General features: G+C 40.4%; 3 protein-coding genes across 5 annotated transcripts; 1 reads left to right on the forward strand and 2 right to left on the reverse strand.

Annotated features, from left to right (window-relative positions):
- Nucleotides 1-3,180: 3,180 nt before the first annotated feature.
- ap3m1 (adaptor related protein complex 3 subunit mu 1) lies at nt 3,181-11,904 on the reverse strand. Its single transcript, XM_061910289.1, has 9 exons — nt 11,748-11,904; nt 10,884-11,161; nt 10,647-10,818; nt 9,429-9,566; nt 6,720-6,805; nt 6,509-6,642; nt 4,248-4,455; nt 4,018-4,162; nt 3,181-3,946 (listed from the first exon to the last, which is right to left on the reverse strand). The coding sequence occupies exons 2-9, from the start codon at nt 11,154-11,156 to the stop codon at nt 3,846-3,848; spliced, it is 1,257 nt and encodes a 418-aa protein (XP_061766273.1). The 5' UTR covers nt 11,157-11,161; nt 11,748-11,904; the 3' UTR covers nt 3,181-3,845.
- Nucleotides 11,905-17,020: 5,116 nt separating this feature from the next.
- On the forward strand, nt 17,021-35,497 carry adka (adenosine kinase a). Of its 2 annotated transcripts, none has more exons than XM_061910290.1 (11): nt 17,021-17,206; nt 22,201-22,275; nt 22,838-22,891; nt 26,932-27,010; nt 27,092-27,264; nt 27,341-27,449; nt 32,218-32,388; nt 32,476-32,511; nt 32,614-32,728; nt 34,191-34,277; nt 34,357-35,497. In XM_061910290.1, exons 1-11 carry the CDS (start codon nt 17,115-17,117, stop codon nt 34,479-34,481), a joined length of 1,116 nt encoding a protein of 371 aa, XP_061766274.1. In that variant the 5' UTR covers nt 17,021-17,114; the 3' UTR covers nt 34,482-35,497. The 2 variants fall into 2 exon arrangements, with proteins under 2 accessions (XP_061766274.1, XP_061766275.1); XM_061910291.1 differs by lacking the exon at nt 17,021-17,206 and adding an exon at nt 21,317-21,497.
- A 6,925-nt stretch (nt 35,498-42,422) lies between these two features.
- LOC133559017 (dual specificity phosphatase 29-like) lies at nt 42,423-51,855 on the reverse strand. Of its 2 annotated transcripts, none has more exons than XM_061910292.1 (4): nt 51,697-51,855; nt 47,739-47,924; nt 42,744-42,967; nt 42,423-42,675 (listed from the first exon to the last, which is right to left on the reverse strand). In XM_061910292.1, the coding sequence occupies exons 2-4, from the start codon at nt 47,915-47,917 to the stop codon at nt 42,446-42,448; spliced, it is 633 nt and encodes a 210-aa protein (XP_061766276.1). In that variant the 5' UTR covers nt 47,918-47,924; nt 51,697-51,855; the 3' UTR covers nt 42,423-42,445. The 2 variants fall into 2 exon arrangements, with proteins under 2 accessions (XP_061766276.1, XP_061766277.1); XM_061910293.1 differs by having other exon boundaries at nt 47,739-47,933; nt 51,697-51,824.
- Between the last annotated feature and the right edge of the window lie 20,234 nt (nt 51,856-72,089).

Consider the following 72,089-nt stretch of genomic DNA (forward strand, 5'->3'; position numbering starts at 1 on the left):
TAAAAAAAAAACAAAAATGATGAATGATATCAGTGAAGTTGTGTGTCTTCATATAAGTGTTTTGCTTTTTTAAAGTGAAGTGAATTATATTTACATAGCGCTTTTCTCAAGTGACTCAAAGCACTTTACATAGTGACACCCAATATCTAAGTTACATTCAAACCAGTGTGGGTGGCACTGGGGGCAGGTGGGTAAAGTGTCTTGCCCAAGGACACAAAGGCAGTAACTAGGATGGCACAAACGGGAATCGAACCTGCAACCCTCAAGTTGCTGGCACAGCCACTCTACCAACCGACCAATGCCGCCCCAAGAGCGACATGTGGCAACGACAATAATCCAGCAACTGACTGGAGGACAAAAACAGACTCAAATAGAAGCGGGCTGATTGACACCAGGTGTGGCCAGGTGCCAATCAGCTGTAGCTGAGGGGAAAACAGCACACAGGGAGACAAACAGGAAGCTTTTTTTGTGATTAAAAAAAATAAGGAAAAGTGAAAAAGTTGTATCAGAGCACTTTTCTTTAGTAAACACTCACTGAAAATGTGTAAATATCTCACAATAAGTGTGTAAATTTGGTTTTATTACACTATGGTTCTTCCCATCCATCCATCCATTTTCTACCGCTTATTCCCTTTGGGGTTGCTGGTGCCTATCTCAGCTACTATGGCTCTTAAAAGTCAAATATTGTGATAATGGTGAAAGTTTCAGCTTGGAATAAATTAAAGTATTTCTACTAAAGCACTCTTTATTAACCTAAGTTGGTTTTCAAGCTACAACAGCTACAATGCAAAAAGTCAGTGTTCAAAAACAAGAAAAAAACAAACAAAAATGAGGGGTATTTTATTTGAACTAAGCAAAGTTATCTGCCAATAGAACAAGAAAATTTGGCTTGTCAAGACTTTCTAAAACAAGTCAAATTGGCTAACCTCAATGAACCCAAAAAAACCTTAAAATAAGTACAGTGGGGCAAAAAAGAATTTAGTCAGCCACCGATTGTGCAAGTTCTCCCACTTAAAATGATGACAGAGGTCTGTAATTTTCATCATAGGTACACTTCAACTGTGAGAGACAGAATGTGAAAAAAAAATCCAGGAATTCACATTGTAGGAATTTTAAATAATTTATTTGTAAATTATGGTGGAAAATAAGTATTTGGTCAACCATTCAAAGCTCTCACTGAAGGAAGGAGGTTTTGGCTTAAAATCTCACAAAACATGTCCCCATTCATTTTTTCCTTAACACGGATCAATCGTCCTGTCCCTTTTAGCAGAAAAACCGCCCCAAAGCATGATGTTTCCACCCCCATGCTTCACAGTAGGTATGGTGTTCTTGGGATGAAATTTAGTATTCTTTTTCCTCCAAACACAACTAGTTGAGTTTATACCAAAAAGTTATATTTTGGTTTCATCTGACCGCATGACATTCTCCCAATGCTCTGCTGTATCATCCATGTATCCATTTTGGTATAAACTCAACTCGTCGTGGTTCTTAACCCTGTTGAAGGTACCGAACCCCACCAGGTTCATATGCGCATTCACCGAACCGTTCTTTAGTTAAAAATACAATGTTGTTTTTTTCAAATTCAAGACAAAGTTATGTTTTTGATAACACTTTAGTATAGGGAATATATTCTAAGCAACAAAGACTTAATTTTGTCATGATCAGTGGTCTGGATCATGTTTTTGTTAGTTTTTGGACTCTTTTAGTTCCTGTTTGCGCTCTCGTTTTGTTTGGTTACCGACTTATGATTTTCACCTGCCTCTGGTGTTCGGACCGTGCACCTGTTTCTAATCAAGACCCTTATTTAAGCCTGTCTTTGCCAGTCAGTCAGCCTGGCGTCATTTCTTGTTTTCATGCGATACCACAGTTCATGTTGCTCGATTCATACCGTGGCCACGTAAGTCTTGTTTATTTCTTGCCACAGTTTCGTGTTTGTTTAAAGCCATAGTTTATGTTTGTTTGTTTCATGCCACAGTTTTGTGTTTGTTCCTCGCCATAGTTTGTTAACCTCATGCCCTGCCAAGATTTATCGAGTTAATAAATATGTTCCTACCTGCAAGCCTTGTCCGGAATAGTCCGTTTGCATCCCAGGAGAACAAACCTCGCAGTAAGCTGCGAATCCCCCCCGTCATGACAGAATGATCAACCAAACAAAACAAGGGAGCGCAAACAGGAACTAAAAGAGTCCAAAAAATAACAAAAAAATAATCCAGACCATAGATCATGTCAAATTTAGAGCTATTTGGACAATAGGTGAACATATTCTAAGTAATAAAGACTTAATTCAGAGTTATTTGGTTAGGGTTATAATAAGGCCTAATGAGGCATTAATAAGTACTTAATAATGACTAGTTAAGAGCCAATATGTTACTAATTTACATGTTAATAAGCAACTAGTTAATGGTGAATATGTTCCCCATACTAAAGTGTTCAATCAATGTCAATCAATGTTTATTTATATAGCCCCAAATCACAAATGTCTCAAAGGACTGCACAAATCATTACGACTACAACATCCTCGGAAGAACCCACAAAAGGGCAAGGAAAACTCACACCCAGTGGGCAGGGAGAATTCACATCCAGTGGGACGCCAGTGACAATGCTGACTATGAGAAACCTTGGAGAGGACCTCAGATGTGGGCAACCCCCCCCCTCATGTTACCATGTTTTTTTTTTACTGGTGCACAAATTGAACCGTGCATTAATATCACCTTCTTCAAGCAACAAAACCAACACAGTACTTAAACTCACAACAAATTACACACATGCAAATCAGTCAGCTGTTGCTGTATCCGTATTACGCCGATAGGGAGAAGTTTGTATTCACACGATGAGTTGGGTGTGTTTTGACCTCTGCCGAACCCCTGAGGCCGACTCACCGAACCCCTAGGGTTCCATCGAACCCAGGTTAAGAACCACTGTTCTAGAGGTAGTCACCTTAAACGGTTTTCACTTCACAGGTGTGCTAGAAGCTCATTGAGAGAATGCCAAGAGTTCATCATTTAAAGTTTTGATGCTTTCAGTGACAATCTACAATGTAAATAGTCATAAAAATAAAGAAAATGCATTGAACGAGGAATGGCCTATACTGTATATTAGGTATGTGTGCAAGGGAACAGAAAGGGTGGATTTTTAATTAACACACAATAGCGCACATAGACCTAAAAGAACCACAACGGAACATGTTAATGTTTTTATAAGACATCTTGAGCACTTAAAAGAGAGGTTCATATAAGAGTAGACACATTAGTTCTTCCATGTAAAGAAATGATTGTGCAAATGCTTGGGCTAAGATAGGAAGTTGCGTTCAAAGACCACATTAAAGGTTGTGCATAGTTCTGAGTAAGTGACAATCGCTTTTTTTCAGCTGACGCACAGCCAATCACAACCTGACATACGGATGTGCAGATAACAATCAAGGCAAACCTATCTTACGTAGATTGTGTTATGAAGCCCTGAAGACGGCACCTTAAGGCGTCTTACAAGGCCACATTAGAGTGAAGGTGTGCGTGCAACAATGTCTACGCTAAAGACAGTGTATCTTTTTTGTAAAAGTAGAAAAAATATAAGCAAAAAAGCTTCGAGGCGACACGCGCGAAATATTTCAACAGGTCGACAAACATGATTGTGTGATCTCGCTGTCCATGTACAATCCCTTCATCAGACAAGTTGTGGAAAAGTCACATTTTGTTATCCTTAAGGTTTCCCTTCAACAAGCAGCTTGGCGTAAATACAAAACATGTAATGCCATGACACTTGATAATAAATAACTGTTAGAATGCTAAACTATTCATTATCCATAATGAGGTTTGGATCTTGATCGTTGGCCCCTGGCGGTCACTCATTCAGGTGCGCACTTGGAATTTCCCAGCTTTCGTTAGATACTTGACCCCTTTAAAGGGTTTGTACTTCTCTCCGTACATGTCCAGACGGTTCACCTTCAGGCCTGCGTGGCAGCGGACAGGACGGTCATGATGGGTTGTTTGTTTATGAAACATCAAAATCAAGTATGATTACCAGATATGGCCAGCTGCTGTATCTTCATGTCGATGTTGAGCGAAGGGTTGTCCTCAGGTTTCGGCGCTCCCGCCTGCACGCTCAGGCTCCCTCGCAAGTTAGGGAGCTTCTGCGGGTTCAGCTTCCCGATGTCCCAGACCAACACCTAGAAAGACATGTTAATAGCGCCTGAATAACAAAAGGCAGCTAACTTCCCTTTAGTATGGGAACAAAATATTTCTTGAGATCACCTTTGTGGCGACGTCATACGTGTAGTTTCCCTGCGTGGCTGTGAGGTTCACACTCAGCACAGCTTTCGGCATGTGGATGGTCACCATTAAGCCCTCTACAGTCTTCCCCATGGTCTGCTTGGGTCCTATTGTGATGTCCAGACGACCGCAGGAGCCGGTCTCCAAGAAACTGATGTTCTGCTTCACGTACACAGGAATGGCCACCAGACTGCGGAAAAGGAATCAAAACGGTATTAAAAGGCAGTTTTACTTGGCAACCTTGACACCTCCAAATTCCAGAGATTTGGGGGTTTAGGTGGGCGGGGTTAAAGGGGGCGGAGTATATATAGTTGGGCAAAAAAGTATTTAGTCAGCCACCGATTGTGCAAGTTCTCCTACTTAAAATGATGACAGAGGTCTGTAATTTTCATCATAGGTACACTTCAACTGTGAGAGACGGAATGTGAAAAAAAAATCTAGGGAATTCACATAGTACGAATTTTAAAGAATTTATTTGTAAATTATAGTGGAAAATAAGTATTTGGTCAACCATGAAAAGCTCTCACTGATGGAAGGAGGTTTTGGCTCAAAATCTCATAATACATGGCCCCATTCATTCTTTCCTTAACAATCAATCGTCGTGTCCCCTTAGCAGAAAAACAGCCCCAAAGCATGACGTTTCCACCCCCATGCTTCACAGTAGGTTTGGTGTTCTTGGGATGAAACTTAGTATTCTTCTTCCTCCAAACACGAATAGTTGAGTTTATACCAAAACGTTCTATTTTGGTTTCATCTGACCATATGACATTCTCCCAATCCTCTGCTGTATCATCCATGTATCCATTTCGGTATAAACTCAACTTGTCGTGTTTGGAGGAAGAAGAATACTGAGTTGCATCCCAAGAACACCACACCTACTGTGAAGCATGGGGGTGGAAACAACATGGTTTGGAGCTGTTTTTCTGCTAAGGGGACAGGACGATTGATCCGTGTTAAGGAAAGAATGAAGCTTTGAATGGTTGACCAAATACTTATTTTCCACCATAATTTACAAATAAATTCTTTAAAATTCCTACAATGTGAATTCCTGGATTTTTTTTTTTTCACATTCTGTCTCTCACAGTTGAAGTGTACCTATGATGAAAATTACAGACCTCTGTCATCATTTTAAGTGGGAGAGCTTGCACAATCGGTGGCTGACTAAATACTTTTTTGCCCATCCTCGTTCTATTCTCTGTCACTATCTTTTTTTGGACATTACTAATTGGTACAAACGAGTTGAGTTTATACCAAAAAGTTCTATTTTGGTTTCTTCTGACCAGATGACATTCTCCCAATCTTCTGCTGTATCATCCATGTATCCATTTTGGTATAAACTCAACTCGTCGTGTTTGGAGGAAGAAGAATACTGAGTGGCATTCCAAGAACACCATAACTACTGTGAAGCATGGGGGTGGAAAGATCATGCTTTGGGGCTGTTTTTCTGCTAAGGGGACAGGACGATTGATTCGTGTTAAGGAAAGAATGAATGGGGCCATGTGTCGTGAGATTTTGAGCCAAAACCTCCTTCCATCAGTGAGAGCTTTGAATGGTTGACCAAATTCTTATTTCCCACCATAATTTACAAATAAATTATTTAAAATTCCTACAATGTGAATTCTTGGATTTTTTTTCACATTCTGTCACTCACAGTTGAAGTGTACCTATGATGAAAATTACAGACCTCTGTCATCATTTTAAGTGGGAGAACTTGCACAATCGGTGGCTGACTAAATACTTTTTTGCCCCACTTTAGATGTTGTTTGATATACAGTACTGTGTACATACTTTCACCAAAATATGGACTTTTGTCGAGACTGGAAGCCATTATTCATGTTTGTATTGTTTCTAATGGAGATGTTAGCTTCAATATACAAACTTTACTAATTAGGTTTGTATGTCGAAGTTCCACTGTAGTGCACTACTACTGTTATTTTGTAAATGTTCATCTTTTTATGAGAACATGACCATTTCCAAATTGCCTTGCTGAACTAAGCAATTTGAGATCACACCAAGTGCTCGCCAATTTATCTTTTTATAAGCGTCAATTTTTAGAGTTTGCTAAAAGTATTCTACTAAAGAGACTGAAAAATAAATAAATACATGTGGTCATGAACTATAAATTCACGGCTAATTTATCGACTGATAAACAGATAAAAACATTTGAAATCTGCGGACGGCGCTCACAACTTTTCCCATGGATTTAAACATAAAAGACAACATCAAGTATTAACCTGGCTTACTTCTGAGAGCTGACATGATAAGTCATGAGGGTGAAGTTCCCGTCGGGCGGGATGAAAGAGAGGACACGCTCCGACTCCCAGCGCTTAAACCGCACACACGGGTGAAAGCTGACGTCGTCGAGAAGACGCGGGTTCTTGAATACACCAAATGACAACACCTGGGCTGAGTTACACAGTTGGACACACAATATACGAGAGGAAAGGAACTCACCATGAAAGACAGGTTAAGGTCAGGCATTCCTGAGAGTTTCACGCAGGCTTCTATCACACCCTGAATCTCTGCAAATACTGTGGAACCTACACAAGACGGACAACACATTAATGTAAATGATCCAAATACTGCTGTCTAAGATAGTCACTGGGTGCAAATAACTGCAAGCTTCTCTAAGTAGGGCAAAATCATTGGCGTCCAGCAGCTTTTTTGACCTCTGCATGCGTTTGAAATTGTGGTTGTGAAACTCATGCGTGTTACACTTGTACTGCTTACGATGAACATATGAGTGGTAATAGTTTATTCCTTACTATTTAAACTTTGGCTGTGTTACTGCTGTACTTGCTAAAAAAGTGACCATACTTTAAAGCAGGGGTGTCAAACTCAAATACAGAGTGGGCCAAAATTTAAAACCGAACAAAGCAGCGGGCCGAAGTTGAACAAATTAACCTTTTAATAGGGACCCAAACAAGTTTTGCATTGAATCTTGAACAAGCAAGGCTTACAGTATATAAATTTATAGTGACATGCAAAATCGAGTTTCAAATAATAATAATAATTAAAAAATATCAATGGCATATCAAATAAAAATGGAATGCCTCTTTTCGGCAGCGGGGTTGAGGTGGACGAGGTTTGGTGATAGCGGGGGGTGTATATTGTAGTGTCCCGGAAGAGTTAGTGCTGCAAGGGGTTGTGGGTATTTGTTCTTTTGTGTTTATGTTGTGTTACGGTGCGGGTGTTCTCCCAAAATGTGTCATTCTTGTTTGGTGTAGGTTCACAGTGTGCCGCGTATTTGTAACAGTGTTAAAGTTGTTTATACGGCCACCCTCAGTGTGACCTGTATGGCTGTTGACCAAGTATGCCTTGCATTCACTTGTGTGTGTGAAAAGCCGTAGATGATATGTGTTTGGACCGGCACGCTGTTTGTATGGAAGAAAAGCAGACGTGGCGACAGGTTGTAGAGAACGCAAATGCAGTGCCTTTAAGGCCCACCCCCAATATTGTTGCCTGGGATGAAATTCGGGAGGGGCACTGAACTTCGGGAGTCTCCTGGGAAAATCGGGGGGGCTGGCAAGTAAGAGTATTAGCGGTGAATGCGGTGTTACAGCAGCGGGCCAGCTCTACTGGCCAAATTTGGCCCGCGGGCCAGAGTTTGACACCCATGCTTTAAAGAGACAGTGTCTCTGCAGGTTTCAACAAGTCAAATTTAAGACTTTTTAAGACCATATTGAATAAAATCCAAGACTGTGCATTCATATTTATCACGGCCAGCTCAACTCTGCCTGCGCTCAGCTCACTAGTTGGTTGTGCTTCATAAATTGCACAGGTACTTTAGTTCTGTTTTGTAGTTAAAGTATCAGTAGCTCCCTCAAAAATCTAAACATTTAAGAGTAATACTGAAGTTAATGTATTTGTTTTAAATAAAGTATGCTTTGAAGACCTTTCATAGTCATATTTGAGACTTTTTACAAGATTTTGACAGAATGTAAGAAATTTCAAGGCCTTTAATTTTAATTAATTGGATTTCAGGCTTTTAATGACCCCGAAGATTCGCTGAAGATAGCTACAGTGTTCCCTCACCACTTTGTGGTTCACTTACTGTGGTTTCGGTGCATTGCAGATTTTGAAGTACTTCTGACTTCATACATAGGTTTCTGAGTGTAAGAAGTGTATTAACGGTATTGGAAGTGCTAATAAATATGTGTAAAAGCAGTGTGGAGTGTTTCTTATAAAGACTTTAAATGCATACAACATTCATCCACATCATAAAATAAATATCATCCCTACTTTGCGCAAATTCTGCTACCACAGGGTGGTCTAGAAAATAACACATGTAATAATCGAGCGAACACTCGTGTACGCCAAATTATGATTATAACTTATATACACAGTGGAAATGCAGTTTTCGCTAAAAAATTCTCCCCCGTTTTTTTTGTTTTGCCGTCTCAATTCTCGTACAGCCAAGAATGGCGCGCAACAAACTAGTCCGATAACTTAGTATCCTGTCAGGGATTACAGTGCACAAAAAAATGACGTGTTGGTGACACAGTCTTAGTGCTTTTTTTTGTATGGCTGCAAAATAACCCACCATGGGCCCAAAGAAAGTGGCAAGCGCGAGAACGTCCCTTCACTCTCCTCTACCTTCTTCGCTCATCGTCATCTTCCCCAACAAAAGTCCTCCATAAAGGTAAACATGACGTTAAATGTTATTTATCTATTTGTTAAGTATGTATTTCACACCGTTTCCTGCATGTAAAACTAGAATATTTTTTTGATAAATGTGTTGTCTGTTATTACTGTTGGGTGTCTGAAAAAGATTAATTGAATTTGCTCTATTTGTTATGGGGAAAACTCACTTCGATTTTTGTGATCAATGAGAGCTATGTTTTAAATTCCACTTTATCATGCACCCAAGCATGATGGACAGTTTAAAAAATAAGATGCAGTATATAAAGATTGTCAAAATTTGAGCAATTGCAGCTTTTCCCTCCAATTATCGCCTGCTTCCAATCAACACCCTATCTTCAGTTTAGGTAAATAAACACGCTTTATGGTAAATACTGGCCCTGCGATGAGGTAGCAACTTGTTCAGGATGTACTCTGCCTTGTGCCCGAGTTAAGCTGGGATAGGCTCCAGTCCCCACAGCCCCCTGTAACGCGGCGAAGGGCAAGCAGTAGATGGATGGAAGGCTCCAAACAGATAATCACCTGATTTGTCCAAAATAGCATCTATTTCCTCAATCACATCGAAGTATGCTTCATTGTTCGTGTATTTAACACCAGCCCGCCTCCAGGGAATACTAGACAGTTGACCTGTTGGTAACATATCTCCCACATTGCTCCCCCCTGGAAAAAAAAGACAACATTACTGCAAAATAGTTGATTTTCAAGTGTAGATAATATGGGTGAAACGATATCAAAGTCACATGGTATAATATTATCACAGTATTAATATTATTGTGGTATATGTCCAAAAAAATACCAACTTAAAAATGCCATAGTGTGTTATATGAAGTGGCAGGAATGTTTAGGATAAACACACTTACTGAAATTGAACACAAACATAATTATCAAATATTCTAACCATATTTTACTACAAACATGTTTTTTGAGATCCAAATAATTGAGAACCATCTACTGTTACTAGCCAATATTAAAACAATAATGTTCAGTTAAATGTCTTTCAACTTTTACTCACAGTAGTGTCCCCCTATGGAAAATGCTGATGAAAAATAACTTTTAATAATTTAAATACTTCACAAATTCATGTGTAGCTTCAAATATATTTTCTGGGTGACGGTTTGAGGTGCCATCTTATCCAGAGTGCACTGTGCCTTCCGCCCAAGTGCAGCTGAATAGACTTCAGCCCGCCCATGACATCGAGAAAGACAAGCGGTAGAAAATGAACAGATGAATTGGGGAGTCATTAAGTAACTTTTCAGTGTGTACAATTTTTTGGGGTGATTTCCCCAAGACGTTTGGCCCTGTGTCGCCTTGGATACGCTCGAGACAAAAGTGGTGCGCTTTTCTTTGCAGACTGCAGACTTTCTTACCTCCGCCAAAGAGGTTATGTTTTTTTGCCAGGGTTTGTTTGTTAGCAACATAACTCAAACACTTATGGACGTTTCGATTACATTTTCGGGAAATGTCTAAAAAACATTTCCTTCGAACGCTTCACTTTCTGCTAACGGTATTCCACGCCCCCTTCCTTGCTTGTCCCGCATGGCGCAGATGATTCTCGGAGGTGTAGTTTATTTTCAGACGCGTCCAACGCTAAAGCGCCATAAAAAAACTACATTCACCAAGTTTTCATTTGATAACGTCACACGTCACAGCATTTTTGTGAAGACTTTGAAACCACAATACTGTGTAATCTGCAAAATTGTTACATCCCTCTGCGATAATGAAGGCCAGCAATCTGTTTACCTGTCAATGTATTGACAACTGATCTAAGGATGGTGGGAGGCCTAATCATCTCCTTAAGGACGTTGGACTCTGTCGCCAGGGGAAAGCCGTTGTCGAGCATCTCTTCCAAAATCTCGTAAACAGTCACCAGGTTGTCTTTGATGACCCCTTCGGAGCATTCTCCAAAGTAGTCCTGTTAACAACAAAACATTGAATTTGTTTTTGTTTTAATTTTTTTTTAAGATATTAGAGCGTTACCTGAAGTGTGTCTGCGACTCTGTGCAGGAATTCAATGACAAACAGCGGAGGCACTTCGGTCTGGATGACAGACAGGAAGAAGAGCTTTCCTCTGTATATACTGATGAGATAGTGATGTGGGGTCTGCAGGATAGGAGGTACATTTTCGGGAACCAAGGCCTTCTCTTTAGCTTCGAAGAAGTAGTCGCACACGCTCCTGTGGATGACACTCTTCCAGTGTTTCTCCAGGAAGATGTCTCCCGTGTGGTTAATCAGGAACAGACTGTGGATCATCTCAGCTGAAACAAAAGGGGGATTGTTATGGTTGTTGTCAATTGACTAGTGCAGACTGAGCCCGCACTCACGTCACAACTTTAAACAGCATGCATCATCATTTCTCTCTCTACTTTCCATATTTTCGTAAAATAAAATAAAAAACGTACTTTTACAGTGAAAAAAAAAAGACCAAAGTCATTCCAGGTTGCAATGACAATATAGCTCGGTTGGTAGAGTGGCCGTGCCAGCAACTTGAGGGTTCCAGGTTCGATCCCCGCTTCCGACATCCTAGTCACTGCCGTTGTGTCCTTGGGCAAGACACTTTAACCACCTGCTCCCAGTGCCGCCCACACTGGTTTAAATGTAACTTAGATATTGGGTTTCACTATGTAAAGCGCTTGGAGTCACTAGGAAAAAAAAGCGCTATATAAATATAATTCACTTCACTTCACTTCAAGTTAACACCGACTACCTGAGCTTGCAGTTTACGGATTCGGAACTACTATGCATTATCGCCCATAAAACGAAACATTGTGGAAAAAGTAATAGTGTTAAGCTGGGTGTACATCATTTTGAAAAGTATTTTTTAAACAACATTTAAACTTTTACCTGCTGACTGGAGTTAGTTGTATCAGCGGCGGTGGATGGTGATGTTGCCAATATGGCAGGAGCGACCGACTCGATGCCTGCACTAGTGTGACACATATCCCACTTGAGACACATTTTTCTTCCAATGAAGGTGCATAAATATACTCCAATATTTATTTTAACTGTTTGTATACGTGTCATTTTGTCGAAATAATAAAGGCTATTTTGTCTTTTTAGGCGAGTTAAGAAAGAGACGGTCTTTTTGATAAGGCATATTTTCAGACAGCTAACATGGTTTGTTAATTTTCGACGATGTTTTGTAATAACCCTCATTTCCGTCTTTCAGGATTCCACCGACCTTCTCAAATCACTGTTGGATAAAACATATTCTATATTTTGTATCAGCGCTTATATCATGTCGGATCAAAACTTTTGTTCAAATGTGTATTACCCCTGCATATGATTTGCGATTAATTCCCAACATGAATTTATTTAAAGGCCTACCTAACTGAGATTTTCTTATTTAAATGGGGATAGCAGGTCCCTTCTATGTGTCATACTTGATCATTTCGCCATATTGCCATATTTTTGCTGAAAAGATTTAGTAGAGAACATCGACGATAAAGTTCGCAACTTTTGGTCGCTAATAAAAAAGCCTTGCCTTTACCGGAAGTAGCAGACGATGTGTGCGTGACGTCACGGGTTGTCGGGCTTCTCACATCCTTACATTGTTTACAATCATAGCCAGCAGCAGTTAGAGCTATTCGGACAGAGAAAGCAACGATTTCCCCATTAATTTGAGCGAGGATGAAAGATTCGTGGATGAGGAAATTTAGAGTGAAGGACTAGAAAAAAAAGTGGGGGGGGGAAGGCGATTGCAGTGGGATGTTATTAGACACATTTACTAGGATAATTATGGAAAATCCCTTATCTGCCTATTGTGTTGCTAGTGTTTAAGTGAGATTAAATAGTACCTGAAAGTCAGAGGGGTGTGGCCACGGGTGTGGTGACCGCCAGTGTCTCTGAGGGAAGTCAAAGCAGCTGCAGCAGGACGGAAGCTCCACTGATGTCTCCGGTAAGAGGCGACTTATTAGCACAATTTTCTCACCGAAAATTGCCGGTTGACATGTAGTCGGGATCCATGTTCGCTTGACCGCTCTGATCCATAGTAAAGCTTCATCTTCGGGAATTTTAAACAAGTAAACACCGGCTGTGTTTTTGTGGCTAAAGGCTAAAAGCTTCCCACCTCCATTTTTCTACTTTGACTTCTCTGTTATTAATTGAACAAATTGCAAAAGATTCAGCAACACAGATGTCCAGAATACTGTGTAATTATGCGATTAAAGCAGACTACTTATAGCTTGGATCGGGCTGGAAAATAATGTCCGCTACAACCGGTGACATCAAACGCACGCGTCATCATACCGCGACGTTTTCAAAAGGACACTTCGTGGGAAATTTAAAATTGCAATTTAGTAAACTAAAAAGGCCGTATTGGCATGTGTTGCAATGTTAATATTTCATCATTGATTTATAAACTATCAGACTGCGTGGTCGGTAGTAGTGGGTTTCAGTAGGCCTTTAACATAAACTGTGAATTGTAACAGAAATGTAAAAATGGGTGAATCACATGTTTTTACATTTAGACAATTAGCCCTTTTATTTCGTAACGGGCGTATTCATTGCCATTACTTTATACGCTGACTGCAAAATATCTGCAAAAGTACACTTTATTCATTAACGGTCTTACAAAAAAGATCAGTTAGAATAATACATAATGTTGGATATAGAGAAAATAGATACCCTTTATACCGTATTTTCTTGAATTTCCGCCGGGGCACTAATTAATTTAAAGCCTATTCTTACTCCTGCGCTTACCAAGGGCATGCGGTAAAAGTAAGCATGCGCTAATTATTTGAAAACCTCTTCTCACTCCAGCACTTACCAAAGGTATGCAGTAAAAAATTTTGTGTGATGTAAGCTTGGACCTTAAATCCTACTGAATAGCTCTTAATCTTCTTCCCTTTATGCGATTTCAAATAACCGGTATTGGAATCAGACTCCTCCATTTTGAAAATGATGACAGGGGAAGTGTCACTCGTGACGTCACAAGTTTGACCAGGCGGTAACACTAAGCATGCGCTAATTGTTTTGGGAAGCGAGTTTGACCCGGCAGTCATTCAAGGCAGGCGCATACTATATGCCCTGCGGCAATTCAAGGAAATACGGTATATTGAATCAAAGATACTGAAATTCCACAATAAAGTGAATTTGCAAACAACTAACATTTTACACAAAGCAAACTATATTCTGCTACACAAGGATGTACAACAATTCTTATCAACAAAAGAGAAGAAATATAATCTTGGAGAAAAATATAATTCAAACCATTTGTACGCACGTACACCACTTAAGACCTTCAGTATATCAGTATGCGGAATTAAATTATGGGATGGATTAAGCAAATAAATCAAACAATGTACTAATATGATCCACTTCAAGGAACTATTCAAACTTAAAGTGTTTACAAAGTACAAAGAAGAAGAACCATGATAAACATTCTGAATTTATCTCATCCATCCATTCATTATCAAGAAAATCTTACTCATCTCACCATATAAAATATATCTTTCTTCACCAGTTATTATTTATTTTCATTGTTATTACTTATGGAGTATATTGTGAATAATTTAAGAACAGGAAATGAACAGAAGTTTTAAGAAAATCTCATTTCAGTAGGCCTTTAATCCTACCCCTGTTCCTTTACGTAGCAGTTGCCAAAACTTCCGTTCGCTTCCTGTTCTTAAAGTTATTCACAATCTACTCCTTAAAAGCCTACTGAAATGAGATTTTCTTTTTCAAACGGGGATAGAAGGTCCATTCTATGTGTCATACTTGATCATTTCGCGATATTGCCACATTTTTGCTGAAAGGATTTAGTAGAGAACATCGACTATTAAGTTTGTAACTTTTGGTCGCTAATAAAAAAGCCTTGCCTGTACCGGAAATAGAAGCCGATGTGCGCGTGACGACACCTGTGTGAGGGCTCCTCACATCCTCACATTGATTACAATCATGGACACCAGCAGCGCAAGCGATTCTGACCGAGAAAGCGACAATTTCCCCATTAATTGGAGCGAGGATGAAAGATTCGTGCATGAGGATAGTGAGAGTGAAGGACTAGAAGAAAAGAAAAAAAAAGACAGGGCAGTGGTAGCGATTCAGATATTATTAGACACATTTACTAGGATAATTCTGGAAAATCCCTTATCTGCTTATTGTGTTACTAGTGTTTTAGTGGGATTATAAAGTCATACCTGAAAGTCGGAGGGGTGTGGGGACCGCCAGTGTCTCTGAGGGAAGCCATGGAGGAGCTGTCACGCCAAATTTCTTCCCCCTACTAAAACCTTCCCCCCGGAAGCCCGTCCAATGCCTGAAGGACCCCAATGAGAGCGGAACAATACCAAATTATATGACTCTTAAGGGTTACAGCTGCAAAATTAGCGAAGCAAAAATAAATTGAAAGGTTAGCATGCTGGAATGCTAATATTTTTTCCACACCGTTATTTTTCACCAATGAGCTACAATCGGGCGGAAGGCGGGGTACACCCTGGACAAGTCGCCACCTCATCGCAGGGCCAACACAGATAGACAGACAACATTCACACTCACATTCACACACCAGGGCCAATTTAGTGTTGCCAATCAACCTATCCCCAGGTGCATGTCTTTGGTGGTGGGAGGAAGTAGCTGAGATAGGCACCAGCGCCCCCCACGACCCCGAAAGGGAATAAGCGGTAGGAAATGGATGGATGGATGGACAATCAAGCCAGTTATAATGCTTTTATAACAGGCAGCTGTGTGGGCTGCTTTAAGGTCCTTCCACCCTCATTGGGGTCCTTCAAGCATTGACGCAAAATGTCTTCCGGGGGGAAGGTTTTTGTAGGGGGAAGAAATTTGGCGTGACAGAGCCAAGAAAGTCGCAGCTGCTGCAGGAAGAACGACACGAGCTCCGCTCATGTTAACCGTAAGAGCCGACTTACTACCACAATTTTCTCACCGAAACCTGCCGGGTGACATGTGGTAAAGAAACGTGTTCGCTTGACCGCTCTGTTCCATATTAAAGCTTCGCAACAAACAAAGAAACACTGGCTGTGTTTGTGTTGCTACAGCCGGACGAAATACACCGCTTTCCACCAACAGCATTCTTCTTTGTAGTCTCCATTATTAATTGAACAAATTGCAAAAGATTCAGCAACACAGATGTCCAGAATACTGTGTAATTATGCGATTAAATCGGACGTCTTTTAACTGTGAGTGGTGCTGGGATAAAATGTCGGCTACAACCAATAACGTCACAAGCACGCGTCAACATAAGCCTCATCATTCCGCCACGTTTTCAACAGGACACTTTGCGGGAAATTTAAAATTGCAATTTAGTAAACTAAAAAGGCCGTATTGGCATGTGTTGCATTGTTAATATTTCATCATTGATATATAAACTATCAGACTGCGTGGTCGGTAGTAGTGGGTTTCAGTAGGCTCTGCTACTTCCTACTTCTTTTCGAACATGTTGAATAGAGGAATTGGAAATTGTGATGATGGGGCTTCACGGTGGCAGAGGGGTTGGTGCGTCTACCTCACAATACGAAGGTCCTGCAGTCCTGGGTTCAATTCCAGGCTCGGGATCTTTCTGTGTGGAGTTTGCATGTCCTCCCCGTGAATGCGTGGGTTCCCTCCGGGTACTCCGGCTTCCTCCCACTTCCAAAGACATGCACCTGGGGATAGGTTGATTGGCAACACTAAATTGGCCCTAGTGTGTGAATGTGAGTGTGAATGTTGTCTGTCTATCTGTGTTGGCCCTGCGATGAGGTGGCGACTTGTCCAGGGTGTACCCCGCCTTCCGCCCGATTGTAGCTGAGATAGGCGCCAGCGCCCCCCGCGACCCCAAAAGGGAATAAGCGGTAGGAAATGGATGGATGGATGGAAATTGTGATGTATCATGTTGTATGCATGCATGTTCCAAATAAACTCAAACTGCAGGATTAAAAATACATCCAAGCTTTAACAGGAGTTATACAGTATTTTTTACTAAATTGCTGAACTGCATTACATATTTGATTAATTTACTATGTTATTTATTATGTTGTATTATGCTTAAAATGTGACACAAAATAATAATTGATGAATGTTTCGATTAAATAATAATAACAATATAATACGAGCTTGTGATTGGTGGACGTACACTGTAGTCACGCCCCAGCCACCTGCCAGCCTGAGATCGGGGTGAATAAATAATGAACACATTTTAATAGAGCAAAGCCGCACTACGATAACGGGGTTTATCCGGCAAAAGTACACGGAACGTGCACTACTTGACCAACAACTATGGCCTCCGAGGAACCTAAAGCGAAGAAAGCCAAACTTTCGCAAGGAGAAAAGGCGGACTCTTTGGCTAAATCATCTCCTGTAAAACTAAGGTGAACACACGCTAAAATAAACGAGCAAAGGACAGATGGTTGAGTTGGGACCACGTGTAATGCTAACCTAACTAAAACAACTCACTCAATTAGATGGATATAAAGTTAATTTGAACATTAATGTCTAGGAATAGAAACAAGGTCAAGGTGTAACGCAAGGGTGCAAAGTCTTTTTTTTTTCTTTTCTTTTTTGCTTACGTAGTTCAGTCGCTGTCTTAAAAATGTCATTATAACGAGTAGTGTACAAGGTGACCCACTATACACAGAACAGGGGCAGAAATAAATAGCCGGGAAATAGTTGTTCCAATGCCAAACCTAATGTCGGACACCTGAACGCACCAGCAAGCTCAAGAACGAGTGGAACGGGTGTCACGTGACCTCGAATGGGCACTTGAACGTGCCACGGTGCCCCCCCTCCCCTTAAACCTAAAAGACCTCGGTTTTCTCTAAGCCGGATACGTTTATTCAGGGTAAATCCCACCTAACCTTATCCGTGTCCACACACAACAACGAGGCCACCGTTTAAGACCCCCTCCGTCCGACGGCGCTACGGGACCTAATACGCACGCGCGGAAAATGCGCACGTCATAGTCCACTTCCTTGTTGCTTTGTGTGCAGGTTCTTTAAAGGCCTACTGAAATTAGATTTTCTTATTTAAAGGCGGATAGCAGGTCCATTCTATGTGTCATACTTGATCATTCTGCGATATTGCCATATTTTTGCTGAAAGGATTCAGTAGAGAACATCGACGATAAAGTTTGCAACTTTTGGTCGCTAATAAAAAAGCGTTGCCTGTACCGGAAGTAGCAGACAATGTGCGCGTGACGCCACGGGTTGTAGGGTTCCTCACATTGTTTATAATCATAGCCACCAGCAGCAAGAGCGATTCCGACCGAGAAAGCGACAATTTCCCCATTAATTTGAGCGAGTATGAAAGATTCGTGGATGAGGAAAGTTAGAGTGAAGCAACAGAAAGGAAAAAAAGGCGACGGCAGTGGGAGCGATTCAGATGTTATTACACACATTTTCTAGGATAATTCTGGAAAATTCCTTATCTGCTTATTGTGTTAATAGTGTTTTAGTTATATTATAAAGTCATAGCTGAAAGTTGGAGGGCTGCGGTGACCGCCAGTGTCTCTGAGAGAAGCCAATGGAGGAGCTAAGATCACAGCTGCCTTTTTGACAGCTGCTGCAGGAGGACGCTAACTCCGCACAAGTAAGAGCCGACTTAATATCACAATTTTCTCATCCAAAAACTTGCTGGTTGACATGTGGTAGAGAAACATGTTCGCTAAAGCTTCACAACAAACAAAGAAACACCGGCTGTGTTTCGGTAGCTAAAGGCAGCTGCAATCCCCCGCTTTCCACCAACAGCATTCTTCTTTATAGTCTCCATTATTAATTGAACAAATTGCAAAAGATTCAGCAACACAGATGTCCAAAATACTGTGTAATTATGCGATGAAAAGAGACAACTTTTAGGCGTAAGTGGTGCTGGACTAAAATGTCCGCGACAACCAATAACGTCACAAACACGCGTCATCATTCCGTGACGTTTTCAACAAGAAACTCCGCGGGAAATTTAAAATTATAATTTAGTAAACTAAACCAGCCGTATTGGCATGTGTTGCAATGTTAATATTTCATCATTGATATATAAACTATCAGACTGCGTGGTCGGTAGTAGTGGGTTTCAGTAGGCCTTTAAACCTAAAAGGCCTCGTTTACATACACTAAGCCAGATAAGTTTATTCAGGGTAAATCCCGCCTAACCTTATCCTTGTCCACACTCAACAACAAGGCCACCGTTTAAGACCCCCTCCGTCCGCCGGCGGTACTGGACCTAATACGCATGCGCGGAAAATGCATACGTCATAGTCACCTCCCGTGTTGCTTTGTGTGCAAGTTCTTTAAATGTAACTTATCTGACCAATATCCAGTGTTGTGGTATTTCATTTAACAGAAATCCAATGTGCCTTTGGGGCCCTATTGTAGTGAATCACACCTGAGCCACTATAAATTAATCAAATCTTTAAAGGCCTACTGAAACCCACTACTACCGACCACGCAGTCTGATAGTTTATATATCAATGATGAAATATTAACATTGCAACACATGCCAATACGGCCGGTTTAGTTTACTAAATTACAATTTTAAATTTCCCGCTGAGTTTCCTGTTGAAAACGTCGCCTAATGATGACGCGTGTTTGTGGCGTTATTGGTTGGAGGGGACATATTAGCCCAGCACCACTTACGGCTAAAAGTCGTCTCTTTTAGCCACAGTATTTTGGACATCTGTGTTGCTGAATCTTTTGCAATTTGTTCAATTAATAATGGAGAAGTCAAAGTAGAAAAATGGAGGTGGGAAGCTTTTAGCCTTTAGCCACACAAACACACGGTGTTTCCTTGTTTAAAATTCCCGGAGGTGAAGCTTTGCTATGGATCAGAGCGATCAAGCGAACATGGTTCCCGACCACTTGTCAACCGGCAGGTTTCGGTGAGAAAATTGTGGTAAAAGTCGCCTTTAACCGGAGATCAGCGGAGCTTCTGTCCTGCTGCAGCTTTGTGACTTCTCTCAGAGACTGGCGTCAACACACCCGTGGACACACCCCTCCGACCAACAGCAAGAGCGATTCGGACCGAGAAAGCGACGATTTCCCCATTAATTTGAGCGAGGATGAAAGATTCATGGATGAGGAAAGTTAGAGTGAAGCACCAGAAGAAAAAAAAAGGCGACGACAGATTCAGATGTTATTAGACACATTTACTAGGATAATTCTGGAAAATTCCTTATCTGCTTATTGTGTTAATAGTGTTTTAGTTAGATTATAAAGTCATACCTGAAACTCACTAAAACACTAGCAACAGAACAGAAAGATAAGGGATTTCCCAGAAGTATCCTAGTAAATGTGTCTAAAAACATCTGAATCACTCCCAATGCAATCGCCTTTTTTTTTTTTTTTTTACGTTATTTATTTTAATTTTTTCTAGTCCTTCACTCTAAATTTCCTCATCCACAAATCTTTCATCCTCACTCAAATTAATGGGGAAATTGTCGCTTTCTCGGTCTGAATAGCTATTGCTGTTGGAGGCTCACATTATAAACAATGTGAGGAGCCCTCACATTTGGGGCGACATAGCTCGGTTGGTAGAGTGGCCGTGCCAGCAACTTGAGGGTTCCAGGTTCGATCCCCATTTCCGCCATCCTAGTCACTGCCGTTGTGTCCTTGGGCAAGACACTTTACCCACCTGCTCCCAGTGCCACCCACACTGGTTTAAATGTAACTTAGATATTGGGTTTCACTATGTAAAGCGCTTTGAGTCACTAGAGAAAAAGCGCTATATAAATATAATTCACTTCACTTCACACCGGTGACGTCATCGTCTGTAACTTCTGGTAAAGGCAAGGCTTTTTTTATTAGCAACCAAAAGTTGCGAACTTTATCGTCGATGATCTTTACTAAATCCTTTCAGCAAAAATATGGCAATATTGCGAAATGTTCAAGTATGACACATAGAATGGACCTGCAATCCCCGTTTTAATAAAAAAATCTCAATTCAGTAGGCCTTTAAGGTATTCATGTGTGCTTTTTCCACAAGCATCTGTACATGTAGAAGAAAGAAAAAAACGGGCATGTCTGGATGACCCGCCTCCATATTTCCAGTGGTTAGCTCCGAGTTACAAAACTGCATTATTATGAAGCTGGCTGTGACGCGTTCTTTCTGACGCCACTTCCTGTGTAGGGTTCGGTCTTTCTGGCGTCACTTCCTCTCCGAACTCAGTGTGTAAACGATCAATGAGTCCGCACAAAGCTAAGAACCGGAGATTCAAAAAAGACACGGCACACTTATCAGTGTAAAAAAAAATGTTTGAGGAGGGGGACCTTAAACAATAGTTTAGTGTGGCTGAAACAGGGCTTATGCTAAATAATTATTTGTTTAAGGGGTTATCCAGCTTATTGTAGACATAGCCTAAATCCAGCTCTCTTTTTTATCAGCGATCATCAGCACACCTCTCACGGTGTTGCAAGTGTATTCGCAACAGGGGTGTATTGAGGCGAATCAAGCCAATAGCCACGGAGAGAGCGACCGCCATTGGCCCTTCCTCCTTTCAGATGCCACGAGTCACCCACCGAGGAGGAGGGGCTGTGGGTTTTTTTTTTTGCCGGAGGAAGCTTCGATTTGCCACTGAGCAGAAATTGAGGAGTTTTGAGATTTGTTGCTCTTTCGAAGCCAGGCTTAGCTTGCTCAACAGGTCTCTAGCACAGGGGAAGAGATGTCTGCATTGAGGTAAGATTAAATTGACAAAGAGGATTAATCTGCAGGAGATTTGTGTAATTTCCTGCCCAGTCATCTTTACGTGTTGTAGGGGAAGATATTAAGGGTGTGGTTCCTTTTTTAAAAATACATTTATGCTTTGTTATTATTGTGTGTTTTGGCATGTGAATTGAGGGAAGATTTGTAGCTTTTTGCTTACAGAAAACCAAGCTTCACTTGATGATGTTATTCATTGACACAAGGTGTCAGGCTGCCTGCTAGTAAAATCAATTTGCTGCTTATATGCCTAACCGAATCACATGACTTCCTTTTTTATAATCAAATATTCAAGCTCGATGTTGCCCCAAGAAACAACACACATCCCATTTCTGTTATCTTAATACAATCCAACATGTATCAGGACTGGGTTCTGTTCTTCCACATGCACTCATGCAATGTCACAACACTATATATGTCTCAGGCGTGCACTATTTGTCCTCTTCTGTGTGTGCATTTGGAAATCTTGCATAACCATGTGCTGGTGCCGGCTTATAAACACTTAGGGAACGCATAAAGCTCACATGCTGACTCATTTCAAGTCTTGCTGATTTATTCAAAAGCAATGAACGACACAGCAACAATTTATTGTCTTGTCAATGCAAAACAAGACAGTTATTCAGTGTGCTCACGTAACAGCGAGATTCTCCCTTAACACCTAGTTTCTCTTGTATTTCAGCCCTAATTCACTCTTTGGGATGGGGAATCCCTTGCTGGACATCTGTGCTGTGGTGGACAAGGACTTCTTGGACAAGTAAGATAAAGAGTTAAAGTCAAAACAGTCTTAAGTTGCATTCACCGAATGTGCAATAATGAGATATGCACATGTTTTTTGCAGTAAAACCTTCGAAATAAACAGATCATCGATACATACTTTTTATCTAGTCGTCCTTTGTAACAAAGCAGAAATTCGATATTTTATTTACTCGACCTGCTTAGTTAGTTTGACTGTCGTTCCTCTGCAATAGTGTGCGCTGCAGTCATCCTCAGTTGTTTTTTTCTTTTGTCCAAGCTGCATTGTGACCAGAGCAAAGGGCTCTGTGTGGCTTCCAGTTAGGTCAGAGTCCACACTCCAAGACCTTATGTAAAAACTCTAGGATTAGCTAGATCTAAGCCAGCCTAGTACACTAAGAAGTCAGTCTCACCCAGAATACATCAGACCTAAACTAGCAACACACCCCTCTGTGTTTAAAATGCACTATATGCATCGCTACTGTTGTTTGAGTAAACACGATCTTCAATGTTATTTATTAATTCCCGAGCATAATAACCTAACATGCAAGCTAATTCCTCATTTTTATTTGTCCACCTTGCAGATACACACTGAAGCCCAATGATCAAATCCTGGCAGAGGACAAGCACAAAGCCATGTTGGTATCTCCTACATTACAACCCGTCTTGTAGAATATTGACTATTTCATGTGTCCTCACGCTCTCACTCTGTTACATCCACACTCCTCTTAGTGCTGGAATAAGCCAGTCAAAACAGCCCACAAATCAACTGCGATGACCTCCGTTCTGTTATAGAACAACTATAGCAAAGTGGTGGATGCAGCACAAGGAGTGTGTGTGTGTGTGTGTGAGCCAATTGCAGAGCAGGACTTTCCACCTCCCAGTGAAAAGAGCCAGAAAGCAAACAGCAGGAGATAAGAAATGTGTGTGCCAGTGTGAGTGTGTGTGAGGGAAAGAGAGCAACACTCACACTGGCCAAGATGAGTTGCATATTCACAGGATTTCACAGGAAGTACACTTACTCAGTGATCCATTACCTAACCTTCACTTAAGTTTTTTTTTTAAATGCCCAACTGAAAAGAAATCTCCATTAGTTTTCTTAACTTCTTTCACACAGAGATCTTGCAGAACCACAAGAGTTGTTAAGACACATTTTTAAACATAACCCAGGGAAGGTGGAGTGGAGTGCAACACTGCAACATAGTATCACACGATTAGACTAATTCCCCAGCACTGTCTGTAAAAGCCCTTTTTCCCTGTAATTTTTCCGAGGGGTGCACAATACCTATTGGACTGATAATTACCGTGTCAATATCGGGAATTATAACTTCACACCGGTAATACGGTAACATAAAAAAAAAAAGCAACGATAGAATATAAACGCCCCAACCAACCAGGCACCATTACCCATACTAGGTGGGTTGGAGTGAACAAAAAGATGTTCCACACAGGCCCCTAAAGGCCTACTGAAACCCACTACTATCGACCACGCAGTCTGATAGTTTATATATCAACGATGAAATATTAACATTGCAACACATGCCAATACGGCCAGTTTAGTTTACTAAATTCCATCCATCCATTTCCTACCGCTTATTCCCTTGTTTGGTGTCGCGGGGGGCGCTGGCACCTATCTCAGCTACAATCGGGCGGATGGCGGGGTACACCCTGGACAAGTCGCCATACAATTTTAAATTTCCCGCTGAGTTTCTTGTTAAAAACGTCGCGGAATGATGATGCGTGCGCGTGACTTCTCGAGTTGGAGGGGACATATTAGCGCAACACCACTTGCGGCTAAAATTCGTCTCTTTTCATCGCATAATTACACAGTATTCTGGACTTCTGTGTTGCTGAATCTTTTGCAATTTGTTCAATTAATAATGGTCAAAGTAGAAAGATGGAGGTGGGAAGGTTTAGCCTTTAGGCACACAAACACACGGTGTTTCCTTGTTTAAAATTCCCGGAGGTGAAGCTTTACTATGGATCAGAGCGGTCAAGCGAACATGGATCCCGACCACTTGTCAACCAGCAGGTTTCGGTGAGAAAATTGTGGTAAAAAGTCGCCTCTTACCGGAGATCTGCTGAGCTTGCGCCGTCCATGCAGCTGCTGTGACTTCCCTCAGAGACTGGCGTCAACACACCCGTGGACACACCCCTCCAACAATCAAGTAGTATTTAACTCACTAAAACACTAGCAACACAATAGAAAGAAAAGGGATTTCCCAGAATTATCCTAGTAAATGTGTCTAAAAACATCTGAATCGCTCCCAATGCAATCGCCTATTCTTTTTTTTTTTTACTTTATTTCTTTTTCTAGTCCTTCGCTATCGATATCCTCAGCCAGAAATCTTTCATCCTCGCTCAAATTAATGGGGAAATTGTCGTTTTCTCGGTCCGAATAACTCTTGCTGTTGGAGGCTCCCATTATAAACAATGTGAGGAGCCCTCACACCGGTGACGTCATCGTCTGCTACTTCCAGTACAGGCAAGGCTTTTTTATTAGCGACCAAAAGTTGCAAAATTTATCGTCGATGTTCTCTACTAAATCCTTTCAGCAAAAATATGGCAATATCGCGAAATGATCAAGTATGACACATAGAATGGACCTGCTATCCCCGTTTAAATAAGAAAATCTAATTCCTAGGCCTTTAAGATCACAGTGTAAATAAATATGGTGTTGATCTGTTGGTCGGACTTCACTACTCATCAGAGGAAATCCGGTGTGCAGCCCAAACCGAATTCCCAGCAAATGCTCCGCGTGGATAGAAAAAAAAATCACCTGTCTTTGACACATCAAACCTCACTGGTATCAACACAGAGGAAAGAAAAAGAACCTATCGTGCCTTATTCCGGTGCGAAGTGAATGCAGACCACCTGCAACAAGTGCTCGGCGGTAAAATTATGCAAGTAACATTCTTGTAAGTAATGTAGCGTCCAGACAGAAGTAAAGAGTCTAAGAGTTTTTTTTTTTATTTTGTTGCCGACCTCAGCATGGGAACAGCAGCACTCATTACACGTTAGCACCGCAGCGCTATCCTAGCCAGTAGCCACAACACAAACAACAATTTCCTTAGGTTGCATTCAGGGTCAACCAGAATTTTAGCATTCAGCAATACAACTTAAGTAAAGTATTTTGCACGTTCTCTATGTTCTGTATTGCTGCAGTAATTGTGGCAATTTGTTGTAGATTTTATTTTTTGACTCTGACAATTACAAGCGGCAGGAAATGGTTGGATGAATGGGTTTTTAAATGTTTTACTTGTTTATCATTTCATTGATCTCACTGAAGTATTTAAATTACTAGTCCAGCCCATAAAAATAAAAAGGCATTAGGTTTTTGTTTAGTTTTTTTTACTATAATTAGATAGATCATACTTTATGGATTTCTTCAGGAGAGTTCCCTCAGGAAAAAATAAAAATAAAAAATGAGCGGATTTTCAATTTGATATACTGGTTTGAGCACCGTTTAAGCATCTTGTGCTGATGTCATCACACATCTATTACTATAATGATCTGATGGCAGGGTCATGTGTTGCCGTGTAATTGCGTACACACTTGTTTCAATTCTCTGCAAAAGGCCCTGAAAAATAAACGTCAGATGTTATATTCTGGCACTAGTGCGGCAATTTTGCAGGACCTCTGTGTGAAAAGTGTCAAATTCGAAACTTCCCGGCTCTGTCACAGCTCTTGATAATACCCCTGAAGCCTGAATATTCCCAAGTCCCCTTTGTTCCCCCCCTCCCCCATCTTTGTCAGGTCTGTATGGAAAAGTTACTGGGCCAAACTTATAATTTCGTTAGCACTAACCTGATTTGTTTTTGTTTTTTTAACTGTGTCATAAACAATTGGATTATGCACTGAAGGACACATGGTTGTTGTCTACAATCATGCATATGTAGTCTTTTAGTGAATATCTTTGCCTATACAGCTCTGCGCTACTGAGGGCCAATCAAGTTCATGTGATGAGTTACAACTTAAGAGATAAGGGTTTATATACGCAGCCATGAAAAATCATTGCATTCCATAAAACAAATTGAAACTAAGATACGTTGCCAAAGCTGTTCATTCTGTCTCCATGTTACGCAACAAGAGTTACAATAATTTCCCCATACGGGTCCATCTGGCCATGTCTCAGGGCATAAAACAGCAGTTGGCCTGCAAGCGTCCATAAAGGTCATGTTGCACAATTGCAGAGTGATGACTAATTTGAGGATCTTAGCTCTAAAATCAAATTACAGACTTTGTTCTTGTTTTATGTTCTAGGTGTGGGTACATCAAGTATTCCGTAAATGGCTTGAAGGACTAAATATTTTACAGCATGTTATATACTTCTTTTAGTTTCTCATACTGCTGTTGATTAAATCTTTCGTAGAGTGATGACTAATTTGAGGATCTTAGCTCTAAAATCTAATGACAGACTTTGTTGTTGTTTTATGTTCTAGGTGTGGGTACATCAAGTATTCCGTATTTGGCTTGGATGACTAAATATTTTACAGCATGTTATATACTTCTTTTAGTTTCTCATACTGCTGTTGATTAAATCTTTCGTAGTACAAATCTTCTGCCTGTAGAGGTCAGTGTGTACCGTGAATCAGGCTGCATACTTGGGAAAGACTGTTCTAAGGATGACATAACCCAGTGCAAGTGTATTGACGTAGAATACTTCATCTCCATGCAGGTTTGAAGAGCTGGTAAACAAGTTCAAAGCAGAGTACCACGCTGGGGGAGCCACACAAAACTCCATAAAGATCGCTCAGGTCAGTCGCCCACAGTTTGACACCCCAGTAATACTGTCATTTTATGACGTGGTTGTAATTTGTGCTGATTGATGTCTCTAGTGGATGATCCAGGAGCCTCATAATGTGGGCACCTTCTTTGGCTGCATTGGCAAAGACAAGTTTGGAGATATCCTGAAGAAGAAGGCAGAGGAGGCCCATGTTGATGCCCACTACTACGTGCAAGACGTAGAGCCTACGGGAACTTGTGCAGCGTGCATCACCGGAGCGAATCGGTAATGTCCACACAATCATTCTCACGCTCAATCAAGTGCTTTTTTCATCTCCTGTTCGCTCCCCGTCTTCTTATAGGTCACTGGTGGCTAACTTGGCTGCTGCTAACTGTTATAAAAAGGAGAAACATTTGGATCTGGAGGAGAATTGGAAGTTGGTGGAAAGCGCTAAAGTTTACTACATCGCTGTGAGTAATATTTCCGGGTTCACGTGGGTAATAAAAATGCTTGTTAAAGGGGAACTGTACTTTTTTACAATGTTGCCCTATCATTCACAATCCCCATGTGAGACAAGAATACTTGTATTTCTCTTTTTAGTGTATTCCAAATTTTAAAGAAATGCTAGCAAGAGGCAGCCAACAACGCACTTAATAGGGATTTGATCTATTTCGTCCTAAAAGCCCTTTAGAAACATCCAAGAACCTCTATCAACATTTTATATACATTTTGTAAGTTTTAGGGACTTAACGGTACTACAATTTTATATCACGGTTATTGTTAATAAAATGATCACAATTATTAATATCACAGTATTGTTGAATGTGCTCAAAAAGTACTCGTACACGCTTATAACCAATAAATTAATATTTTTCCGGCTACTTAAAAGCCGTATGACTTTTATCTGTGTGTTTGAAAATATTTATGTTCTACCGTTTTTAATTTGTAAAATGTTTTGGGTTGTTTTTTTTAAACAAAAAAACATCCGGTTTATGTGACGTCACGCATTCTCACTTCTTGTCTTATTGCTTCGAGTATAAATCGATCTATCTGTTTAAAAATTGCACAATTTAATATCTTTGTTGCTCGGAAAGTAATGTATTTTTAGACATTTAGACTGGACAATGTCGTTTCTTTACGAGGGTAGACGTTAATTTCTCTTGTTAGTATTTAAGATAGCTAGCGCTAGCTTTCCTCTCCAGTAGATGAGCATTGTCACCAATCTGTGTCTTTATCAAAGTGTTATCCATCCCGGTTTTACGATAACCAATTTAAAACAGCAATTCTAACCATGGGAAGTTTAACCGTGGTTTATCAGTATACCGTTTATCGTTATATTTTTAGTAAGTATGTGTCTATTGTAGCAACAGGCACATTCAAAATAACACATGATATTTACAGAATTCTGGTTATGTTAAGCGTTGCTAGAATAGATTTTTGTGTGCGCATTAAATTCACAGAGCGACTAGCAATGTTCAGTATTTCCTACGACAGCTACCAGTAATCATAGCAGACTTTGTAAGAGCCAACCATGACTACTTCGGGACAAATCTAGAACCTTATATTTTTGAGCCTTAATATACAGAGGATGAGCTCCAAGTTGTACAAACTGGGTGCCAAGCGTTTTGAAACATACTGCATTTTTTAAGATTTAGACAAATATTAGCTTGTTTCACAAAAGGATTATGAATTTATAAGCAAAACTCCATAAAAAGTGCAATTCCTTTTTAAGTGTTTGGGATTATGGTTAAAATATGCTCTTGTGTCTCATCGCTTGCATCCCCTTTGACAGCATCTTTATTTTTTAGCAGTAATCCCTCATTTAATAATTGTTTTAGGACTTGACAGCAATACATTTATTTCCGCAAAGTAAGAATCATTGAATATTTTCATAGCTAAATCATTAAAAAACTGTTTAATACATTCTAAGTAACTTTTTTAACATTAGGAGAGCCCTTTTGACATAAAATGACACCTTTTGAGGCATCTTTATACTCTTTTAATCTTCTATAGCAGGGGTAGGGAACCTATGGCTCTAGAGCCAGATGTGGCTCTTTTGATGACTGCATCTGGCTCTCAGATAAATCTTAGCTGACATTGCTTAACACGATAAGTAATTCATAATTCCGCTGCACGATAAGTAATTCATAATTCCGCTGGTAATCACAGTGTTAAAAATAACGTTCAAATTATAAAACATTCTCATGCATTTTAATCCAACCATCCGTTTTCTATCGCACCTGTTAAAGAAGTCGCATTAAGGGTAAGAAGTATTATATTTATTATTGGTTAGCTTTAGTATAACAATGTTATTAAAAAGAATAAAAGACTTACCAGGGTGTACCCCGCCTTCCGCCCGAGTGTAGCTGAGATAGGCGCCAGCGCCCCCTACGATCCCAAAAGGGAATAAGCGGTAGGAAAATGGATGGATGGAAAAGACTTATTATACTCTAAAAATGTTGGTCTTAAAAATGCACGCATTTAGTTGTATTCAGTGTTAAAAAAAATATTATATGGCTCTCACGGAAATACATTTTGAAATATTTGGCCTTCATGGCTCTCTCAGCCAAAAAGGTTCCCGACCCCTGTTCTATAGTAATGCTTCCAGTTGCTAGGCCAATCAGTGGCCAGAATACTGAACATCTGATTGGTTTAGTCTCATCGAGTGGGCAAATGTTACTGTAGTATTGATATTTTTAGCTATTTTTGGCATGTTATGTTTGTAAATGGTTTAGGGCAAAAATGTAGTGAAATGTGCTTAAAAAGACTCCACAAAAATGTGCAGTGTGGTGAAGCTGCAATATTGGAAGCGTGATGTGGCGAGGGAGGACTGTATGGCTCTTTTGTGGGGGCTGACACCATCCATCCATCCATCATCTTCCGCTTATCCGAGGTCGGGTCGCGGGGGCAACAGCTTAAGCAGGGAAACCCAGACTTCCCTCTCCCCAGCCACTTCGTCTAGCTCTTCCCGGGGGATCCCGAGGCGTTCCCAGGCCAGCCGGGAGACATAGTCTTCCCAACGTGTCCTGGGTCTTCCCCGTGGCCTCCTACCGGTTGGACGTGCCCTAAACACCTCCCTAGGGAGGCGTCCGGGTGGCATCCTGACCAGATGCCCGAACCACCTCATCTGGCTCCTCTCGATGTGAAGGAGCAGCGGCTTTACTTTGAGTTCCTCTCGGATGGCAGAGCTTCTCACCCTATCTCTAAGGGAGAGCCCCGCCACACGGCGGAGGAAACTCATTTCGGCCGCTTGTACCCGTGATCTTATCCTTTCGGTCATGACCCAAAGCTCATGACCATAGGTGAGGATGGGAACGTAGATCGACCGGTAAATTGAGAGCTTTGCCTTCCGGCTCAGCTCCTTCTTCACCACAACGGACCGGTACAACGTCCGCATTACTGAAGACGCCGCACCGATCCGCCTGTCGATCTCACGATCCACTCTTCCCTCACTCGTGAACAAGACTCCTAGGTACTTGAACTCCTCCACTTGGGGCAGGGTCTCCTCCCCAACCCGGAGATGGCACTCCACCCTTTTCCGGGCGAGAACCATGGACTCGGACTTGGAGGTGCTGATTCTCATTCCGGTCGCTTCACACTCGGCTGCGAACCGATCCAGCGAGAGCTGAAGATCCCGGTCAGATGAAGCCATCAGGACCACATCATCTGCAAAAAGCAGAGACCTAATCCTGCGGTTACTGCGGGGGCTGACACATGGCTTGCAATTATCCCTCAAAAAGCTAGAGGGCAGTGTTTCCCCGAGTAAGAAACCACAACTCTGGTTGACTAGTTATTAGCTTCCTGTTGTAAACAATGACGGCTGAAGCAACATCCATGTTGTTGTTGAAGCTAAAACTAATTATTGTGAAACAACAACGGTCACTTTTATTGTACATATAACTCTGAAACCAGAGGATGAGACGTTCACAAAGGCTGTGCAACACCTGAAGCAGTCGGTGTGGAGGACGCATGGGAAGGAAAACATGGAAACCGTGTACTAAAATAAAACAACAGAAATCAAGGCCAGGCAAGTTTATTTATAGACCACAATTTGTACACAAAGCAATTTAAAGTACTTTACAGAAAAAGAAGGCAAAAGTAAAAAATATTCAATCATATTAATTTTCAAATCAGAAAAATTAAATCATATTTAAAAAGAAAATACAATCAGAATTAACATTAGAATCAATTAAATACTGTAGATAAAATATGTTCCGTTTTCATGTGCACAAATACGTTTTTTCAGGCCAGATTTTAACATTGCCAACGTTGAGGCCTGTCTAACATCTTCAAGAAGACTGTTCCAGATTTTATGAGAATAAAACTGAAACGCAGTTTCACCATGTTTGTTCTCTAGGCACCTGCACGAGACCACTCCCTGAGGTCCAGAGCTCAGATGCTTCTCATATGCTTCATATGGCTCTAACATGTCAAATATGTACTTTGGCACAAGACCATGAAAAGACTTGTGTACAAGGTTTTAGCTAATAGTCTCAGAGCAACAGGAAGCCAGTGCAGTGACCGAAGCACTGCACTAATATGGTCGTATTTCCTGGTTCTAGTCGGGACTCGACTTGACAGCTCGTGTAGAAAGCCATTGATTTTGGCAATGTTTTTCAGGTAGTAAAAAGTTGCTGAGGTAATTGACTTAATGTCACAGTTAAAGTTCAAGTCTGAGTCAATTATTATCACAGCTCCAGAGTGCTTGTCGCCACCATACTTCCCAACCCTCCTGGATTTTCCGGGACACTCCCGAAATTCAGCGCCTCTCTCGAAAACCTCCCGGAAGAAATTTTCTCCCGAAATTCAGCGGAGCTGGAGGCCACGCCCCCTCCAGCTCCAGCCTATTTTCACGTCCGCTTTTCCACTATATAAACAGCTTGCCTGCCCAATCACGTTACAACATCTACGGATTTTAATAAAAAACTGCACACACAAGGATACAAAGCAGAATAACGAGGAAGTTACAGCCATAGCGACACCGTCTGAAATAGAGTGATTCTATGTTGTCTGTTGCCATCTCCTGGTGAATGTTGGCTATAGCGTTATGGGGTTGCTTTTTGATTGGCCAGCGATTTACGGAAGTGAGGCACTGTACAGTACAATCTAAGGTTGAACACAATTTAGTTGACAAAATAGGAATAATGTCTGTAGCCATCATAAAACCTTTGTATTCCATCTTCTGTGTTCTTTATTAAACTGTCCGCTCAGTAAGCCATTCTGGACTGTTCCTCGCAGGGTTTCTTCCTCACCGTGTCTTTGGAGTCCATGCTGAAAGTGGCCAAGCACGCGTCGGAAAAGAACAAACTGTTCTGCCTCAATCTGTCTGCACCTTTCATCTGCCAGTTCTTCAAGGACCACCTCATGCAGCTCCTGCCTTACGTGGACGTGCTCTTCGGCAACGAGACGGTACGGTTTTTAGCTTCTCTTAAGTAAGTGCCCGTGGGCTGCATCAGGGTGACTAAACAGCGATTATGTATCGGTGTCGTTCCGCAGGAGGCAGCTGCATTCGCCAAAGAGCAAGGTTTTGAGGTGATTTGATGTCTTTTTTTTTTTTTCATCTGACCACACCATCTCTCTTGCACCTGTGTGTATTTTGTGTAACGCGTGTGTTACGCGGTCATGTCTCTGCAGACCAAAGACATCAAGGAGATTGCCAAGAAAGCGCAGGCTCTTCCCAAAGTCAACACAAAGAGACAAAGGATTGTTGTCTTCACTCAGGGGAAGGAGGAGACTGTGATGGCTCTCGGTAAGAATGGTGCTTTTCCTCCTCAAATAAATCTTTGTTTGCGGTAGGGTTTTCCCAATAACAATATTTTGGTACCAAAATGTATTTCGATACTTTTAGTTACTTTTCGGTGCGGCGTCTTCAGTAATGCGGACGTTGTACCGATCCGTTGTGGTGAAGAAGGAGCTGAGCCTGAAGGCAAAGCTCTCAATTTACCGGTCGATCTACGTTCCCATCCTCACCTATGGTCATGAGCTTTGGGTCATGAGCTTTGGGTCATGACCATAGGGTACAAGCGGCCGAAATGAGTTTCTTCCGCCGTGTGGCGGGGCTCTCCCTTAGAGATAGGGTGAGAAGCTCTGCCATCCGGGAGGGACTCAAAGTAAAGCCGCTGCTCCTTCACATCGAGAGGAGCCAGATGAGGTGGTTCGGGGATCTGGTCAGGATGCCACCCGAACGCCTCCCTAGGGAGGTGTTTAGGGCACGTCCAACCGGACCGGTAGGAGGCCACGGGGAAGACCCAGGACACGTTGGGAAGACTATGTCTCCCGGCTGGCCTGGGAACGCCTCGGGATCCCCCGGGAAGAGCTAGACGAAGTGGCTGGGGAGAGGGAAGTCTGGGTTTCCCTGCTTAGGCTGTTGCCCCCGCGACCCGACCTCTTATAAGCGGAAGATGATGGATGGATGGATTCAATACTTTTTTATAAATAAAGGTGACCACAAAATATTGCATTATTGGCTTTATTTTAACGAAAAATCTTAGGGTACAATTAACATCAGTTTCTTATTACATGTTTGTCCTTAAATAAAATAGTGAACATTAAAGACAACTTGTCTTTTAGTAGCAAGTAAGCAAACAAATGCTCCTAATTTAGTCTGCTGACATATGCAGTAACATCCATCCATCCATCCATCCACTTTTTACCGATTGTCCCGTTCAGGGTAGCGGGAGGTCGCTGGAGCCTATCCCAGCTGCGTTCGGGCGGAACATATTGTGTCATTTTCCATTCTATTATTTTGTCAACATTATTAAGGACAAGTGGTAGAAAATTGATTTTTAATCTACTTGTTCATTTACTGTTAATATCAGCATGCGTTCTCTTTTAACATGTTCTATCTACACTTCTGTTAAAATTTAATTATCTGTTGCTTTACATTAGTTTTGGATGATACCACACACACATTTAGGTATCGATGCAATAGTCGTTATAGGATCATACCATGGTCATAATTTAAGTCCTCATGTGTCCAGGGATTTATTTCTTATAAATACAAAATAAACAAAAAAAGATTTTGTGATGCTAAAAACACTTCTGTTAAAATGTAATTTTCATTTTTTCTTCTGTATTCTTTATTCTTTGCTACTTTTTAGAGGCGGTATAGTACCGAATATGATTCATTAGTACCGCGGTACTATACTAATACCAGTATACCGTACAACCCTAGTTTGCAGTGTGATATCCTTTCTCCTCTGTATGCTCAGGTGAGAAAATTGAGACTTTCCCAGTGTTGGTAATCGATCCCAAAGACATCGTCGACACAAACGGTGCCGGTGACGCTTTCGTCGGAGGTATCATCTTCCTATAATTACAAGGTTCGTCTGTATTCTCCCTGGTGTTGACGATGTCGCCTTCCCTTCCGTCGCGCAGGTTTTTTGTCCGAGCTGGTCCGAGACAAACCGATGGACCGATGCGTGAGAGCGGCTCATTACGCTGCCAACGTCATCATCAGACGATCAGGTTGCACGTTCCCAGAAAAGCCCGACTTTGTCTAAAGATGTCCTTTTTTAACAGTACTATTTTTCGCATGTTTTTAGCCCTGCAATCAGTGTCTTTCTTTTAATACCACGGTAAAATCCGTGTTATCGTGAATCTCCGTGCCTCCAAATGCGGGAGGAGGTTTTTTTTTTTCCACTCAAGTAAGTTTAAATGCAAACAAGAGAACATAATGTATACAATCATTATATGATTGCACATGGTTATTACTCATTTTTTTTACCAGCTGTTGTGCGTCCACGCACACAAAAATACATCCAAGTACTTAAGCATCTGTGGACACTTCAAAAGTGTTCAGATGACATTTTGCAACGGTTTCGTTATGTCTAAAAACTCGCTATGTGAACATGAAATGTAGTCCAGGACCACTTATTGTCATGAGGACTATTTAGTAAATGGTATAGATACAGTACACTGTATATAACTGTCCATTTTCTGCACTCTTAATTGTTGTTTTAATATGTTCTGTCTAATTGGTTTATTTATGTGTAATTAATAAGGCTAGTTAATTTTTTTTAAAGTGTCAAAGCCTCTTCGCAGCGAGTCCTGTGTAAATTTAACTGATTTCAGCATCCGTCATGAGTGCCTTTCATTCTTCGATCTTGTTACAAAGCTCACACACTTAAAAATGCTTTTGTCATCAGGATGTACAAAGAATAGCACACAAACACTGGTACAGTTGGAGAGTCAGGACCTTTACTTACTGTGTCAAAGCATCATAATGAGGGCGAAGGACCGCAACACTCAGTTACAATTTCATGAATGTTTGTTTATCACGTGGTGATATGACGCAGGGTTTCCTTTTGGCCTTTTCTGTGTTCGATTTGGTTGAAGTTAATCAATACTTGAATATAGTTGTCTTTTCTGATGCAGAATTTGAATTTGCAATCCCTCCAAGGATATTGCTCATGGTCACCAACAACAAAAGGCCTGAAGTGACTGTTAATGTCTGGATATTGTCAGACTGTAATGCCTCACACGCATGGACGAATAAAAGTAAAAGTTCATAATTGAATATGTTTTTGTGGTGCATATTTGGTCTCTGTTTATTATATTTTTTAATGTTAGCATTTCCGCTGTAAATGTGTCGGACTTTATTTAACATTTTAAAAAAGCCCATTATAACTCATAACCACACATAGTTATGCATTTTTTAGCATTCCTTTTTGTCCTCTTCTTGTTGTTTCCTCCCTGGTCCCAATTGCTCTACACCTAGGCTGTCAAACTCATTTTAGCTCAGGGGCCGTATGGAGAAAAATCTGTGCACGCGCGGGCCAGACAATTAAAATTATGGCATTAAAACTAAAAAATAAAGACAACTTCATATTGTTTTCTTTGTCTTACTTTGGCCAAAAATAGAACACACACATTCTAAAAGTATTAGAATAAGAGTATAGAAAAAAATACCAACAGCGGTAAAGTTTAGATCCATGAAGGAAAGAAGAAAGTAAATTATTTTTTATAACTGAATACATTTTCATATGCATATAAATTAGTTTTCTTTTGCATAATTTTTTTTATAAATTAAATAAAATTTATGACAACAATTTTCCAAAACACAATATAACATGTGAGATATAACAGCATAATGCATACATTTATAATTTGTTTTCCAAACGCCTACAAAAAAGTGGGACCTCATTTTTATGATTTGATGGGGTTCCTGGGACCCCATTTTGAAAACTCCTACAGCCAACACTGAGTGAGTATTTGTGTGTGCAAAATAACTGCAGGCGGCTGTGGCCTACAGGCCGGTTCTAATACTACTCAAATATCATCCCGGGGGGCCATAGATCATTCATTTGCGGTCTGAAACTGGCCCGCGGGCCTTGACTTTAAAACGCTGCTCTATAGTGTAAATTGTTTGTCAATCACCAAGATTTAAAATTGTATTTCTAGAAATGTTCCTAATTCAAGTGCTATTTCCTTAGTTTTAGTCATTAACATCCCATAATCTTAATTTTAGCATTAATATTACAATTTTGTCTATTCTAATTTAAAAATGTTAAAATTGATTAATATTCACATAAGATATTTTGGTTTTCCCCACAGAAAATCTTTTTTAAAGATTATGAAATATCCCGGGTTGGCTTTATTTAAGAATTGCAAGTTGAATAATGCTTGTTTAAAAAAAATGTATAGTAAGAAATTCTCTCTTTTTGTCTTATATTTTGCCAGCTCTTTTTTGCAGTGTAATCACTGAAAGTAAAGAAACAATATTAGGTTTAGATACAAGCACACATCTATATATGTAAAGATATATTTTTTCTGTAGTTCAAAAAGTGAAACTTATATTTTATGTATACTAAATAATCTTTCAATGTATTTTTAATAGCTGTGATACCCATAGTTAACAATAAAACACCCAAATTAAGTATCTTGTAAAGCAAGTGTCTGAGCCTTTGATTTGTATTTTTTTCTTAAGTGAACTTCTAAAATCAAACAACTTTAGGATGAAATTCTAATTTTGTTCAGATGCACCTGTGTAACACTTTATATATCTCTGCGCTTTGCGTCAAAAAGAAAAACATCTGGAGATAATGTGTATTTTTTCTTAATTTTATTCTAATGTTCTACAGCATCTCCTAAAGGGGAAGTACACATACTTGCAAAATCATGCAGTATTTTGGATAAAATGTGTGTGTGTGTGTATGTGTGTATGTGTGTATGTGTGTGTGTGTGTGTGTGTGTGTGTGTGTGTTTGTGTGTGTGTGTGTGTTCTTGTATTTCTACCCTTCTTGAGACATCAACAAAGAAAAATACCTTCCATATGAGGACCGGTGAACAAGTTAGGACATAAGTCCTGGTCCCAATACGGAAAAAACATTGCATCTAATAGAGAATGTCTCATTTGCACCCCTGGTGGTGAAATATATCAAAATTTGGGTGGTCCCAAAAAGGAGGGATTTTTCAAATTGACTGTCGGTTTTAAAAGTGCTCCCCCTCTGGCCAACATATGTAATAAGTGTGTGTAACGAATTTAAATGAGCTCCCATTGGCCAAAATTAATTAAAGAAATTTTATATATATACACATATTCCGTATTTCCTTGAATTGCCGCAGGGCATATAGTATGCGCCTGCCTTGAATTACTGCCGGGTCAAACTCGCTTCCCAAAATACTTAGCGCATGCTTAGTATTACCGCCTGGTCAAACTCGTGACGTCACGAGTGACACTTCCCCTGTCATCATTTTCAAAATGGAGGAGGCTGATTTCAATACTGGTCATTTGAAATTGCATAAAGGGAAGAAGATTAAGAGCTATTCAGTAGGATTTAAGGTCCAAGCTTGCGTCACACTCAAATTTTTACTGCATACCTTTGGTAAGTGCCGGAGTGAAAAGAGGTTTCAAAATAATTAGCGCGTGCTTACTTTTACTGCATGCCTATGGTAAGCGCAGGAGTGAGAAGAGGTTTTAAAATAATTAGTGCTCCGGCGGCAATTCAAGGAAATACGGTGTATATATATATATATATATATATATATATATATATATATATATATATACATATACATATATGTACAAAGAAACGTACTGTAATAACTTAAAAAACTATTACAAAAAAGTATATATTTACTAAAAGCAGTTTTTTTCTCACAAAGTGTTGACTTTTATTCTTATAAAATATGGAACAATTTCTCATATTCATTGTATTTTGCAATATTGCAATATTTTCTCTTGAAATTGTGAATTGTTTATGAAAAAAATATTGTTTATGAAAAATTGTATTTTTAATGGAAAAAAATGATTACTTTTTAATGCAAAATAGTGACATTTATCATATTCAGACATTTTCACAATATTGGCAATCGTTTTGTTGTTTTTGTAAAACACTGTAATTTTTTGAGTAAAATTATGACTTTTCTTATAACTTTGCCAAGTAAAATTACGATTATTATTCTAACATTGACAACATTTTAAAGTTTTCTTATAAAATTGCGACTTTTGTCGAGTTGGAATTGTACTCAAAAATAGTCCAAATTTTACAGGAAAAGCTTATAATTTGGGCAATTTTCTGAAAGGAGTCGTAATTTTACTCGACAAAAGGCGCAATCTTATAAGAAAACTTTCAAATTTTGTCAATGTTAGAATAATAAAATTATGACTCCTTTCATAAAATTGCCCAAATGTTAAGCTTTTCCTTTAAAAATGTGACTATTTTTGAGTAAAATTCCAACTTTTATCACAATATTGCACACATGTTCAGTTTTTCTTGTAAAATTTTGACTTGCGTTGAGTAAAATGACGACTTTTATCTTAATACTGCCAAAATTCTACGTTTTTCTTGTGAAATTCCAACTCGTTTTTCACAACAAGCTTTTTCATAAGCGCATAGTATTTATCAGTGAGGTGCAGTCAGGTTAGGCAGGTGAGGCAGGAAAGAAAAAAAGTTAAAAAGAAAAAAAAAATTTAATTGTTATATGTATCCAGTGGTTATACTATAAAGTTATTTTCCATTTAACTTCACCAGTTTTAGATAATTTTTATTCAAAATCGCTGAATTTTCACATTTGCCGTTCAAATACTGAGAATTACTTGCGGTGAGTCACAGCCAGCTGAGCCCCCCCGTCACCATGGATTGCGCAATGACTCAGCTATTGCTATATGAATTATATTATACATTTCCATAGTTTAGTTAGCTGAGGTATATAATGTACAGTGTATTTTGTCAACAACTGTATGTGTGTAACGTATTTCTTGTGCTGGGCAATCATAAAACGGCTCCGAATACGCACTATGTGAGGCACCTGTTCTCCAGCCTCCTGGTGGTAGAGGGCGCTAGTGATCCCAGTGATCATTTCTGCACTACTCGGCCAGGTTTGGGACATCTGAAGCCGGTATGTTTAAAAGTTATCGTTTGCCTGCATATCGTAAAAACAACCGTCCAACATTTTACAACTAATTGTAAACGTATAGGTGCCGACCATCAGGGTAGAGTTGCGACGAAAGAGTGTGTGGAGTTGGTAAGTGAATTTGTTTGCTAATAGTAGCCACTAGCCGTACCCATGTATTTTCTATGGGCGGTTAGCATCGGGGTTTAATCCCGTTTTCCCCAATGTTTCTGATCCGGTTGAATTTATTTTCATGTCGAGTCTTTATTTTAGGTACTTAAATGTGGTGACTGAGTATTGTGGCGTTTTAAGGCCATTTGCATGTTTTCTTGCTACTGTACAACCTGCCCATAAACTGAACTTTCACTACAAATTGCCATATCCACAACGCCAACCCGTGTGGCTGTATGAACTGCGAATGCACATATGGACTGCGATCAGTCTCATGAGGCTCCTAAAAACTTAAAGAACTTTTGATATTACTTCTTATGAATTACTTGAACTAAACCAACATTGTTTGTTGAGATTGCTTTCTGTTTTTTTCTTCTGTTTTGAATGGCCATTCCTATTAATGTCTGTCCACTGTTGCACTGTACATGTTTAAATAACACTAGTATCATTTAAAGTATTTAATTGTGTCTCTCCGAGTCGTAATCTAGACCAGTGGTTCTCAACCTTTTTTCAGTGATGTACCCCCTGTGAACATTTTTTTAATTCAAGTATCCGCTAATCAGAGCAAAGTGTTTTTGTTTGAAAAAAAGAGATAAAGAAGTCAAATACAGCACATTGGCATCAGTTTTTGATTTATTAAATTGTATAACAGTGCAAAATATTGCTCATTTGTAGTGGTCTTTCTTGAACTATTTGGAAAAAAAGATATAAAAATAACTAAAAACTTGTTGAAAAATAAACAAGTGCTTCAATAATAAATAAAGATTTCTTCACATAGAAGTAATCATCAACTTAAAGTGCCCTCTTTGGGGATTGTAATAGAGATCCATCTGCATTCATGAACATAATTCTAAACATTTCTTCACAAAAAAAAAGAAATCTATAACATCAATATTTATGGAACATGTCCACAAAAAAATCTAGCTGTCAACACTGAATATTGCATTGTTGCATTTTTTTTTCCCGGTTTATGAACTTACATTCATATTTTCTTGAAGTATTATTCAATAAATATATTTATAAATGATTTTTCACTTGTTGCTATTTTTAAAAAATCTCACGTACCCCTTGGCATACCTTCAAGTACCCCCAGGGGTACGCGTACCCCCATTTGAGAACCACCGATCTAGACTTCTGATTAGCCCAAATATTGAGAACTTTTACTATACTAGCTAAAGTACCTGCTACATTAAGTTAAAGTACCAATGATTGTCACACACACACCAAGTGTGGTGAAATTTGTCCTCTGAATTCGACCCATCCCCTTGTTCACCCCCTGGGAGGTGAGGGGAGCAGTGAGCAGTAGCGGCCGGGAATCATTTTTGGTGATTTAACCCCCAATTCCAACCCTTGATGCTGAATGCCCAGCAGGGAAGAATGCTGGTATGAGCTTTTAAACATAACCCGTTAACTGCTGCCAATCAAATGGTGAATAAGATACTCTATAGCAGGGGTAGGGAACCTATGGTTCTAGAGCCAAATGTGGCTCTTTTGATGACTGCATCTGGCTCTCAGATACATCTTAGCTGACATTGCTTAACACCAGACCTGCCGCCCGTTAATGCTTTTCAATCAGGCCCGCCGGACATTCCCAAATAATTTTTTTAGATCTTCAATATGGAAATTATAGCTGCCATTATGGTGTGCAGTGATGTTTTCAAATTGCCGTGAGTCTTGAACGTTACAAAATATTTCGATGGTTGAAATCTGCTCTTTTGCATGATACACTAGTTACTATGGTAATGTAATTTAGTTACTATGCTAATCTAATTTGTTACTGTGGTAATTAAGTCACGGCAGCTCACACGAGGCACCAAGCAGTGTGGGTGGGGAGCGTTTCCACAGAGTGTTTCCAGAGGAGTCAACCTGAAATGCGGGTGTCAGGGACAGACGTGGAAAGACATTTTTACGACAAAGTTCTAAAGTTTAGTGATGTATCAGATTGTAAGTGGGGTTTTTTTACCCTTCACTTTCATATTTTGCTGTGTTTGTTGCATTGTTTGATTGTAAAATACGTCGATCGAGAGGTGGTGTGACATTCATATGTTGTCAATATTCAGTATTTTATCGTTCATAGTTTATATTGTAAATCCCACATGCTTTATTTTCATGTACATTCTGGGTGTCTCGTTCAGTAAAAAAAAAAAAGTAAAATACCATTCTGTTTTTTTAAGACAGTCTCTCATAACTTTTTTAGCATTCAATCAGACATTATTGTGAGTTTTTGTATTAGTGTTCTTAAAAATCAGATAAACCGGCCCTCAGACACATTTTTTTCTCTAATTCCGCTGGTAACCAGTATTAAAAATAACGTTGAAAATAGAAAACATTCTCATGAATTTTAATCCATCCATCCGTTTTCTACCACTCCTGTTCAAGAAGTCGCATCAATGGTATGAAGTATTTAATTTATTATTGGTTAGCTTCAGAATACAAATGTTATAAAACAAAAATAAGACTTATTATACTCTAAAAATGTTGGTCTTACTTAAAAATGCATACTTTTTTTTTTTCAGTGTTAAAATATATTATATGGCTCTCACGGTAATACACTTTAAAATATTTGGCTTTAATGGCTCTCTCAGCCAAAAAGGTTCCCGACCCCTGCTCTATAGGGTTCATACGTTTATTAATCTGACTGTGATGAAGTCAGTGCTTCACCAGCCATGAACCTCACCGCACATCACTGGTATTCATATATTATTAATGTTGTAAATACAAATCTTTATATATCTAGAAAGGGTCGTACTAAAGAGGCAGGCATTTTTCGGAGGTCTAAAGAAGGCAACAAATACAAGAATGTGTGTGTGTGTGTGTGCGCGTGTGCTTTAATGTTTTATTCATTTGTGTCAAGCTGCCTCAGCCTTCGAATATACTGTACCCACATTTTTCAAAACATTTTCAAAAATCTTCCTTAAAAACGAGTAAGAATGAGCTAAAAGATTCAGATTTTTAATGTTCACGAGTGTTTGTCTTGCATCTGTCTTTTCACTCGGAGCTTCTTCTCTTGCAGGGCGATGTCAAGAGCTCTGAGCTGCTTCAGGAAGCCATGGTTGGGCAAGATGCAGCGGCGCTGTCGCACGTGCTCAATGGCATCCACCACAGTCAAGCCGTGCTCCATCATCAGGTAGGCCAAGACCAGAGAGGCTGACCTGCTGCGACCCATCACGCAGTGCACCAACACCTTGTCTATGGCACAAGTGAAAGGATGATGATGATACATAACAAAAAAAACACATTCAAGTGTGTTGACCTACTTTGTGGTTGGTTCAGGGCCTCGCTGAGGAATTGTGTCGCCGGACAGAAGAACTGGGAGATGTCAAAGGTGGGTTTATCGTCAGCCTCCACGCCAAAATATTGGATGTCCATGTCAGCGTAGTAATCTGCACCAGTCAGCACGTTATTCCACTTGCCCTCCGCAGCATTCAGCACATGTGTGATGCCCAACTCCTTCAGACCAGGTCGCTCCAGGGCTGTCTTCCTGTTTCCAAACAATACATATGCTTTAATTTCATTCTATTGACTTGTATATATTTTTTTAAATGTTTCCAATTTTTGTATTTTTCCCGCATTTTTCCCAATTTATTATATATTATTCCATTTACCCTTTGCAGTATAATGCCCACTTCCTTCAAACGTTTTTTTTTCCAGAGCATTTCGTCATGTTTAATTAAACCCCAGCACCTCCAAAACCCTCAAATCTAAACTCCAAACATCCCAGAACAAGCTCGTCCGGTTACTTTTAGACCTCCACCCCAGATCACACCTCACTCCAACCCACTTCTCCAAAGTGGGCTGGCTCAGGGTGGAGGACAGAGTAAAACAACTTGCAATGAGCCTAGTCTATAAAATCCGCTACACCTCCCTGATACCGAAGTACATGTCAAACTACTTCCTTAAAGTAAATGACCGCTATAACCACAACACCAGGGGGAGCTCCACAAACCACGTTAAACCCAAATTCCGATCTAACAAAGGTCTTAACTCATTCTCTTTCTATGCCACATCAATGTGGAATGCACTCCCAACAGGTATAAAAGTATATTAAAAGTATCTATATTCCTTCAAAACCGCTCTAAAACAACACCTCCAGGCAACTTCAACACTTTACTAATACCCTCCTCCATTCACATCCCATCTCCCCGGATTATAAATAACCTAATGTAAATAATCAAATGTACTTCTAATGTATATACTTGTTCTTATGCTATGTGAACTCATTATGTTCTCTGCTGGCTGTACATATCCTACTAAGTAAGACCTACACTGTTTCAATGTCCACATTTCTCTGTTGATGCAATTGTTGATGACTGAAGTACTGATATCAACCAAAGCTCCTCATCCCAGCCCCCCGATTGTAAATAATGTAAATAATTCAATGTATATACTCTGATGATTAACTTGTGTGATGACTGTATTATGTTGATAGTATATATTTGTACCATGAATTGATTAACGTGGACCCCGACTTAAACAAGTTGAAAAACTTATTCGGGTGTTACCATTTAGTGCTCAATTGTACGGAATATGTACTGTACTGTGCAATCTACTAATAAAAGTATCAATCAATCAAAACTGTATTCAATTAACTTTGAAATTGATCCCATGCCTGCTGAACGCTGAGGCGGGTATGAAAAGGGGAATATTGTGATTGGCAGCAGGTGTGTTTTAATCAGCAACCAGAAGCCAGAAGAGAGGTAAACAAAAGGAGAAAAGGAGCACTCAGAATCAAACAGACCACTAAACTAAGAAGAAGAATAACAAATTTAAGTTAAAGTTAAAGTACCAATGATTGTCTCACACTAGGTGTGGTGAAATTTGTCCCCTGCATTTGACCCATCCCCTTCATCACCCCCTGGGAATTAAGGGGAGCAGTGGGCAGCAGTGGTGCCACGCCCAGGAATCAATTAAGGTGATTTAAAGGCCTACTGAAATGAGATTTTCTTATTTAAACGGGGATAGCAGGTCCATTCTATGTGTCATACTTGATCATTTTGCGATATTGACATATTTTTGCTGAAAGGATTTAGTAGAGAACATTGACGATAAATTTCGCAACTTTTGGTCGCTAATAAAAAAAGCCCTGCCTTTACCGGAAGTAGCAGACGATGACGTCACCGGTGTGAGGGCTCCTCACGTCCTCACATTGTTTATAATGTGAGCCTCCAGCAGCAAGAGCTATTCGGACCGAGAAAACGACAATTTCCTCATTAATTTGAGCGAGGATGAAAGATTCGTGGCTGAGGATACTGATAGCGAAGGACTAGGAAAAAAAAAAGGCGATTACATTGGTAGCGATTTAGATGTCTTTAGACACATTTACTAGGATACTTCTGGGAAATCCCTTATCTTTCTATTGTGTTGCTAGTGTTTTAGTGAGTTAAATAGTACCTGATAGTCGGAGGAGTGTGGCCACGGTTGTGTTGACGTGCAGTGTCTGGACGGCGCAAGCTTCGCAGATCTCCAGTAAGAGGCGACTTTTTACCACAATTTTCTGACCGAAACCTGCCTTTTGACAAGTGGTCGGGATACATGTTCGCTTGACCGCTCTGATCCATATCAAAGCTTCACCTCCGGGAATTTTAAACAAGGAAACACCGTGTGTTTGTGTGGCTAAAGGCTAAAGCTTCCCACCTCCATCTTTCTACTTTGACTTCTCCATTATTAATTGAACAAATTGCAAAAGATTCAGCAACACAGATGTCCAGAATACTGTCTAATTGCGCGATGAAAAGAGACGACTTTTAGCCACAAGTGGTGCTGCGCTACTATGTCCCCTCCAACTCGAGACGTCACGCGCACGCGTCATCATTCCGCGACGTTTTCAACATGAAACTCCGCGGGAAATTTAAAATTGTAATTTAGTAAACTAAAAAGGCCGTATTGGCATGTGTTGCAATGTTAATATTTCATCATTGATATATAAACTATCAGACTGCGTGGTTTTCAGTAGGCCTTTAACCCCCAATTCCAACCCTTGATGCTGAGTGCCAAGCAGGGAGGCAGTGGGTCCCATTTTTTTATAGTCTTTGGTGTGACAAAACACCAAACACGACATGATCTGCGTAACAGGTCAGGACAGTACCGTACTTTTCCGAGTATAAGTCGCTCCGGAGTATAAGTCGCACCCGCTGAAAATGCATAATAAAGAAGGAAAAAACATATATATGTCGCATTGGAGTATAAGTCGTATTTTTGGGGGAAATGTATTTGATAAAACCCAACACCAAGATTAGACATTTGAAAGGCAATTTAAAATAAAGAATATTGAACAACAGGCTGAATAAGTGTACGTTATATGAGGCATAAATAAGCAACTGAGAAGGTGCCTGGTATGTTAACCTAACATATTATGGTAAGAGTCATTCAAATAACTATAACATATAGAACATGCTATACGTTTACCAAACAATCTGTCACTCCTAATCGCTAAATCCGATGAAATCTTATACGTCTAGTCTCTTACGTGAATGAGCTAAATAATATCATTTGATATTTTACGGTAATGTGTTAATAATTTCACACACTCCTGAGTATAAGTCGCACCCCCGGCCAAACTATGAAAAAAAACTGCGACTTATAGTCCAAGAAATACGGTACTTCTGCAAAAAAGTCTCCGATTTTTTCATTGAAAAGTCTTTTGAAACTCCACAAGCAAATAATTCTGTGATTTTACAACTACCCTTTTCCAGCTCAGACCCCTTGGAAATATCTGCTCACAAAGCAGTTAGAAACAACCGTGCTTGTCCCTGGTAATATTCAGTGGTTTACTGCAGTGTTTTTCAACCACTGTGCCGCGGCACACTAGTGTGCCGTGAGATACAGTCTGGTGTGCCGTAGGAGATTATGTATTTTCACCTATTTGGGTTAAAAATATTTTTTGCAAACCAGTAATTATAGTCTGCAAATAAATGATAAATGGGTTGTACCTTCAAGGTATGATGTGTTGTTGTTGAGTGTCATGTTGTCGAGAGCTTGGCAGTGACCGTGTAATACTCTTCCATATCAATAGGTGGCAGCCGGTAGCTAATTTTTACCTGCACACAGAGGGAGGCAGGGTGCAGGTAAAAAGGTGTTTAATGCTTAAACCAAAAATAAACAAAATATGAGTGCCCCTTAAGAAAAGGCATTGAAGCTTAGGGAAGGCTATGCAGAACAAAAATATAACTGAACTGGCTACGAAGTAAACAAAAATTGAATGCTGGACGACAGCAAAGACTTACTGTGGAGCAAAGGCGGCGTCCACAATGTACATCCGAACATGACATGACAATCGACAATGTCCCCACAAAGAAGGATGAAAACAACTGAAATATTCTTGATGGCTAAAACAAAGTAGATGCGGGAAATATCGCTCAATGGAAGACATGAAACTGCTCCAGGAAAATACCAAAAAAAGAGAAAAAGCCAGCAAAATAGGACCCAAGACAAGAACTAAAACACTATACACAGGAAAACTCAAAATAAGTTAGGGCGTGATGTGACAGGTGATGACAGTACACCTACTTTGAGACAAGACCTATATTACTTGGTTATGGTTTAAAGTCGTATCCAACGATTGTGACGACATTTTACCGTCAACTGAGATTTGTTATTTAATGATTTCTGCTAATGGTGTGCCTCCGGATTTTTTCAACGCGAAAATGTGCCTTGGCTCGAAAAAGGTTGAGAAACACTGGCTTGCTGTACTTACAACCCGTCCAGAATCCGGCTGCACGCATTCTCACATCTACAAAAAAAACATGACCACACCACTCCTGTACTGGTTTCTCTCCACATTTCATGGGTATTACTAACTATATTGTATGATTTGTTTAGTTCTTAGCTGTACACAGCTGTTGGTATTTATAATGATTTTTATGGGTTTTTGTTTTTCTTTTTTACAGTACTTTCGGGTAGTAGTGGCTGTTTTCTACATAATTGAATACACATTGACCTTATAAATATGATTCCCTCTCACAACATTTTTTAAAAACATTTTTCAAAGTTAAATTTAAAGTACCAATGATTGTCACACACATAATAGGTGTGGCGAAATTATTCTCTGCGTTTGACCCATCACCCTTGATCACCCACTGGGAGGTGAGGGGAGCAGTGGGCAATAGCGGGGGGCGCGCCCGGGAATAATTTTTGGTGATATAACCCCCAATTCCAAGCTTTGATGCTGAGTGCCAAGCAGCATGGAATGGGTCCCATTTTTATAGTCTTTGGTATGACTCTGCATATCTGACCACCAATCTACATTTACTCACTCATCCCCGATGAAGACATTGGTCCAGACTTGGTTGACGTGTGCATACTGAGCACTGGGGCCGGTCCAAAAGAGCTGCTCCAGGTCTAGTGTACCCGGTGTGATGTAATCACTATCTGGGTCCACCTGGACTGCCGCATAGGGGTTCTTTCCTCTTGATTTTACCACACAGGAGGACATAGTTCAACTCCAAGGACCATGGGAAAAAATAGACAATTCAAAATAATAAACAAACAATAATGCACATAATAAATGTAATACATAGTAGTTTACTAATTACGTATAAAATACTACACGGTCTAGCTCCAGCCTATCTTGACGATTGTATTGTACCATATGTCTCGGCAAGAAATCTGCGTTCAAAGGACTCCGGCTTATTAGTGATTCCTAGAGCCCAAAGAAAGTCTGCGGGCTATAGAGTGTTTTCCGTTCGGGCTCCAGTACTCTGGAATGCCCTCCCGGTAACAGTTCGAGATGCTACCTCAGTAGAAGCATTTAAGTCTCACCTTAAAACTCATCTGTATACTCTAGCCTTTAAATAGACCTCCTTTTTAGACCAGTTGATCTGCCGCTTCTTTTCTTTCTCCTATGTCCCCCCCTCCCTTGTGGAGGGGGTCCGGTCCGATGACCATGGATGAAGTACTGGCTGTCCTGAGTCGAGACGCAGGATGGACCGCTCGTCGGGACCCAGGATGGACCGCTCGCCTGTATCGGTTGGGGACATCTCTACGCTGCTGATCCGCTTGAGATGGTTTCCTGTGGACGGGACTCTCGCTGCTGTCTTGGTTCCGCTTGAACTGAACTCTCGCGGCTGTGTTGGAGCCACTATGGATTGAACTTTCACAGTATCATGTTAGACCCGCTCGACATCCATTGCTTTCGGTCCCCTAAAGGGGGGTGGGGGGTTGGCCACATCTGAGGTCCTCTCCAAGGTTTCTCATAGTCAGCATTGTCACTGGCGTCCCACTGGATGTGAATTCTCCCTGCCCACTGGGTGTGAGTTTTCCTTGCCCTTTTGTGGGTTCTTCCGAGGATGTTGTAGTCGTAATGATTTGTGCAGTCCTTTGAGACATTTGTGATTTGGGGCTATATAAATAAACATTGATTGATTGACATATATTGGATAATTTGGCCACAAATGAATGCAATCACTTTTAAATGTGTTTGTATACACTTTTATGTACAAACCCCAAAACCACTGAATTTGGCATGTTGTGTAAATGGTAAATAAAAATAGAATACAATGATTTGCAAATCTTTTTCAACATATATTCAATTGCTTGGACTGCAAAGACAATATACTTACTGTTCGAACAGGAACACTTTGTTGTTTTTTTGCTAACATTAGCTCATTTGGAATTTGATGCTTGCAACATGTTTAAAAAAAGCTGGCACAAATTCCAAAAAAGACTGAGAAAGTTGAGGAATGCTCATAATCCAACACTCATTTGGAACATCCTACAGTTGAACAGGCTGATTGGGAACAGGTGGGTGCCATGATTGGGTGTAAAATCAGCTTCCCTGAAATGCTCAGTCATTCACAAAGAAGAATAGAGCAAGGGTCACCACTTTGTTAACAAATGTGTGAGCAAATTGTTTAAGAACAATATTTCTCAACCATCTATTGCAGTGGTTCTCAAATGGGGGTACACGTACCCCTGTGGGTACTTGAAGGTATGCCAAGGGGTACGTGAGATTTTTTTTAAATATTCTAAAAATAGCAACAATTTAAAAATCCTTTATAAATATATTTATTGAATAATATTTCAACAACTTACATTCATATGAATGTAAGTTCATAAACTGTGAAAAGAAATGCAACAATGCAATATTCAGTGTTGACAGCTAGATTTTTGTGGAGATGTTCCATAAATATTGATGTTAAAGATTTCTTTTTTTGTGAATCCAGATGGATCTCTATTACAATCCCCAAAGAGGGCACTTTAAGTTGATGATTACTTCTATGTGTAGAAATCTTTATTTATAATTGAATCGCTTGTTTATTTTTCAACAAGTTTTTAGTTACTTTTATATTCATCATCCATTCATTTTCTACCGCTTATTCCCTTTGGGCTCACGGGGGGCGCTGGTGCCTATCTCAGCTACAATCGGGCGGAAGGCGGCGTACACCCTGGACATGTCGCCACTTCACCGCAGGGTGTATTTTTATATCTTTTTTCCAAGTAGATCAAGAAAGACCAGTACAAATTTTGCACTGTTATACAATTTAATAAATCAGAAACTGATGACATAGTGCTGTATTTTACTTCTTTATCTCTTTTTTTCAACCAAATATGCTTTGTTCTGATTAGGGGGTACTTGAATTTAAAAAATGTTCACAGGGGGTACATCACTGAAAAAAGGTTGAGAACCACTGATCTATTGTAAGGAATTTAGGGATTTAACCATCTGCAGTCCTTGATATCATAAGGTTCAGAGAATCTAGAGAAATCCCTGCCAAAGTGGAAAGGCAGAAAACCAACATTGAATATCCGTGACCTTCAATCCCTCAGGCCGAACTGCATCAAAAAAAGACATCATTGTGTAAAGGATACCACCACATGGGCTCAGAAACCCTTCAGAAAACCACTGACAGTAACTACAATTTTTCGCTACATCTGTAAGTGCAAGTTAAAACTCTACTATGCAAAGCGAAATTAATTTATCAACAACACCCAGAAACGCCGCCGGCTTCGCTGGGCTCGAGCTTATCTAAAAAGGACAGCTGCAAAGTGGAAATGTGTTCTGTGGTCGGACGAGACCACATTTCAAATGGTGTTTGGAAACTGTGGACGTTGTGTCTTCCAGAACAAAGAGGAAAAAAAAACATCCGGATTGTTATGGGCGCAAAGTTCAAAAGCCAGCATCTGTGACGGTATGGGGGTGTGTTAGTGCCCAAGGCATGGGTAACTTACACATCTGTGAAGGAACCATTAATGCTAAAATGTATATATAGGTTTTGGAGCAACATATGTTGCCATCCAAGCAACGTTATCATAGACGCCCCTGCTTATTTCAGCAAGACAATGCCAAGCCATGTGTTACAACAGCTTGGCGTCATAGTAAAAGAGTCCGGGTACTAGACTGGCCTGCCTGTAGTCCAGACCTGTCTCCCGTTGAAAATGTGTGGCGCATTATGAAGCGTCAAATGCCACAAAGGAGAAACTGTTGAAAAACTTAAGCTGTACATCAAGCAAGAATGGGAAATAATTCCACTTGAAAAGCTTCAAAAATGAGTCTCCTCAGTTCCTAAACGTTTACTGAGTGTTATTTAAAGGAAAGGCCATGTAACACAGTGGTAAAAATGCCTCTGTGCCAACTTTTTGACAATGTATTGCTGCCATTTTAATTTTAAATGAATGATTATTTGCAAAAAAAATTACGTTTCTCAGTTTGAACAATAATTATCTTGTCTTTGCAGGTTATTCAATTGAATATAAGTTGACTAGGATTTGCAAATCATTGTATTCTGTTTTTATTTACAAATTACACCACGTGCTGACTTCACTGGTTTTGGATTTTATATTTTCATTTACATGTTCAGTTCAGTTTGTTTATTTATATTTCAGTTTGTTTATTTATATAACCCCAGTTGGCCAAAGTGCTCAACAGACTTCAGAAAAGGGGCACAAAGTGTCACATCTACATATTAACACGGAAGGATGAATAAAATACAGTAGTAAACTATACCTTAAAATAAGTGCAGAATATATCACCAAAAATACTAAAGAAAAAAGACAAAATGAAAACAACCAAGATATCCTGTCTAAGGGAGTAAAACTATGTTTTTTAGCCTAGACTTAAATTGAATCAGACACTGGGAGGACCTAATAGATAATGGAAGGTTGTTCCATCATCTATCGCAGTCAGTGTCAGTTCATTTTAGAGACTATAAAGGATGATTTTACAGTTAAATCAGATTATTTAAATTCCTGTATTTTATAAATTAAATCACTCACCCGTCCTGTGTCTCCCTGTCATGGGGGACTGCAGACTCAAGATCCTGTCCTCAAGTGTGTGCATATGTGTGTGTTTTCTCTCCACAGTATGCAGGAGGGCACACATACAGTAGAGGAATAGTAACTTCTCTCTCTTTAACGTGATATTTTTAGGCCGCCGCCTGCCATGAGACAACACCTGACATCAGCGTGACACACACACACACACACGCACGCATGCAAACACATTTGTTTACTTTTTTTAGTAGTTTATGACACCCAATTTCTAATCCCAATGCAAGTAAAAGAAAAAGCAATAATATTTTGAAGGCAATGTTGGATTACAAACCCCGTTTCCATATGAGTTGGGAAATAAACGGAATACAATGGTTTGCAAATACTTTTCAACCCATATTCAATTGAATGCACTACAAAGACAAGATATTTGATGTTCAAACTCATAAACTTATTTTATTTTATTTTTTTACAAGTAATTAACTAAGAATTTCATGGCTGCAACACGTGCCAAAGTAGTTGGGAAAGGGCATGTTCACCACTGTGTTACATCACCTTTTCTTTTAACAACACTCAATAAACGTTTGGGAACTGAGGAAACTAATTGTTGAAGCTTTGAAAGTGGAATTCTTTCCCAGTCTTGTTTTATGTAGAGCAGGGGTGTCAAACCCAAATACAGAGTGGGCCAACATTTTAAACGGAACAAAGTTACGGGCCAAGGTTGAACAAATTAACCTTTTAAGAAGTCCCTAACAAGTTTTGCATTGAATATTGAACAAGCAAGGCTTATATAACTTTATAGTGACATGTAAAATCGAGTTTTAAATAATAATATTAATAATAAAAAAATATCAATGGCATATCAAATAAAATTTAAATACAAATTAAATCGTGGATCGTGAGATCGACAGGCGGATCGGTGCGGCGTCTTCAGTAATGCGGACGTTGTACCCATCCGTTGTGGTGAAGAAGGAGCTGAGCCGGAAGGCAAAGCTCTCAATTTACCGGTCGATCTACGTTCCCATCCTCACCTATGGTCATGAGCTTTGGGTCATGACCGAAAGGATAAGATCACGGGTACAAGCGGCCGAAATGAGTTTCCTCCGCCGTGTGGCGGGGCTCTCCCTTAGAGATAGGGTGAGAAGCTCTGCCATCCGGGAGGAACTCAAAGTAAAGCCGCTGCTCCTTCACATCGAGAGGAGCCAGATGAGGTGGTTCGGGCGTCTGGTCAGGATGCCACCCGAACGCCTCCCTAAGGAGGTGTTTAGGGCACGTCCAACCGGTAGGAGGCCACGGGGAAGACCCAGGACACGTTGGGAAGACTATGTCTCCCGGCTGGCCTGGGAACGCCTCGGGATCCCCCGGGAAGAGCTAGACGAAGTGGCTGGGGAGAGGGAAGTCTGGGTTTCCCTGCTTAGGCTGTTGCCCCCGCGACCCGACCTCGGATAAGCGGAAGAAGATGGATGGATGGATGGATACAAATTAAATGCCTCTTTTCTATTTGCAGCCCTCTGAGGTAAATATCAAAATAAACTTTTTCCACAGGCTAATAATAAATTTGCAAATAAAATAACAATAACAAATTAATCAAACATTCAAGCCTTGAAGTAGCAAGAGAAAGTGCATGAGTAAAACATTAATTATTGCTTGGGGGGGGCTATATTGTAGCGTCCCAGAAGAGTTAGTGCTGCAAGGGGTTCTGAGTATTTGTTCTGTTGTGTTTGTGTTGTGTTACGGTGCAGATGTTCTCCCGAAATGTGTTTGTTATTCTTGTTTGGTGTGGGCTCACAGTGTGGTGCATATTTGTAAGATTGAAAAAGTTGTTTATACGGCCACCCTCAGTTTGACCTGTATGGCTGTTGAACAAGTATGCGTTGCATTCACTTGTGTGCGTGTGTATGTAAAAGCCGTATATATTATGTGACTGGGTTGGCACGCTATTTCTATGTAGGAAAAGCGGACGTTACGACAGGTTGAAGAGGACGCTAAAGACAGTGCCGTTAATGCACGCCCCCAATATTGTCGAAATTCGGGAGAATGTTTACCCCAAGAGATTTTCAGGAGGGGCACTGAAATTTGGGAGTCCGGCAAAATCGTGAGGGTTGGCAAGTATGAGTATTAGTGGTGAATGCAGTGTTACAGTGGCACCGCCGCTGTATAAAACCGGCGGGCCAGCTCTAATATTAATTTCATACTGCCTCAAGGGCCAAATGAAATTACGATTTGTCCCGCGGGCCAGAGTTTGACACCCATGATGTAGAGCTTCAGTCGTTCAACAGTCCGGGGTCTCCGCTGTCGGATTTTACGCTTGATAATGCGCCACACATTTTTGATGGGAGACCGGTCTGGACTGCAGGCGGGCCAGGAAAGTACCCGCACTCTTTTTTTACGAAGCCACGCTGTTGTAACACGTGCTGAATGTGGCTTGGCATTGTCTTGTTGAAATAAGCAGGGGCGTCCATGAGAAAGACGGCGCTTAGATGGCAGCACATGTTGTTCCAAAACCGATGTGTAAGTTACCCGTGCTTTGGGCACTAATGCACCCCCATACCATTACAGACGCTGGCTTTTGAACTTTGCGTCGATAACAGTCTGGATGGTTCGCTTCCCCTTTGGTCCGGATGACACGATGTCGAATATTTCCAAAATCAATTTGAAATGTGGACTCTTCAGACCACAGAACACATTTCCACTTTGCATCAGTCCATCTTAGATGATCTCGGGCCCAGAGAAGCCGGCAGCGTTTCTGGATGTTGTTGATAAATGGCTTTGGCTTTGTATAGTAGAGCTTTAATTTGCACTTACAGATGTAGCAACAAACTGTAGTGACAGTGGTATTCTGAAGTCTTCCTGAGCCCATATGGTGATATCCTTTAGAGATTGATGTTGGTTCTTGATACAGTGCCGTCTGAGGGATCGAAGGTCACGGTCATTCAATGTTGGTTTCCGGCCATGCCGCTTGTGTGGAGTGATTTCTCCATATTCTCTGAACCTTTTGATGATATTATGGACCGTAGATGTTGAAATCCCTAAATTTCTTACAATTGCATTTTGAGAAACGTTCTTAAACTGTTTGACTATTTCCTCATGCAGTTGTGGACAAAGGGGTGTACCTCGCCCCATCCTTTCTTCTGAAAGACTGAGCATTTTTTGGGAAGCAGTTTTTATACCCAATCATGGCACCCACCTGTTCCCAATTAGCCTGCACACCTGTGGGATTTTCCAAAAAATGTTATGAGCATTCCTCAACTTTATCAGTATTTATTGCCACCTTTCCCAACTTCTTTGTCACGTGTTGCTGGCATCAAATTCTAAAGTTAATGACTGTTTGCAAAAAAAAAATGTTTATCAGTTTGAACATCAAATATGTTGTCTTTGTAGCATATTCAACTGAATATGGGTTGAAAATGATTTGCAAGTCATTGTATTCCATTTATATTTACATCTAACACAATTTCCCAACTCATATGGAAATTGGGTTTGTATACATATATATATATATATATATATATATATATATATATATATGTATATGTATATATGTATATGTACATATATCTGCGATGAGTTGGCGACTTGTCCAGGGTCTACCCCGCCTTCCGCCCAAATAAGCGGTAGGAAATGGATGGATGGATGGATGTATATATGCATATGCATATACATATATATTAGGGCTGCGAATCTTTGGGTGTCCCGCAATTCGATTCAATATCGATTCTTGGGGTCGTGATTCGATTAGAAATCGATTTTTTCGATTCAACGCGATTCTCGATTCAAAAACTATATTTTTCCGATTCAAAACGATTCTGTATTCATTCAATACATAGGATTTCAGCAGGATCTACCCCAGTCTGCTGACATGCTAGCAGAGTAGTAGATTTAAAAAAAAAAAAAGCTTTTATAATTGTAAAGGACAATGTTTTATCAACTGATTGCAATAATGTAAATTTGTTTGAACTATTTAACACACCAAAAATATGACTTATTTTATCTTTGTGAAAACATTGGACACAGTGTGTTGTCAAGCTTATGAGATGCGATGCAAGTGTAAGCCACTGTGACACTATTGTTCTTTTTTTTTTTTAATTTTACAAATGTCTAATAATAATGTCAATGAGGGATTTTTAATCACTGCTATGCTGAAATTATAACTAATATTGATACTGTTGTTGATAATATTCATTTTTGTTTCACTACTTTTGGTTTGTTCTGTGTTGTGTTTGTGTCTCCTCAATTGCTCTGTTTATTGCAGTTCTGAGTGTTGCTGGGTCAGGTTTGGTTTTGGAATTGGATTGCATTGTTATGGTATTGCTGTGTAGTGGTTTGTTGGATTGATAAAAAAAAAAGAAAAAATAGATAAAAAAAAAAAAAGATAATCGATTCTGAATCGCACAATGTGAGAATCGCGATTCAAATTCGAATCGATTTTTCCCCACACCCCTAATATATATACAGTATATATATATATATATATATATATATATATATATATATAAATGTGTATATATATATGTGTATATATGTGCGCCCCCCGCGACCCCGAAAGGCAATAAGCGGTAGAAAATGGATGGATGGATGGATGTGTGTGTATATATATATATATATATATATATATATATATATATATATATATTCCACTTGATCATTTGATAAGTAGCACACCTGCTTAAAAAGTGTGGGCACCCTTGCTTTACATGTGTGACTTTCTCCGACGCCGCCACAGAAAGACGTGGTTTTTGCTTCTCCTTCTTTACCTCATTTTAACAACCAAACATAAAATGCTGTGCGTGACTGCACAAAGGTGAGCTTTGTTGATGTTATTGACTTGTGTTGACAAGCTTTTTACTTGTTATTCACTTGTGTGGAGCCCTTATCAGGCATATTTGGTCAGTGCATGACTGCAAGCAAATCAATGCTAACATGCTATTTAGGCTAGCATCATTATGAATCATTTTTAGGTAGATTTGAGCTCATTTAATTTCTTTGACGTAAGTCCTCTGTTTATTTCATTAATATTTGCAAGTCTCATGGCACATTATCTTCATGTAATATTGTCTTCATTTCCAGACCACAGCAAACATTACCCAGCGTCCAATGATTGTAATAAATCCATTAGAAAAAGACAGCCTACCGTTGGAAACGCAAATCTATACCTTTGGTAATTCTAAGACTGTAATTTCCAGGCGTCATTGCACCCTCTGAGAAGCCATTCCATTTACTAATGTATTCCAATGTTGTTAACATTCAACATTTCTGCCTCAACAAAGATTTGCGTCAGCCTGCGAGACACGCTTCTGTCAGCACGGCGTGGTGCCAGGCAGGTGGCTGTTGCAAACAAAACAAATACCAGTGCTGGCAGATGTTCTCAAACATGAACAACATCCAATCCAAACACCGCAGCCGCCTCACAGATAAAAGCTTGCAGTCTGGTACAACTAACATTTACATCATGTGTTGCTCTCATTATAAGACTTATATCAGGCTTTTCATTGTTTGCTTCTCATGACAGATTTCTTCTATGTATTGGTCCAATGTGGCTAGTTGAACATTTTGGGTTGCCGACCCCTGGCCTTAAACAACGCAAGCAGAGGGCGTTTTTCTTCGAGAAAGGCGAACTGCCACCCAGAACCTCTTTACAACAGATTTTGTAGTTGTAGTCATTTTATTTCAGACCCAGGGGGATCCATGTCATTCATTTACAATTACAGAGCGGTATAGCTCGGTTGGTAGAGCGGCCGTGCCAGCAACTTGAGGGTTGCAGGTTCGATCCCCGCTTCCACCATCCTAGTCACTGCCGTTGTGTCCTTGGGCAAGACACTGTGGGTGCCACCCACACTGGTTTGAATGTAAAAATTAGATATTGGGTTTCACTATGTAAAGCGCTTTGAGTCACTAGAGAAAAAGCGCTATATAAATATAAATCACTTCACAGTTAAAAAGTTGCTTTGGAGCAATCAAAGCTGCTCACACAGTCCTGAGGTGAGCACTATGTTTGACACATTAACTGAATGTGTATCATATTTATCCATGACAGCATTTTTGTTGTAATTTGTGAGGTGTGTCTGTTAAAATCATGGTTGTTTTTACAAATGATGACGGATGTGAACAAGAGCATGTATTGTCTTTGTGTGATGATGTAAATGAGGTGTGGTTTTATAGTATATTAACAGAGGTGGGTAGTAACGCGCTACATTTACTCCGTTACATCTACTTGAGTAACTTTTGGGATTAATTGTACTTCTAAGAGTAGTCTTAATGCAACCATCAATCAATCAATCAATGTTTATTTATATAGCCCCAAATCACAAATGTCTCAAAGGACTGCACAAATCATTACGACTACAACATCCTCGGAAGAACCCACAAAGGGGCAAGGAAAACTCACACCCAGTGGGCAGGGAGAATTCACATCCAGTGGGACGCCAGTGACAATGCTGACTATGAGAAACCTTGGAGAGGACCTCAGATGTGGGCAACCCCCCCCCCTCTAGGGGACCGAAAGGAATGGATGTCGAGGGGGTCTAACATGATACTGTGAAAGTTCAATCCATAGTGGCTCCAACACAGCCGCGAGAGTTCAGTTCAAGCGGATCTAAGACAGCAGCGAGAGTCCCGTCCACAGGAAACCATCTCAAGCGGAGGCGGATCAGCAGCGTAGAGATGTCCCCAACCGATACAGGCGAGCGGTCCATCCTGGATCCCGACGAGCGGTCCATCCTGGGTCTTGACTCTGGACACCCAGTACTTCATCCATGGTCATCGGACCGGACCCCCTCCACAAGGGAGGGGGGGACATAGGAGAAAGAAAAGAAGCGTCAGATCAACTGGTCTAAAAAGGGAGTCTATTTAAAGGCTAGAGTATACAGATGAGTTTTAAGGTGAGACTTAAATGCTTCTACTGAGGTAGCATCTCGAACTGTTACCGGGAGGGCATTCCAGAGTACTGGAGCCCGAACGGAAAACGCTCTATAGCCCGCAGACTTTTTTTGGGCTCTAGGAATCACTAATAAGCCGGAGTCTTTTGAACGCAGATTTCTTGCCGGGACATACGGTACAATACAATCGGCAAGATAGGCTGGAGCTAGACCGTGTAGTATTTTATACGTAAGTAGTAAAACCTTAAAGTCACATCTTAAGTGCACAGGAAGCCAGTGCAGGTGAGCCAGTACAGGCGTACTATGATCAAACTTTCTTGTTCTTGTCAAAAGTCTAGCAGCCGCATTTTGTACCAACTGTAATCTTTTAATGCTAGACATGGGGAGACCTGAAAATAATACGTTACAGTAATCGAGACGAGACGTAACAAACGCATGGATAATGATCTCGGCGTCTTTAGTGGACAAAATGGAGCGAATTTTAGCGATATTACGGAGATGAAAGAAGGCCGTTTTAGTAACGCTTTTAATGTGTGACTCAAAGGAGAGAGTTGGGTCGAAGATAATACCCAGATTTTTTACAGAGTCGCCTTGTTTTATTATTTGGTTGTCAAATGTTAAAGTTGTATTATTAAATAGAGGTCGGTGTCTAGCAGGACCGATAATCAGCATTTCCGTTTTTTTGGCATTAAGTTGCAAAAAGTTAGCGGACAACATACTTTTACTTTTACTTGAGTATATTTATAGAAAAGAAACGCTATTTTTACTCCGCTCCATTTATCTACATTCAGCTCACTACTCGCTACCGATTTTTATCGATCTGTTAATGCACGCTTTGTTTTGTTTTGTCAGACTGACCTTCAAAGTAGGGTCTATCGCATGCCTGCGTTTCACCAATCAAATGCAGTCACTGGTGACGTTTGACTCCGTTTCACCAATCAAACAGAGCCAGCCGGTCACATGATTAACTGCACATTTTTTTATTATTTTTTTTATAAATCTTTATTTATAAATTTCAACATTTACAAACAGTTGAAAATAATAATCAAAGTAAGTACAAAAACAGTACAAAACAGTATAAAAAAATGTACAAAAAGCGCCAGGGGGTTGTAAATTCAAAGTAACTAAACTAGAATGCAAAATATATATATATATTTATATATAAAATAAACAAAGTGCAAAGCCGTAGGCTCACTCAATCTCAGTAAATAACTTACATTTGAACCCCTGCCTTATCATTTTCACATCTTTTTGGTCGTTAGAGGTAGAGTGTTTTAATGTTGAGTTCTAAATCTTTTTTTAAAGGCACAAAAAACAGGTCGGGTATTGAGAAACTTACATTTATGAATATAAAACTTAGCCAATAGTATAATGAGGTCGCAAAGGTAAAATTCCTTTTTAATTTTTTTTTCAATACAGTTTAAAACCAAACATATATTATTTAATATATATTATTGTTTTAGTTGCTTAATAGATATTCCTGGCTCTGAATTTGTTTTTGAGCATTACTTGTTGCCGTCATCATTAAACGAACAGGTTACTCATCATTTACTCAGTACTTGAGTAGTTTTTTCACAACATACTTTTTACTTTTACTCAAGTAAATATTTGGGTGACTACTCCTTACTTTTACTTGAGTAATAAATCTCTAAAGTAACAGTACTCTTACTTGAGTACAATTTCTGGCTACTCTACCCACCTCTGTATATTAAGTATGTGTCCATGAAAGGGCATTTTTTGACTTTCATAAGTTTGATTACATGATGTGGTATGATTTTATTGTCATTTTATTGCATGATTTTTGTATTTCTTTAATTTTGGCAGCCTGGGACTGCAGGTGGAAATTAGCTATTTAGTTATAATCTGGTACAGAACATATCTGTCTTTGAGTTTAATGTTTCTGTGCATTGTTCCTTCAAATAAAGACTAAACTACAAAAAAAGAAATCATACAAGGATAAAACCCCAAATAAAAGAAATACAAGCAGAAATAAAATAAATATAAAAACCTGTATAAAATTTAAATAAATAAAAAACACTCCAGCATACAGGCTTACTAGCCAATGGTTCCACAGACCGGATGAAAATCTGACACAACTGTGAGTCAGGTTAGTCAGACCAGTAATGATATTGTTGTCTGACTCAGCTGCCTTACACATGAACATGTATATGAGATGACGTAAAGTGGCAGAGCAGGTGGGGACCCCGATACTGACAAACATGCTGTCATTGTAAGCCACTATGAGCTTCTAAACACTGGCTTGTTTAAAGCGACACCACCGATGGGCAGTATACAGTAGTGTTCAATATGCTTTAAAAAGTCTGATCTTCACAGAAACTGAACACACACTGAACTTTCGACACGGCATGTTTGCTTAAGCATATAACTTCCCTCGCTGTCTATAAATATCTTTGTCATCAGACAGGTCATTGGTAATAATACGTCCCAGATATTGCATATCACTGCACACACTACGTGCAGAACCTGATAGAGAGAAGTCAGGAAAGGCTGACTGTTTGTCTTCTCTACCTCTAACTATCATGTTATTGCCCTTCTTAGCATTGTGTATTATGTTAAAATCAGAACCATACTGTGTGCATATTTTCAGAATCTGTTGAAGACCAGCACTATACGGGCTAAAAATGATCAAATCATCTTCATACTGTCAGGCTTGTGCCTGACAGTTTGTTTGTGTTTTAGTTTTTCCTCTGTGTATTTAGTATTCCCTGTCTTTAGTTCCTGTCAGCGCTCTTATTTTGTCTGTTTACTGTTTTTTCCCTGTGCGCTGTTATGGCCACACCTGGTGTCAATCAGCCCCGCTCCTATTTGTACCTGCTTTTGTCCTCCAGTCAGTGCTGGATTATTGTATTTGCTACCTGTCGTGTCGTATCTTGTCGTGTCAATGCAGCGTTGCGGTAAGCGATGTTTGATAGCGGTTTTTAGCTTACTGTCTTTTGTTCCTTGCTTCCAGTTTGTTTTCTTAGTACGAGCACGACTTATGTTTTCCTGCTAGATACCTGCTACCTTCCACGCTAGGCCTTTTTGTTTGTTATCCGCCCACGTGTGCGGTTTTTGTTGTGAAGTGAAGTGAATTATATTTATATAGCGCTTTTCTCTAGTGACTCAAAGCGCTTTACATAGTGAAACCCAATATTTAAGTTACATTTAAACCAGTGTGGGTGGCACTGGGAGCAGGTGGGTAAAGTGTCTTGCCCAAAGACACAACGGCAGTGACTAGGATGGCAGAAGCGGGAATCGAACCTGCAACCTTCAAGTTGCTGGCACGGCCACTCTACCAACCGAGCTACCCCTTTGGTTTGTTCTGGTTGTAGTGAAGTGAAGTGAATTATATTTATATAGCGCTTTTCTCTAGTGACTCAAAGCGCTTTACATAGTGAAACCCAATATCTAAGTTACATTTAAACCAGTGTGGGTGGCACTGGGAGCAGGTGGGTAAAGTGTCTTGCCCAAGGACACAACGGCAGTGACTAGGATGGCGGAAGCGGGAATCGAACCTGCAACCCTCAAGTTGCTGGCACGGCCACTCTACCAACCGAGCTACCCCTTTGGTTTGTTCTGGTTGTAGTCCATCCATCCATTTTCTACCGCTTATTCCCTTTTGGGGTCGCGGGGGGCGCTGGCGCCTATCTCAGCTACAATCGGGCGGAAGGCGGGGTACACCCTGGACAAGTCGCCACCTCATCGCAGGGCTAACACAAATAGACAGACAACATTCACACTCACATTCACACACTAGGGCCAATTTAGTGTTGCCAATCAACCTATCCCCAGGTGCATGTCTTTGGAAGTGGGATGAAGCCGGAGTACCCGGAGGGAACCCACGCATTCACGGCGAGAACATGCAAACTCCACACAGAAAGATCCCGAGCCCGGGATTGAACCCAGGACTGCAGGACCTTTGTATTGTGAGGCAGACGCACTAACCCCTCTGCCTGTAGTATTTTTATTAAATCATGTTTTCTCATTCCATGCCTGCCTCCATCTCTGCATCTTGGGGTTCGTCACAAAATAACTCTGACACATACGTAAGGTGACTGATGACTAAGTCACCAATGCTACAACCAGTACCAGATGCATTTAATATCAGAGACAAATCATTCATGTACTGTCACATGTGGGGGGTCGGGTCGAGCTTTGTTCTCCCGGAATGCAGAACGGGCAGCTCCGGACGACAGCGTGAGGTAGGAGATGATTTATTAATCATAAATCAAACATGTACCAAAAAGACAGAAACAAACAAAAGAAAAACATGCCGATCACACGGGAAGCTAAGGCAACAACTTAGCACAGGAATCAAGAACCGGAATCAGAATACACCAACGTGACAGTTGCATACCGCAAACGATGAAGCCACACCGACATAGCTCTCTGATTAGCGCTCAACAGAAAGGTGAACTTGCAGAGCACTAATCAGAGGCAGGTGAAACCAATTAGCACCCATGGTAACCAAAACAAACACCCAAAGTGCACAAAACAGGAACTAAGGGAGTGCAAAACTAACAGAACATAACTAAACAAAAGATGATCCGGACCACAGATAATGACATGTATACATTGAAAAGGAACAGTGACAAAAGACATGGGAGGCGTGGTTTAAATTGAACTTAAAGGCCTACTGAAATGAGATTTTCTTATTTAAACGGGAATAGCAGGTCCATTCTATGTGTCATACTTGATCATTTCGCGATATTGCCATATTTTTGCTGAAAGGATTTAGTAGAGAAAATCGACAATAAAGTTCGCCACTTTTGGTACTTCCTGAAAAAGCCTCACCTTTACCGGAAGTCGCAGACGATGACGTCGCAAGTGTGGTGGCTCCTCACATTACACATTGATTTTAATGGGAGCCTCCAACAAAAACAGTTATTCGGACCGAAAAACGACAATTTCCCCATTAATTTGAGCGAGGGTGAAAGATTCGTGTTTGAGGATATTGATAGCGACGGAATAGAAAAAAAAAACAACAAAAAAAACGCAATAGCATTGGGACTTATTCCGATGTTTTTAAACACATTTACTAGGATAATTCTGGGAAATCCCTTATCTTTCTATTGTGTTGCTAGTGTTTTAGTGAGTTTAATATTACCTGATAGTCAGAGGGGTTTGTCCACGGCCGGGTGTTGACACCATGTCTCACGGGTGTCGACGGCAGCTGTACGGACGGCACAAGCTCAGCTGATATCCAGTAAGTGGTGACTTTTTGACCACAATTTTCTCAACAAAACCTGCTGGTTGACTTTCGGTTGGGATCCATATCTGCTTGACCGCGCTCTGATCCATAGAAAAGTTTCAGCTCCGGGAATTTTAAACAAGGAATCACAGTGTGTTTGTGTGGCTAAAGGCTAAAGCTTCCCAACTCCATCTTTCTACTGTGACTGCTCCAAAATTAATTGAAAAAAATTGCAAAACATTCAGCAACACAGATGTCCAAAATACTGTGTAATTATGCCGTTAAAGCCGACGACTTTTACCTGTGTGTGTGCGTAGCGCTCATACTTCCTAAAAACGCGTTACGTCCTGTGTACACGTCATCATTACACAACGTTTCCAAGACGAAACTCCTGGGAAATTTAAAATTGTGATTGAGGAACCTAAAAAAGCCGTATCGGCATGTGTTGCAATGTTAATATTTCATCATTGATGTATAAACTATCAGACTGCGTGGTGGGTAGTAGTGGGTTTCAGTAGGCCTTTAAATAATGGGTTTTACTTTGTAAAGGGCTTGGAGTTACTCGAGAAAATTGCTATATAAATTTAATTCACTCCATACACAATCCCTGGACCACCACTTCGAGCCTTGCACATTTAATTAAATATATTTCACTTAATGAGCCCGACGTGTCGCAGGTGAATACAACTGAAAGGTTTGCATCATTTTATGTATTCTTACTGTTTCTGCCGAGAAATGTCATTGAGTCGCATGGGAAGCAGGGCTGAAGAAAGAACAAAAAGTAAAATACGCTGTAGTATTCCATTGCAGGTCAATCATAGAACTGCTGACCCCTCTTGATCCCCCTTGATGGAGAGACTTGCGGGGATCCACTTGATGCCGATGATAGTGATTTAAGTATGGAGTTCCTGTACATTCATTATATGAGCCTTCAGTCTCCTCTCCCTCTCCAGGCTTACGTCTAGGCAGAGGTGGGTAGAGTAGCCAGAAATTGTACTCAAGTAAGAGTACTGTTACTTTAGAGATGTATTACTCAAGTAAAAGTAAGGAGTAGTCATCCAAATATTTACTTGAGTAAAAGTAAAAAGTATGTTGTGAAAAAACTACTCAAGTACTGAGTAACTATGAGTAACCTGTTCGTTTAATGATTACGGCAACAAATAATGCACAAAAACATAAAAATAGCAATGAGCAAATTCAGAGCCAGGAATATCTCTTAAGCGACTAAACAATAATATATATTAGATAATAATACATTACAAAAAAAATTAAGGCAGACTGAGCCACAATAACAGCAACATAGGCTATGTAGGCAGTCATTGATTGATTGAAACTTTTATTAGTAGATTCCTCAGTACAGTACATATTCCGAACAATTGACACACCCCAAACACCCCAATAAGTTTTTTAACTTGTTTAAGTCGGGTTCCACGTGTGACGGTCATGTGACCGCCTGGCTCTGTTTGATTGGTCCAACGCCACCAGTGACTGGATGTGATTGGTGAAACGCAGGCATCCGTAGATCCTACTTCAAAGGTCTGTCTAACAAACCAAAACAAACATTATGTTAAGGTAACGTGTGGAGTTCCCCAGGGTTCGGTCCTTGGCCCTGTACTCTTCAGCATCTACATGCTGCCGCTGGGTGACGTCATACGCAAATACGGTATTAGCTTTCACTGCTATGCTGATGACACCCAACTCTACATGCCCCTAAAGCTGACCAACACGCCGGACTGTAGTCAGTTGGAAGCGTGTCTTAATGAAATTAAACAATGGATGTCCGCTAACTTTTTGCAACTTAACGCCAAAAAAACGGAAATGCTGATTATCGGTCCTGCTAGACACCGACCTCTATTTAATAATACAACTTTAACATTTGACAACCAAATAATAAAACAAGGTGACTCGGTAAAAAATCTGGGTATTACCTTCGACCCAACTCTCTCCTTTGAGTCACACATTAAAAGCGTTACTAAAACGGCCTTCTTTCATCTCCGTAATATCGCTTAAAATTCGCTCCATTCTGTCCACTAAAGACGCCGAGATCATTATCCATGCGTTTGTTACGTCTCGCCTCGATTACTGTAACGTATTATTTTCGGGTCTCCCCATGTCTAGCATTAAAAGATTACAGTTGGTACAAAATGCGGCTGCTAGACTTTTGACAAGAACAAGAAAGTTTGATCATATTACGCCTGTACTGGCTCACCTGCACTGGCTTCCTGTGCACTTAAGATGTGACTTTAAGGTTTTACTACTTACGTATAAAATACTACACGGTCTAGCTCCATCCTATCTTGCCGATTGTATCGTACCATATGTCCCGGCAAGAAATCTGCGTTCAAAAGACTCCGGCTTATTATTGATTCCTAGAGCCCAAAAAAAGTCTGCGGGCTATAGAGCATTTTCCGTTCGGGCTCCAGTACTCTGGAATGCCCTCCCGGTAACAGTTCGAGATGCTACCTCAGTAGAAGCATTTAAGTCTAACCTTAAAACTCATCTGTATACTGTAGCCTTTAAATAGATCTCCTTTTTAGACCAGTTGATCTGCCGCTTCTTTTCTTTCTCCTATGTCCCCCCCTCCCTTGTGGAGGGGGTCTGGTCTGATGACCATGGATGAAGTACTGGCTGTCCAGAGTCGAGACCCAGGATGGACCGCTCGTCGGGACCCAGGATGGACCGCTCTTCTGTGTATCGGTTGGGGACATCTCTATGCTGCTGATCCGCCTCCGCTTGAGATGGTCTCCTGTGGACGGGACTCTCGCTGCTTTCTTGGATCCGCTTGAACTGAACTCTCGCGGCTGTGTTGGAGCCACTATGGATTGAACTTTCACAGTATCATGTTAGACCCGCTCGACATCCATTGCTTTCGGTCCCCTAGAGGGGGGGGGGGGGGGTTGTCCACATCCGAGGTCCTCTCCAAGGTTTCTCATAGTCAGCATTGTCACTGGCGTCCCACTGGATGTGAATTCTCCCTGCCCACTGGGTGTGAGTTTTCCTTGCCCTTTTGTGGGTTCTTCCGAGGATGTTGTAGTCATACTGATTTGTGCAGTCCTTTGAGACATTTGTGATTTGGGGCTATATAAATAAACATTGATTGATTGATTGATTAACAGATCGATAAAAGAAGTAGCGAGTAGCGAGCTGAATGTAGATAAATGGAGTGGAGTAAAAGTAGCGTTTCTTCCCTATAAATATACTCAAGTAAAAGTAAAAGTATGTTGCATAAAAATTACTCTTAGAAGTACAATTTATCCCAAAAGTTACTCAAGTATATGTAACGGAGTAAAAGTAACGCGTTACTACCCAGCTCTGCGTCTAGGTGGCATTTGCAGAAGGCCTGAGTCGGGACACATGTCTAGAGTCCTGACAGCAGCCATCACCTCCCTGAGGCTGAGGTCTTCACAGATCAATGTGGCAGAGCGAGTCATACACATCAGGCAGTGGACTAACACCTGCCTCGGGACTGACAAACTCATGTGTCGAGTTAACCAAGACCAAATCCGCCTCTATTAGCCTGCAGGTCCCTGTTAATGTTTTGAGCAGTTGGGCAGAAGAAGGGACTCAGCCTACTGTGAAACCCACTACTACCGACCACGCAGTCTGATAGTTTATAAATCAACGATGAAATATTAACATTGCAACACATGCCAATACGGCCTTTTTAGTTTACTAAACGTTGCGGAATGATGACGCCTGCGCGTGATGTCTCGGGTTGTAGCGGACATTTTTTTCCAGCCCGATCCAAGCTATAAGTAGTCTGCTTTAATCGCATAATTACACAGTATTCTGGACATCTGTGTTACTGAATCTTTTGCACATTGTTCAATTAATAATGGAGAAGTCAAAGTAGAAAGATGAAGGTGGGAAGCGGTGCACTGCAGCTGCCTTTAGCAACACAAACACAGCCGATGTTTCCTTGTTTAAAATTCCCGAAGGTGAAGCTTTACTATGGAACAGAGCGGTCAAGCAAACATTGATCCCGACCACATGTTAATCGGCAGGTTTCGGTGTGAAAATTGTGGTAATAAGTCGGCTATAACAGTAGACATCAACGGAGCTTGCGTCCTGCTGCAGCTGCATGGCTTCCCTCAGAGACACTGGCGGTCACCACACCCCTCCGACTTTCAGGTACTATATAATCGCACTAAAACACTGGTAACACAATAGGCAGATAAGGGATTTTCCAGAATTATCCTTGTAAATGTGTCTAATAACATCTGAATCGCTCTCACTGCCTTCACCTTTTTTTTTTCTCTCTAGTCCTTTACTCTCATTATCTTCATCCACAAATCTTTCATCCTCGCTCAAATTAATGGGAAAATTGTCGCTTTTTGATAGCGATAGATAGATACTGATAGCGACGGACTAGAAAAAAAAAAAAAGTTAAAAAAAAAATACACGATTGCATTGGGACGGATTCTGATGTTTTTAGACACATTTACTAGGATAATTCTGGGAAATCCCTTATCTTTCTATTGTGTTGCTAGTGTTTTAGTGAGATTAACAGTACCTGATAGTCGGAGGTGTGTGTCCACGCGAGTCTTGACGCGAATGTCCCAGGGAAGTCAACGGTAGCTTAATGGACGGGGTGAGCTCAGCTGATCTCCGGTAAGAAGCGATTTTTTACCGCAATTTTCTCACCAAAACCTGCTGGTTGACATTCGGTCGGGATCCATGTTCGCTTGACCGCTCTGATCCATAGTAAAGTTTCGCCTCCGGGAATTTTAAACAAGGAATCACCGTGTGTTTGTGTGGCTAAAGGCTAAAGCTTCCCAACTCCATCTTTCTACTTTGACTCCTCCATTATTAATTGAACAAATTGCAAAAGATTCAGCAACACAGATTTCCAAAATACTGTGTAATTATGCCGTTAAAGCAGACGACTTTTAACTGTGTGTGTACGCAGCGCTGATATTTCCTAACAGCCCGTGACGTCACGAGTACACGTCATCATTATGCGACGTTTTCAAGAAAAAACTCCCGGGAAATTTAAAATTGTAATTTAGTAAACTAAAAAGGCCATATTGGCATGTGTTGCAATGTTAATATTTCATCATTGATATATAAACTATCAGACTGCATGGTGGGTAGTAGTGGGTTTCAGTAGGCCTTTAAGTCCACTGCCTCAACAGCCCCCACTCCAAAATAATCCACCGACATGTCTCTGTCAAACCGGGGACCAGTGCGGGCAATTAAACGGGGCCACTGGCTATGATGCTGGGCTCTGTCAGCTATGTTTACAATATGAGTGATTCCCAGACGGTGGAGTGTCGCCTTGTCAGAAGCTGTAACTCTAAAAACATAATCACCCACTCACCATCATAACATTTGTCTTTTACACAGAATTCCTGCAAAATTTCTGCATCAGAGCCAAAAGATCAAGCATTTGAAGCACGGGGAACTGCGACAAGCGCTTTTTGTGTCGTTCTCGCCAGTTCCAGGTCCTAAATGGCTGTTAAAGTGTCCCAACATGTCGGATTATATTCTCAGTCATCTACTTTTCAGGTAAGCGGCATTATTTATGATCTAGAACACGGGTCGGCAACCCAAGATGTTAAAAGAGCAACAAAAATACAAAAAACAAATCTGTCTGGAGCCCCAAAAAATTAAAAGCTAAGTTAAAGGGGAACATTATCACAATTTCTGAAGGGTTAAAACCAACAAAAACCAGTTCCCAGTGGACTTATTTTATTTTTCGAAGTTTTTCTCAAAATTTTACCCATCACGCAATATCCCAAAAAACTGCTTCAAAGTGCCTGATTTACACCATCGTTATATCCACCCGTCTATTGTCCCTTGAGCTCACTGTGTGAAGCCACAAGAAACAAACATGGCGGATAGCACAGAAAGGTATAGCATAGTAGTTCGGATTCAGACTCGGATTTCAGCAGTGATTAAGCATGTATTGAAACGAATGGTGGGAGTATGGAGGCAGATATCGAAAACAAAATTGAAGAAGAAACTGAAGCTATTGAGCCATATCACGAAATACAGCGGCACGGGAGGAAGCGTGGACGAATTCGGCGATCGCCTTCTAACCAACGATTGGTATGTGTTTGTTTGGCATTAAATGTGGGTGGAGGGAAAGGCTGGATGCAAATATAGCTACAAATGAGGCATAATTTTGCAATATGTACGTAGAGCTAGCCTAAATAGCATGTTAGCATCGATTAGCTTGCAGTCATGCCGTGACCAAATATGTCTGATTAGCACACTCCACATACGTCAATAACATCAACAAAACTCACCTTTGTGCATTCATGCAGGTTGGAAATGCATCTGCTTCGAGTGTCGCAGGATATCCACACATTCTTGCCATCTCTGTCGTAGCATAGCTGTCGTCGGTAAAGTGTGCGGAACAAACGAGGGACTTTCGCATCTTTTGGCCACTGGTGCAACTTGAAACCGTCTCTGTTCGTGTTGTTACACCCTCCGACAACAGACCGACGAGGCATGATGTCTCCAAGGTACGGGAAAACAGTCGAAAAAACGGAAAAAAACAGAGCTGATTTGACTCGGTGCGTGTAATGAGATTGAGAAAATGGTGGATCCGCTTCACGATGTGACGTCATCGCTCCGACAGGCTATCAATTGGGGGGGTTTCCTTGCCCTTATGTGGGCCTACCGAGGATGTCGTTGTAGTTTGTGTTGTGGTTTGTGCAGCCCTTTGAGACACTTGTGATTTAGGGCTATATAAATAATCATTGATTGATGGATTGATTGAAAATATACAGGAACCACACAAAATCACATAGAAAGCATAAACCAAAAGAGAAATATTAAAACTTATTTTATTTTAATACTTTGTTTTGGAACATCTCATGGTTAAGCCACCTGACAGCAAGTAGGGACATAAGTGTCGAAATTAGCCATATTAGCCTACTATCAAAATTTCTTTAAAAGTAGTATATAGGTGTTATAGTGAAGGAAACACTAGCCTTCACAAGCATTGAGGTCTATTAAACCAATTACTCGGGATAAACGAGGGAATTGTAAAATACATTTTCTGACTAGTGATGTCACCCAACCTTGCCCAAAACTCACAAAAACTGTCCTAAATATTTGTGTTATTATGGTTTCAATGTTATCATTGTTTTATTTTTCACATACAGCCGCCCCTTACCCACCTCCAAATCCCCCCCAAACTTGTTCAAGACATTTGCGCTACGTGTCTGCAGTCCAAAAAAAAAACAATTTCCTACGGGTGTGAATAATGATTAAACGTTCATTTCATTAAAACCATGTTTTTTGACAGCACAATCCAGTACAAACATTCAAAACAGCTTTGGTGAGATTTGAACACAGTGAGAGGCCAGGTGTTGGGTAACATCATAAGTTCAGAATTTATTATAATTTTTTAACAGTCCTTGACACCCTTACAGCACAAATGAAAATGTTTACAGTACAAATGTAGCACCAAAGAAACGACAATGAATGTTGTAATTTTCATTACCAAATTTGAAGGTGAGAAATCGCCATGTAAATTTGATCATGCCAATCAGTGGCATATTCTGTTTATGGCAGAGCCAATGTACAAACCCCGTTTCCATATGAGTTGGGAAATTGTGTTAGATGTAAATATAAACGGAATAGAATGATTTGCAAATCATTTCCAACCCATATTCAGTTGAATGCACTACAAAGACAAGATATTTGAGGTTCAAACTCATAAACTTTATTTTTTTTCTGTAAATAGTAATTAACTTAGAATTTCATGGCTGCAACATGTGCCAAAGTAGTTGGGGAAGGGCATGTTCACCACTGTGTTACATCACCTTTTCTTTTAACAACACTCAATAAACGTTTGGGAACTGAGAAAAGTAATTGTTGAAGTTTTAAAAGTGGAATTCTTTCCCATTCTTGTTTTATGTAGACCTTCAGTCGTTCAACAGTCCGGGGTCTCTGCTGTCCGATTTTAAACTTCATTATGCGCCACACATTTTCGATGGGAGACACGTTTGGACTGCAGGCGGGCCAGGAAAGTACCCGCACTCTTTTACTACACAACCACGCTGTTGTAACACGTGGCTTGGCATTGTCTTGCTGAAATAAGCAGAGGCGTCCATGATAACGTTGCTTGGATGACAACATATGTTGCTCCAAAACCTGTATGGACCATTCAGCATTAATGGTGCCTTCACAGATGTGTAAGTTACCCATGCCTTGGGCACTAATACACCCCCATACCATCACAGATGCTGGCTTTTGAACTTTGCGCCTATAACAATCCGGATGGTTATTTTCCTCTTTGTTCCGGAGGACACAGTGTCCACAGTTTCCAAATATAATTTGAAATGTGGACTCGTCAGACCACAGAACACTTTTCCACT

The sequence above is a fragment of the Nerophis ophidion genome, linkage group LG09 (genome assembly GCF_033978795.1).
Source record: "Nerophis ophidion isolate RoL-2023_Sa linkage group LG09, RoL_Noph_v1.0, whole genome shotgun sequence".
NCBI lineage: Eukaryota > Metazoa > Chordata > Actinopteri > Syngnathiformes > Syngnathidae > Nerophis > Nerophis ophidion.

Coding starts and splice junctions, on each gene's coding strand:
- ap3m1 (XM_061910289.1), bottom strand. CDS start 11,156: ATGATCCACAGTCTGTTCCTGATTAACCACACGGGAGACATCTTCCTG. Junction 10,819..10,883: donor GAGTCGCAGACACACTTCAG/GTAACGCTCTAA, acceptor TGTTGTTAACAG/GACTACTTTGGAGAATGCTC. Junction 6,806..9,428: donor TGCTATTTTGGACAAATCAG/GTGATTATCTGT, acceptor CGTCTTGTGTAG/GTTCCACAGTATTTGCAGAG.
- LOC133559017 (XM_061910292.1), bottom strand. CDS start 47,917: ATGTCCTCCTGTGTGGTAAAATCAAGAGGAAAGAACCCCTATGCGGCA. Junction 42,968..47,738: donor AATGTCTTCATCGGGGATGA/GTGAGTAAATGT, acceptor GTTTGGAAACAG/GAAGACAGCCCTGGAGCGAC. Junction 42,676..42,743: donor GGCCCTGAACCAACCACAAA/GTAGGTCAACAC, acceptor CTTGTGCCATAG/ACAAGGTGTTGGTGCACTGC.
- adka (XM_061910290.1), top strand. CDS start 17,115: ATGGCCTCCGAGGAACCTAAAGCGAAGAAAGCCAAACTTTCGCAAGGA. Junction 17,207..22,200: donor TCATCTCCTGTAAAACTAAG/GTGAACACACGC, acceptor CTTGTATTTCAG/CCCTAATTCACTCTTTGGGA. Junction 27,011..27,091: donor ACTCCATAAAGATCGCTCAG/GTCAGTCGCCCA, acceptor TGATGTCTCTAG/TGGATGATCCAGGAGCCTCA.